Raw genomic sequence first — 72,089 nt, 5'->3', positions numbered from 1 at the left:
ACCGTACTGAAACTTGTCATTTCTGATGCTGGATTCATGTAAGCTCTTCTCGTCTGTAGAGATGGTGTAACAACTTTTCGTTCCGGCGTCAATATTTAATGGCAAATAACAGATAAATTAAGACCAATCGTGAATACAGGCGTTTGCCGAGGTGCGAAGTTCTGTTGTCTTGACGATATCCCACGACGAGGATATTTGCAACTCGCGTCGGAAAATGAGTTCGGATTTGCGACAGGAAACGAAATGCACACTGAACTCTTGGCTACATGTATAAGAGCAGTAATTGTTGTGGAACGTGTGTGGAATTTTCGTCAAGTGTCTTTTAACGTTGTTTTGGTGCTAACATTTTTAACGCTCTAATCGAGATCTTTTTATCAAACGATAAATTCAAGATGTGAACATTTGTGATTTTCGGCACTGAGGTACAAAGTAATTTATTCAACTAACTGTGTTCCCACCTTAATGGAGGACTCCATGAACAAAATGGTGCCTCGTCAATGTAAGTTAGCCGCTCGTTTGCTTGTTTTTCTCGATCTAATTATTCAAGTCGCATCTGCCGCAGCTCGGTGTTATAAAAAACTTAAGAATTCCCGACGCTCGAGAGCTCACAACTCGGCTAATATTATAATATTCATCCCTCTCAGACTGATAAACTTAATTCGGTTCTTGCAGCACTAAAAATGTGCCGATTAGTTCCCGTTCAACTTTAACATATTATGCGCTGTTTTTGTGCTACTCGTCTTCGACTCCCGGAATGAAGGTTGAGTATCTGATGCCGATATCGCTAATTTATTGAATTTTCTGTCTAATTTTACTTTTATTAAATCTATTTAGTAGCTAAAATGTCTTCTGCAGCTCTACAGCTGAGTCAACTGTCAGTTCGTGCTTCTTTATATGGCTCAGTTTCTCTTTTATTCTGTAAGTTTCATATGCCTTTGTGATGAAAAATTTTTAATTTGTGACTTATTTCTCCGTAATCTACATTATAAACACATTTATACAAAAGCCACAACTGGTTGACAATAATATTTAGCCTATGGCTTAATAATGACTGATCGGTTGTATTTATTTTCGATGCGATTTCTTTGCGTATTATCTTTGTAACGTATATTATGTTTGTAACGTACATGATATTTAATTCAATCGACTTTTAGACGCGATATTATTGCAGTAGCCAATACATCTATCATTGTTTTAGTACTCAAATTCAGTCTCGTTTTGTTTTGCTATTTGTTTTTGATGTTTTCTAAACGAACTTGACGACTGTATTTATTCTTTCCCTGCTAGAATTTTTCCCGCACATATTTTTCTTACCTGCGGGTCGTGTTTATTGTCCACCAGAACGCCAGGGGCGCTGCTGGCCGCTGATGGTGGTGTGCAAGCTGGTGCTGCTGCTGCTGCTTCTCTACCTCTTCATCAGCTCCCTGGGCCTCCTAGCCTCCTCGTTTCGGCTCCTCGGCGGCAAAACTGCGAGTGAGTATTCCTTTTGTTTTAGGTGTAGGGACTTTATTATTTTTACTGCAATAAGTGTCTTTAGCAGGAGGTCTGCGATTGAACGTCTATTTTGTTCTTTGCCTTAATGGCGAAAACCGTTACTGAACTGGATGTATTCTATCATATCATGGGAGGATCGTCACCCTCATTCAAAATAAAAGAAAACCATTACGTAATTTTCCCAACTTGAATAGGCTCTATCTTGTTCACAAATTCCAGAGAGGCTAAAATTATAGGATTTTTATTCGCATCTACAGATTGATTTTATATTCCAGGCATCATTCAGTTGCATTATTTCTCTAATTTAAACATCCCAATAAATCGCTACTCTTGAATAATCAAAAAAAAAAACTCGTAGCCCACCCCCACGCGGTTCGAACAACGGTACAGTTATACGACAAAAATCCTGCATAAGAAGATGGCTGGTTTAGCACGAGGCATATGTTTTATGGCGCACATATTATTTCCGCGTATAGATTTCATAACACTAAGAGCCCCTGCCATCAGAGGAAGGGTCGCTCAACGGACAGTTTTCACTTTCAAGGCATCGAACTAAGCCCGTTAGTTAGACCGTCCGCACGTGGCTAATTTAAGACGTGTCTCCCCGACTTATAACGTGGCATAAATAAATTTTGGCTTCGGCATGATGCTTGTTCAAATATATTAGCAGGTGTGTGGGTGAATATGATGATGACAACTGATAGAATATCATAAATTAAATGAATTTGCACTCGCGTCCAACATTAATATCACACGAATATCACTCGACCAACATTAATAATCGTACATTAGTGTAATTCACAAGAAGCATCATTTTAACAAAACTATACCGAAAAATCAAACCCACCTGAACACAGTAAATCATAATTAGTGTATCTTATTAATCATTATTATTAATATTATTATTATTATTATTATTATTATTATTATTATTAAGATATGTCAGCCCTGGAGACTGGTCTCGTGTAGCTTACGGCGAAAGGCACCTTAACAATAGTTATATTAGACCGGTAATATTTAGTGTTTGAGGCGATTTCCAGTGATTTTCGCTGATATACAGAATTTTTTGCAATTATACTGATTTATTTACAGATTTTTAGTTGATTAGCCGTGATTAAATGCCTTGAAATGCGATTCACGTAACCAGTAAAGACTGAAAAATTTTAAACGTTGTGTAAATATTGAAAATATTAGGATAATTGCCGCTGTACTACTTCCAGCAAAATGCTTGGATGATTTTTACTTCCATTAATATAAAGTTAGGAAAGACCGAGGTTCCACTGTGACGACAAAAATTTACAGTCATGTTTCACCAGAAATATTTTTTTTTCATTAGGTATTGTGAAGAAAACTGTCTGAAACGCTCATCACTTGAAGTAACATTCTAATAGGGAAAGAGCCAATAATGGAGCTACTACCTCTCACAATTACTAGCCAAATAGTTATAAGTAGGATGATAACGACTTATGTGATAAAGTACATGCAAAATAAAACAATAATACACAATAGATATCATAGCCCAGACTAAAAGAAGAACATGTATGTGGTGGCAGGCTCGGTGTTCCAGCGACTAATGTGATAAAGTGCTTGTGAAATACAACAATAATGCATATATATCATAGCCCAGATAACAAGAACATGTATGTGGCGTCAAGCTCGGTGTTCCAACGACTAAGGTGATAAAGTACATGTGATATACATCAATAATGCATAAATATCATAGCCCAGACTAAGAAGAATATGTATGTGGTCTCAGGCTCGGTGTTCCAACGACTAAGGTGATAAAGTACATGTGATGTACAACAATAATGCATAAATATCATAGCCCAGACTAAGAAGAACATGTATGTGTCGGCAGGCTCGGTGTTCCAGCGACTAATGTGATAAAGTACATGTGTTATACATCAATAATGCATATATATCATAGCCCAGACTAAGAAGAACATATGTATGTGGTCTCAGGCTCGGTGTTCCAATGACTAATGTGATAAAGTACTTGTGATATACTTCAATAATGCATATATATCATAGCCCAGACTAAGAAGAACATGTATGTGGTGGCAGGCTCGGTGTTCCAACGACTAATGTGATAAAGTACATGTGAACAATAATGCATATATATCATAGCCCAGACTAAGAAGAACATGTATGTGGCGGCAGGCTCGGTGTTCCTACGACTAATGTGATAAAGTACATGTGAACAATAATGCATATATATCATAGCCCAGACTAAGAAAAACATGTATGTGGCGGCAGGCTCGGTGTTCCAGCAGTCAGCAGTGCTGGGCAACCCTGTGGTCGGGCTCATGATCGGTGTGCTCGTCACGGTGCTGGTGCAGTCATCGTCCACCTCGTCTTCCATCATCGTCTCCATGGTCGCCGCTGACTGTGAGAACTCAGTGACGCTCTATTATGCAAAGAAATATTAATTTCATTAAGAAAACCGTTTTATTTTTCAAATTTTATAATAGGTTGTGTTATTAGTTTGTCAAAAAGCGTATAAATGCAACTAACTCTATCCAATGAATGAATGAATCAGCGACATTATTTCAGCCAAAATTTTAGTTCAAGTCACTATGTGTTAATTCCTGAGACAGTGTTGATTCTTCACGTAGTGTTAGTTGTTGAAATAGTATTGATATATCAGGCTATTTAGATTCCTTATATAGCGTTGACATCCCGGGTAGCGTTAAAACTCGATGTAGTGTTGATACTGCGGGTAGCGTTGATTCACACTAAAAATAATTCGAGTGAATTTGTTGCGTGCCAATCTGAAACGGGGGCAACATCATTTCAGGTTGCTGTGGAGTTATTTATATATTGCTCACATGCCAGCCCAGGCTACATTTTTCTTAATTTATGCTTTTTGAAAAATGTCCCCTAACCATTTTCAACAAGTTAGCTACCTAAGTCATTTAATTTTTGCAGGAATATTATTAATAGAATTTTATAGCAGAAATTCCGTCTTCATTTTGTATCGTCACACTTTGTTAACAGTCATGGACGTGCGTACAGCGATCCCCATCATCATGGGAGCCAACATCGGCACGTCAGTAACCAACACCCTCGTCTCCCTGGGACAGGTAAGGCCGTGGTTGAATTAGTATTAATTCAACCATGGGTAAGGCCTCCACCTCTTAACCCTAACGTACCTTAGTCTAAAAATGCCGGACACCGTTGTCAAGCTGAAATAAAAAATTAAAGGCAGAATTAACAGGCTTGTCTGTTACGATAAATATGGAAGGTATAGAGGTATGATACATAAGAGAATTAAGCATATTTTTTCATAGAATAGAATAGAAGCGTCGGCGCTGAAGAAATAGGCCCATGGCATGTGAAGTTTGGAATGTTTAACTTCGTGAGAAAACGAAATATTACAATTACATAGCGTTATTATAAGCTGAATGACATAAATTTAACCAAAAAAAGTCACCCTACAACTAAAAATTATCTTCTCTGAAGTGGATTGATTTTATTGCGACCATGTCATGTTTACTGTTCACTGATAAGATTTGCCGACGCTCGATGACGCACTGGGAAGTTACAGCGTAGTCGCTTCGAGCCTCCAGAACATTTGTCTTATTTTAGACTGCGCCGCGCCGTTACTAAATTTACCTTAACTTATGCGCTCAGTTCGGCGTACGATAGCGCGCTCATATTTCTGCGTAAATATGTGCTGGCAGATTGCCTGTATGGGACGCTGTACGCGATAAACAGTCCCACAGTTCTGCAGTTCTTGAAGTCCTAACTTCTTCAGCGATTCCTGCTTTGCTTACAAATTTTTCACATCTTGTGAGTTAGAGATAGTTTATTCAGGTAGTTTCTTCTATTTCATTTTAGGCATTAAAAATTATCTTCATTTTGTTTTTGATCTCCATTAGTATGACTTTTTCGTCTGCGATTATGCCACACCAGCCACAAATACTCATTATGTGCAAACGAATTATTGTAGAAAGTTGTAATTTCTTCATTGATCAAGCAATTTTTAAAGCTAAATAATGCTAAATAATGATAAATAATAAATAATAATAAAATTATAATAATAATTATAAATAATATCAGTTTACTGATATTATGAAGCCTTATATTTCTTCCGTTTTAATTCCATATCCACTCACGCGTAAGTATATTTTATTTCTTAGCTGTCGTTTAGCTGCATTTCTAGTAAAGGCCGTGGCCGGCCCCCATACGCGTAAAAAGATTTTTTTTACGCGTATGGGATTTACGATTTTAATGATTTTTATCATGTCTCAAGCCTTGAAATTTATCTCCGTTTAATGCTTTACAAAATTATCAAAAGACATTCCTGAACTGTGCAGATGGGCAACCGAGACGAATTTGAGCGGGCGTTTGCGGGTGCCACGGTACACGACATCTTCAACTGGATGTGCGTGCTGGTGCTGCTCCCGCTCGAGGTGCTCACCGGTTACCTCTACACCCTCAGTAAAGCCGTCCTCGCTGCCTTCCAGTTTGAACACTCCGAAGAAGTCAAGATCGAACTCCTCTCCAAACTCACCAAACCTTTCACTAAAAGAATTATCCAGGTGAGGTTCATGGGAGAATCCTGCTAGGGCTCAATTCTCCCTGAAAATTGTTTCATTGTGATATCCATTGAAGTATCCTTCCACCACAACATGATAGTGTATTGGACTTGAATTTGATGTGGTCTGTTAAGATTATTAAATGCGTACTTTCAAATTTGTTATTTGAATACTTTGTTATAGTTGGACAAAAGCGTTCTAGAAGGCTGGGCTCTGAACGACCCTGCGTACAACAACGCTACTTTGCTGCGCCGTTACTGCTCCTCTGTCGTGGATGCCAACACAACCGAAGTAGTCACTTGTAAGTTTATTGTATTAATGGGTAGTACAGCCCAGTGGTTACAGTTCAGAGTGCTAGGGTTGGAGCAAAGAGTTGCGGGTTCGATCCCAGCTGTGTACGATAGTCTCTGGTCAGAATCGGCAAGGAGACCGGGCGGTTGAGCAAAGCAAAATTGGAGCAGTGAGTTGTGTGTTCGAGGCCGAAACAAGCTGTGAATGTTTTGCGATGTTATGGATGGGCGACAGGCCTACGGCCTAATAAACGCTGAAACTGCTATTATTCTTTAATGAATTTCGTTTCGAATATCTGTTGTCGCTTTTTACCAATCTTAAATTGAAATTCTGTTTAATCTTGAATTTCGTTTTCATAGAGATTACCTATTTTCGATCGTTGGTTGAATTTGTAACTGAAGAAGAATGTTGAATCGCCTAAAAGTTATATGTATTGAAATGATCGAAACCTTGCACTAGAGAGTGGATAAAAATATTTAAGATATCTCGACACTGCCAGCAATTCACCAATTGTTTTTCATCTACGGAAATTTCCGCGATAACTTTGAATTAATTATATACATTTAGTTTGAAGATTATATGAAATGCTCCGGTTAAGTTAGCATTCATCACCAAATTAGTAAACGAACTGTATTAAACATATTGTCATTTGCAGGCAACCATATCGCCGCTCAGATTCCTCTGGGAGACACCGCCATCGGGGTGATGCTGATGGTCTTCTCGCTGGTCCTGCTCTGTAGCTGCCTCGTGGCCATCGTCAAGATCTTGGGCTCATTGCTCAAAGGTAAGAGCAATGGATTGATAATGTTCACGAGGATTGATAATGTTCATTAACTTAACTCTTTGTGTGTACTACAGGGTCATAATGAATTATTTCCCCCATTTAGTAGTGAGTTTAAAGCTTGTACAGTTCTACATTTGTTCCTAAACATTGTGGAAAAATTGCTAAAATTAACCACTAGCGCTTTCAAAGATTTCGATCTGAAATTGCTTGCGATTCGGAATTATTGCAATGAACAATCTTAAACTAATATTGAGTAATTAATTCAGATAACGAAGTAATTATTATCATTAGAAGCAAATTATTTCGCATTGAGATTTTCATACTAATGTTTTTTATTTTATTTTAGGGTCCGTAGCAAACGTGATTCAAACAGTCCTGAACGCTGACTTGCCTTACGTCCCCTGGCTCACGGGATACCTCGCCATTTTGGTGGGTGCCGTGATGACCTTCTTGCTTCAGTCTTCCTCAATCTTCACTTCATCCTTGACACCTTTGGTGGGACTTGGACTCATCTCAGTGGACCGTGTGTATCCCCTCACTCTTGGTTCAAATTTAGGAACCACTACCACGGCTCTATTGGCTGCCTTGTCATCGGAAGGCAACCGTCTCCACCCTGCCATTCAAGTTGCTTTGGTCCATCTGTTTTTCAACATGAGTGGAATTCTTCTTTACTACGTCATCCCATTTATGCGCATCCCCGTCCCACTGGCCAAAATGATGGGTAGGACTACCGCAAAATATCGCTGGTTCGCTGTCTTCTACATGATCATCAGCTTCGGATTATTCCCCATGATGATCTTCGCTGTATCTCTCGGAGGTCCTACCGCTATCTACTCTGTACTAATTCCTCTGGGCATGCTGCTCTTCTTTGTAATCCTAGTCAACGTGATGCAGGCAAAATGCCCCAAGTGTCTTCCGTCCTGCCTGCGATCGTGGCACTGGCTTCCACTCCCCCTCCGTTCCCTGCAGCCTTTGGATCGAGTCTTCAGTAAATTAGCGTGCTGTTGTTGCAAGACGAGTGATCAGCATTTGTACATGCCACCTTCCGAGCGCTACGATTTTGACGATCAAGCAGGCATTCAAATCTTGGTGCATGCTGACAAAAACAAACCATCAATTTTCTCAAGCAATGAAACATGTGCTTGAGATGCTCCGTTGTTACGCTGCATCAAACTGAAGTTGGCACCCATTTACGTTAATTAAGTTGAGCTGAACCTACAGTCAAACAGACAAGACCCTGCACTCGAGTGGTAGCAAGTTCCGTATTAGAATACAAATATTTGATCGTTACTATCTAAGGCGGAATAGTTAAGCGGAGTTGTTCTTCCGCCATTCTTCACGAAGATCTGTACCCAGGACATCGAATCTTTGCTTAAATGAAGATCGTCGGTCTAGGCCGATTGAACGCAATCATTTCACTTGCTTTGCATTTCAAATAAGGTTTAAGAAGTGAACATTATTCTCCCGTAATTCTTTCTGCGAAGCAATCTCAGTTTCATTGTTATCCCAAGAATATTCTGTTTCGGAGTACTCCAGTATTCACTGTGGCTTACTGTATACTATAGTATACACTGATGTGGCTTTTTCCTCGTGCTAGAGGCTTGATAGGTTAGTAGCCTATTGTGACTGTGATAGCTAATATTAGTGCTAATATACTTGAATGCTGTGCATATTGAGCAATATTGTTCAATACGAGTTCCTCATGCGTATTTATGTTAGCATCTTTTTTCCGCGTAAGCCATTGCAACATTTTATCCCGTAATTATGCAGCTTTACATAATGAATATAGTGTTGTTAAAAAAATGTAGTTCAGTACTCACTGCAGCGAGTGACAGAGAGCGCATTTTCTCGTTGACGAAAACGTGAAGTCACGGACGGACGGACAGACAGACGGACGGACAGACGGACATGGCGAGCACAATAGCGCCTTTTTTCCATGAATGAGAAAATGCGCTAAAAATGCTGACTGGTGACATATATTTTTATACGTAACAATGGATAGTGCTGCATTCTTCACTCTCATTTCCTCATCTCTCACCCTTTTTTTAAGTAACTGTACTGTTTTATTTTAGAATTATATCTAATAAAGTATTTTTGTATGAATGCTTTAATTCTCCGATAATATTTGATCATGAACCTTGCGGCATTCGTTCTCACCTTGAGTTGAAAATGAATATATGAATATTATTTTTTTCCTCTATTCGAAATTGCTCGACACTTTCAATGCCATAAACCAGTCTTTTAATTGGTAAACGCATACTGTGCCCAGACAGTATAATTGAATTGCATTAGAAAAAAAATTGTGCAATTATGACAATTGAAGTACACAAGGGCATAAATAAAATGCCTGTTTAAACCTAAAATAAAACTAGACAAACAATGACAAGTGCTAAGACGAATAAATGATTGTTACATGAGACATCGACTACTATAGAAAGTGTTAATACATCATTTTCATTTTCAATATTTAAATTCATATCATTTCAACAAGATGTCGCAAATTCCCCTTCAGGATGCGACCTTCATTTCTGTGGCCCATTGTCAAGTTAGTGGTGAGCCTAAATTATCCCAAATTAATGAAGGAAGCTCGATGAAACTGTGAAAATGCATTTATTAGGCTACAAAAGTTGTGTTCATTTCGTGATTATTATTTCGATTTCGCTTCCGAGTTGTACGGAAAATTCTGTGCAGTAGGATGGCAGATATATTAGGCTCACTGCGAATATAGGACAGTATAATATCGAACAAAATGATATCGTTGGGTTATACTGAACGCTTTTGAAAAGTTTCATCTTGCTACCTCAACTAGCTTGGGGGATATTTGACGCTAACTGTAAACTTGACAATCGGCCGCAGAGGGGACTCAGGGGAGCGCAGCCGTGTACCACCAATTTTGTGCACCATTAAGCCCTGAATCGAACGTCTTGGATCTCTCCCGACCTACACCAATCAACCGTGCACAACTCGGCTTTGTCCTCTTCCGGCCTTGACCACCACCTGCCGTGCACCACCAGACCGCGGATCGAATATGACTTCCAGGCATCATTCAATTACGTAATTTTACGTTCACCGCATCTGAGGTTAGGTTTGAGATAGCATAGTCCTGTTTCAAAATTTATCGTACTTCGACAAGTGGCCGTTCGACCGAGGGATGGTTCGACCCACGGCCTAGATGGGTCGCCTGCCGAAGACCACCACTGCCCTGGATGTAATGGACCATCATGATTCCTGCCTTCCGGAACGCAGCCTTCAACACTTCAAGCCGTCCGTATCCTGTCTCTTATACACATCTTGAGATTNCCCGTTTTATGCTATGGCTCGGACTGAGCTGCAGGAAACCCTCCATGAACTTGGAGTCTCCATAACAGTCCAAAACTTGTGTGGAGGAGGGGATTTCCCTCCTCCTGTTCAGTTCGCAATAGTCAGTGCCTTTACTAAATACCTTCTTGCTACTGGGCGTTTGAAAGAAATGTAGTTTGTTCCAGCTAATCACTAATTTAATGGTCATCAACCATCCTTTTGATGCTTTTGAAGCATGACAGTCTTGGCAGGATCCTCCCCATCACATGACTAATTGTAAATGTGACTCCTGTACAGGACCTTTCCAAGATGTGTACAAAATCCCCCAGACAGGAGGCTCCCCTGTTGAGTTTTGACCCTGATGGTAGCAGTCAAGTAGATTAGAAGATTAGCATCAGCAGGTCTTGAACACAATACTTATTTCCCCTGTACCCAATAAATATGATGCTCCAGGCTGCGCCATCCCAGGCTGGACCATCTGGCCCTGGCTCTCTGTCTGGGTAGACCCTCCAGTTAGGTAAGGGTTACTAACATGCATGTAGCACTAATTCCGTGACCTAGTAGTTGAATGAACTAACAAACAGAACAACATCTCAGATTTGCGAACTTACCGAGGCCTTTGCCCTCAGGTTTGTGCGGCCAAACCCTTGATGCCTGTCCAGACGTGAGGCGAGTGGTGAGGAACCAAGTCCTCAGAAAGCAGATAGAAGAAGAATCATGATGGTCCATTACATCCAGGGCAGTGGTTGTCTTCGGCAGGCAACCCTAACGTACATAGAATGCTGTATATAGAATTGTGCACTGGGCCTCATAGAATGAAAAGTAATTGAAATGCACTATGATTTATGTCTCCAAAACATATGATGGTTGTCACTAAAACATTTTTTTCTATTTCATCCTTAGTATCCTTAGTACCAAGTCGCTCATAACTGTCCCTTCAGGTATGTTTTTCACGATCTTTTTTGTTATAGTGAAATCACTTGACTCAATTAACATTATGCAAAATTACAAACCATCGTGTAAGCTTAGGGACGACTGAAATAGCCCAGCATTGCCCAATACCAGCATAATTTTCATACTTCTCCCCGTGCCGAAGCATGCTGCCAGCTGCAGAGCAAATTAGCCAACATGATTACTTGCTGAAAGCCACAGGGACCAAACCCCTTCATGGATGTAAACCAGCGAGCCAATGAGCTGCAAGCCACCAAAACAATGGTCATAACTCATAATCCACACGCTAAACCCTAAAATAGTTCTATTCCATGCAGCCTAGCCCTTTCACCACTTTCGATAAAGAACGCCCTGCGCCACTGTGCTATCAGTACACTGCTACCTCTCCAGCCTGTCCATTTTTCTGGAGGCTAAACCTCCATGATTGCCCCTTGCTCCCCCTCCTTTTGGTACCAGCTTGCGGAAGAATTCTAACCAAACCTAACCTAACCTAACCCTTTTATGGAAAGGTGGAGAGAAGGGGGTAAGTGTGGAGGAAGAAGATGCTGGTGAGCATCAGGGCTGGGCTTACGCCTGCAAAATGGGTAAGGTGATGCGACAGTCCGGTATGGGGCCGTTCCCATTTACGGCAGTCTGGTGCGGTCTACGGACCCTGTGGCTTATGGCATTTGTAACAAGTGATGGTAGCTTGGTAGGGTAAACGCGGTATATTCCGACACATTAAGGAGGCATCGAGAAATGAAAAACTATAAAAAAACCGTATGCGTTATGTAAGTTCTGTTGGCTTCACGTGACTCTCAAAACACCGCACTACGCGTCAGCAACGATGAAACGTCACAAAATGTTGCCATATTTATTAAAAAGCCTTTAGAATGGAAACCTATAGATGAGGCAAGTAAGAACAGCTGCATAGGATTTAGGCTGACTATTTCTATTGCATGTAGAGGGTTGGCATTGGCTCTTGGGCTGATTTAAGAGTAAAATTTTTGTGCTACGGCAGCGCTCCCTATTCCCTAATCTTACAGATACAGAAGAAATGCTACATGGCTGCTGATATGAAGCTTGCAGTGGATAAGGTCATTGTCACACACTTGTCAATGCTCAATGGCATGTCCATGGAATATACCCTCGAGCTTGTAGTCTTTGTAAATGATATCCTTGCCAGCCCCTTAAATACGGGCATGGATACAGTAATATCACATAAATAATACAGTAATTAATGAATATGGTAATATAATATCAATAAAGGAAAAAAAAGTAAAAATCACAGAAAATGTCATTTATTTTACATCTACTTCTACATCATCTACAATGAAAGAGGAGGACTTCAAAGTTCAAAGTACTGTTAGTAATGGATGAGTACACTCTGTGACTCTGCATGCTTCAAATGTTTTAAAATTAACTTTTATTGCAAGTGTCCCAGATTACCCCGTTCCCAGGGGTAAATTGGGACTGTTTTATTTTGCATCTGGCACCTTACGAATAGCATATGGATTTTTTTTGAAGATGCCATTGGATAGCCCTTGCAATTCGCAAAGAGCCATAAAATGAGCCTAAACTTTTTTCTGAAATGTTTCATGGTAAGAAGTTATTAGCAAAAATCGCTCAAAACCGTCCCTTTTTACCCCGTTTGATGGTACTGCATCTGCTGATGCATGTGAGCATCTTTGACAGGGCATCAGCACAGTGGGTGGTGTGTTCTGATTCCAAGTCAGGCTTGCAACTCATAAGATCCTTAAGCCCATCTTGCACATCTATTGTATCCAAGATCTGCACAAGCTTGCTGGCTCTGCAGTCTGCACCTGGGGTGTCTGCTGACCTGCAGCCAGTTAAAGGCTATGCTGGAATACATGGTAACCAGGTAATGAACTGCCTGACAAAGTTGCACAGCTGGGACACTCACTTGACTTCATGGTGCTCTTACACTTTGAGCATTTGGATCTCAAGAGCTGCTTACAAAAATGATTGCATGAGCACTTGTGTCAGAGGTAAGTGCAAATGTCAGTGGTAAATGCAAATAGGAAGGGTGTCCACCTGACTACAAAAAGAAACAAGTTGTTCTCCATCCCTTGGGTGGTTGCTCCCATTTTTTGAGCAGTGGCGGTCCTGGCTCAACTCCCTCTAGGCCATGCAGGTATTGGTGCTTATTTATTTTGCTCTGATATGTCACCCTTTCCAAGGTGTTGCAACTGCAATGGGTAGATACAATTGAGCACTACCTTCTTCCCTGTGGACTAAATCAGGAAGCTTGGCAACAGATTGAAAGAGTTGTGGCTACCTATGGTAGTATGAATCCTCTTACAGTCCAGGATCTATTGGGCGAGGGAGACTTCCCAGGAAGTGCTCAATTTGCCATATTTAAGGCTGCGGTTGTGTACATAAGGAGTACAGGACGCCTAGAAAATCTGTGAGTACATCAAGATTCCTTGTGGCGCTACTCAGACCTAAATTATAGAAAACTGTTGAAGATCTTTTGATTAATCCAGGTGAAACAAGTTCTCTGTTGAGAGCAACTCCAGTCACCTCAAAATGGACAACAACAACAACAATTTGAAAATCTGCTTTGAATGTCATTCAGAATTAAGATCATTCAACTGGGTATTTTCAGCTCAAACCTGGAAAGTGGAAATTCTATTAGAATTATAACTGAAAACTTTTATTAATATCCTATTCAAATTGATTTTTTTTTAAAAAAGGGTGTATATATCTGGACTCTTGAGTGTGAAGAAGTCTCCACCACTAAAATCAAAGACAGACTGAGATTGAGAGAGTGAGTCACTGATTGAGAATTGAGACTATTTGTTGAAAATGTAACAAAGCTTGACAAGGTCATCTGTAAAATCTGAAGCCCATTGGTTGCTGCTAAATCAAAATATATTTTTTAATGTTAGTGCACTATTTTGTTCATGCATTTACAGTTTCATTTTTTGCAGACATCACTTACCAGTTTGTTGGCTTTTTTGTGGGACGTGAACAACTTTGAACTATAAAGGGTTAATTATTATGCCCAAAAAAAGGAACTCCTCACAACTGCAAGAAGATATCCTTTGTGCTCTACAAGGTAATGTTATAATACTCCTGATCATACTTTTTTCTGTAATAATACCTTTTTTTCTGATTCCAGTTATCTAAACAAGTTTAATTCAAAGTTCATTTCAGCCTCATTCTGCTTTACTTGGATCATCGTCAGATGAATCAATTCAATGTCAGGTGACTTGGGTCAAGACTTAGAGTCAAGTTTAGATTTCCAGCAAGATTAGAAGTCAGAAAAAATATGTTTGGGCCTGCCAATATACTCAAATTGATTCATTAGTGATTCATCTCCAACATTCTTTGTTTTTCTTTGTTTCATACTCCTGAGCTAGATAATGATGGTATTTTTCCCAGAAGAACTTTAACTTCTTGAGAAAATGAACAATTATAGAAATAATTAGTAATGGAAATTTTATTAGTAGTATCACAATCTAAAATGAAAATTTTGAGACATGTGATTTTAGTGATAAGTCAGAATTTTTCAATTTTGTATCAAGTACTGGTATAGTGTAAATTAATATTAATATGATTTGAATGGGAAGAATAACTTTTCATACATAATACCAAACTGTGTTAAAGAGCTTCTTTATTTCATATTCAAACTAAATACATGAATAAAGATTTGCTGCTTCACTGAAATGATATTTAGGAAAGAAATTTAAGCAGTTTTTTTTGTGATACAATACAATATGTGCAATTGAGCATTGCTCATAATTGTGAATTATTCAAATTTTGATATCATCATCTTGAAAAATTCAAGGGCAAATATATATTGGCTATTATATAGGTACCCGTTTTTCTGCCAGGAAAATTTTTTTAAATGTCTGCTGTTCCTCTTTCAGAATTCACATCAACTTCTAATTTTGTATTTTTTTATCATTAAATTGTTTTAAATCATTTAATTTTAATTTGTATACACCAAACAAATGTCACTCTGACTTATGATGTTTATATGCATTTATGACTTTCAGATCTCTCTGTTGAGGATGGGGCCAACTGTTCTCTGAGGAAAGGTTCTGTGAAAAAATTCAAGATGAAACAGGTAGCTAAAAGTGGTAAGTTTATTTTTTAGTAGTAGGTACATTATTATAATTTAGGGGGAGAAAATTGGCTGAAATTTGGAATAACAAATCTTTAATTAAATGTTAATTATAAATCTCATGGGCTTGTCTCTCTGTGTACTCCTGGAAATGAGTACTACCGGTATATTCTTAATGTGGGATTAACAAAAATTTGTTTTATTAGTTAGTACTACTATTAAAATGGTTATAAAAATGAAATGGAAAGACTTCCTTTAAGCTCCTGGTTGAAGCCTGGGACTGTTTGCCAGATGAAGTCAGTCAGCTGCCTTATAAATGATTACCCATCCTGTAGCTCTCGTTTTGTGGCCATCAGGGATGCCATTTTCTCAGCTCCAGTAAAACTAATTGACAAAAACAAGTGTTCATTTTAAAGTAGATATCAATGTCACATCTATATACAGTTACAAGATTTTCTTATTTGTTTGCAGTGTTTTGAAGTCGTAATAATGTTTGATAGGGAACAATCCATATTAACGCTAAGTAAATAATCTACAGATAGTTAGGAAAGAAATTGTCATCAATTTATGGATACATTTGAGGAAGGCAAGGCAACTGGTTCAATTAACTATAATTTTAATTAATCCTATTCATTTTTCCTTAACATAAAGTTAAAGTACCGGTAAATGGTAATCTTCTCTATAAGCAAAAATTCTGTAAAGCTTGATCCTTCCATTTTCTCTGTCTTCTTTAACTAAAAGTGAATTTCACAATCACCAGTTGACAGCTGTGATTGGTTATTGAAGTGATTTATACTCCCTATGTATTTCTGTAACTTGATCATTGATTCACTTTACATTTTAACCACGTGACTAGGGTACAAATTAATTTTCCATATGGTCCTACTAGTAAAATTTGTTCCATGCAGAGTCATATATGGCCATTCATAAAAAGTTGGATGTAACTTGAGATGTAAACTAAGATTTCACCTGAATATTTGAGTAGCAAAAATACATTACTGATAATGAATGAATCAATCAATCATCTTTTTGAATCCATTGCACACATTTCAACTGCCAGTAGTTCCTAACCTAATAACCTTTATTCTCTACTTTGGTAGCTGCAACATTAAAGCTTAGATCAATGCACTTGGTTACATCCAATTTATATAAATATAACAAATAAGATTACCGGTATCTTTAGTTACAATTCTATTATTAGGATCCATATAATTGAACATTACATTATTTATTGAGGAGGTAGATAATGTAGAAAAGCCTTTACTGAAACCCTAGGAAGACATGACGTTTGTAAGGTTGAATGTGTCCACACTCTTGGTGGTAGTGCTGTAATAGCTATTGGAGGCTCTTGTTGTTTGGCCCATCAGAGAATGGCCAGCAGCACAGGCCCTGGTCCCCATACTATGTAGACGCAACAGATACCTGCGACTGTACTAGTAATCTAATTCATTAAAAACTACCTGATGTGTCGTTTTTTTGTGATTTAATTGCTTGAGTTACTTAATTGAAGTTTCCTTGTGCTTCTGATTAGCTAGTGAAGACCAACGTATTGTGGAAGATTTGGTTTGGAATGAACACATCAGTGAAGACGAAGCTCAGGGAGACACGCAACACACACCAATACTTCCAGGTAATTTTATTGCATAGCAAAGAATGGACTGAACTTGTTTAGAGTGATGAACAAGCATTGTATGGGGTCAGTTTTATTTTTGAATTTTAATACTACTGTATTTATCCTTAAAATTACTCTCCCGCTTATATGGCATTACAAAATTTTTAACATTGGTACCGGTACCATAAAGTGGGGTAACTCTGACTGGTGGGGTGACTTGGACCATTTTGACATTTACCTTCAAATGGTAAATTTTCAAATGCAATAGGTATGTTTATATTTTTATACTATTTATTACTAAATTACTAAATTACTAAGTGACTATTTGTTTCACAAAAAGTAAGGGTTAAAAAATGGACAAATTTTGTACCCTATCAATATACCCTTTCTCATTTCACAACTATTTGACAGAATGACCCCAAATTTTTATACATTACACTAATAGACTTCCAGTTTCTTGAATTAAAACCAACCTAAGCCAATTGTGAAAGTTACAGAATACAGGTAAATCCTCTCAATGGAGTGACTTGGATCAGTCATGGACCGAATCATGTTGTAATTAAAATGAACATTTTATCATTTAATTTATGTTTTTTAAGTGTTACTAATGCTTTTTATCTATTTTCATGGTTACTTCTTGCTCTATAGGTATTCATATTGTGCCCATTAAGCAGTGAATTAGCTGGCTTTCTACCTACCTACCTACAATATGCATAGGGCCTACAAGTGCCATGAGGGCTCCTGCACCCACAGGAAATATACGGGCAATGAAGTAGAAGTTGTAGATTTAATAAGGGAAAAGAAAAAATGTATAACCAAAACTGCAAAATAGTATGTCATAGGCAAGTCTCTTTTGTTCAACAGAGTGCATGGAAAATGTTTTAAAGCCTGGGGGCCAAACTGTTTTGAGTGCACAGGAGGAGAGCATTGTTGTTGAAACAATCATACTTTGTACTTATTATTGCTACCCACTTCAGCTTTTGACTTAAGGATTATTGTCAAAAGCTAGGTACCTGGATGAGCAAGGGCGAATTGTCCCTAAGTTTTCACTGAACCTTCCAGTGCCCAACTGGGCTTCTGCCTTCATCAAGCAGCATAGGAATTTAAGCAAAAGACCAGCAAATGATATTAAAAGATCAGGAGCAGCTGTGGGGGAGCAAACTTTGAAGGAGTGCCATTCAAGGCTGGCAGAGGAGATAGAATACAGTCCTACCCATATTATGGCCCGTATTTAACTAGGGGTGGTCCAAGTCACCCCCCAAGGCAGGGGGTGACTTGGATCACCCTATCAAGTGACTCCCTAGTCACCATTACCAGGATGGTAAAATAAGCCAAAAAGGGTAATTACACACACACACTTAGATCACCCACTTTTCCTACAACTACCTATATGAAACCCAAGAGGAGGAAAAATCTACACATGCTGTTGAGTTGACCTTAGGTACAAACCTTGCATATGCATATTTTAACTTGAGTCAAACTAGAGATGGTTAATAAAGCGTGTTTTTGTTAATTGGGAATTTATCATGGCAAAAGTACATGGTACATGTTGTCAAAAAGAAACACTTTTATATTTAAAATTGAATGAACATTTCATAGGCTACTGACGAATTAATTATATATGAAAGTGTGATTGGATTCCTTTTGCAGCAAAGCCAAAAATGTTGTTTGGTTCAAAAACAATCAATTTTTTTTTTTTTTGTTTGAAATAGTGAGTATTTTGTTAGAAGTTTGAAAAAATGTGAAAAGTTGTAAAATGAATTTGTTTCATTTTAGGTACAAAAAGAAAAAGAAAGAAGTCTTCAGTCACTGAAGATGACACTTCTGCCTACAATGAAGTTCATGTTGACATATGGACTCTAATAAGGTAATTAAGCCTCGTGAATAAAATGCTACTATTTATTAATATAAAGGACATTCATTTGCAGGATAATGATTTTGTACTAAATGTGACTACACTCATTGAAAGTGTCAGAAGCTTTCAATGGATTTAAGCTTGACATAGAAGTACTTTCTGTTCGTAAAACAATTGTATTCATAAGATCGAAATGTTAAAAAGAATTTATTATTGATAAAACTGCAATCAAGTAAATAGAAACGCCCTATGTAGTGAGGTAACAGTTTTTTTCATTTGCTTTTATGATACAGTGAAATTTATCCTTAATTTGTAAGAATGTTACCCTTAGGCATCACCTAAGAAATTAGGGAAGACATTTTTTTTAATAGCATATTTCTATATAGTTTTACCAGTGAGGAATTCAATAGTAACTACCATTTCAGAAGATATGACTGCACACAATGTTTGTTTCAGTACATACATCCAGCCTGAAGATGTGGGAACCTTTGCCGCCATCTGCAAAACTACAGCCTTTGTTGTGAGCCGAGCAGGCTTCTGGACATCACTTTATGATAGGTGAGATTGAGAACATGATGGGTGAGAACATGATGGGTGAGAACATGATGGGTGAGAACATGATGGGTGAGAACATGATGGGTGAGAACATGATGGGTAAGAACATGATGGGTAAGAACATGATGGTCAAGACCGTGATGGGTGAGAATATGATGGGTGAGAACATGATGTAGGAGTGCAAAGAGATAAAAAAAACTCTGGTTATCGTACTATCTAGTCAATTGAAAGACAATTTAATGTATCACATGACATTTGAGAATATCTAAGGAACAATAAGCTTGACTCAAGCTTTACTTCCTAAAACTTCGTCCTTGTGTAAACAGTTGCTTCTAGTGTTTATTTTTTAAACTGCCTCTGAAAAGGCTATGAAGCACAACCTGCGTGAGTGAGTGCCAGGTCATGCATCACACATTGATTTTAGTGAGTCACCTGAAGATAGGTGCAGTCGATCATCATTGATCTCACGATAGGGTAGAGTCGATCATTACGGTAAGATAGGCTTGTTCAGTATCCCCCTTTATTACTTGATTATAATATTAGCTCAACCATGCTATCTTGTACAGTACCACGTCTCGTGGTCGGTGTATCGTTGAGAGATGCCGTAAGCCAAATATTGCTCATTCAGTAAGTCACTTCTCGTGTCATTTCCATTCTGTACCTACTCCGCCTCCTTCATCAGCTTAGGCATTGATTCTTGGTATCATTCTTTCGTTTGTAGAAGTTGCTCATAAATACGGTACTTCAAAAATTGTCCTTTTTCCACGTTACCTGCGTACCACGTATAGTACAGGTACTGTATATTCCACTCCATGCGAGTTCTGTGTTATCCTGATGTCGGCGATCCTGCCTGTTGCAATCACTCTTCCGATTTTTATGTTTAATTTCTCACTGTGAAACTGTGATTTGCAATTCGTTACTTATAGTACAGTGTTATTCATCGTATACAAATTCCGTTTTATCCATTGTTTACAAATTGCACGTTGTCATTGCTTTACGAATTCCATGTTTTTCAGAAACTAAAATCTGTCATCAGTAGATACAAATTCTGTGTAGTTCATCCTATATAAACTCAGTGTTGCTGTAGCTGCAGTGTCTGTGCAGGTTCTGCAGCCACATGTGCGAGATGCTGCCAGAGCTTCGGTCGTGGGAGATCCGACACAGCGACGTGGTGGGGCTACGCAGCCGTGTGATCCGCTCGCTCTTTATTGCGTACGAGCCCCTAGCGCGCACCCGCCTCCCAGCTCTCGTCAGGAGCAACAACCTACGCAGGACGCACAACCCGGGCTATTTCTCCGCTGATAAACTTGTGAACGCTGATTATCTGTTTCAGGTGGACTGCTCAGTGATCGGCCTGAAGCTGAAGCTGATGTACGAGAGGCCTATGGAGATCACCAGATCATTACAAACAAACAAAATCTCTCTCGTCTTCTCGCCTCAGTCGTCCTTTACCTCCACGCCCAGACGGAGTGATGAACTCGTTGTGAGTGCAGATAATAGAGTTTGTCCTAAGGGCATGGACAATAGATTCAATGTGTAGATTGGTTTCTTTGGTCACTGACGGTACATGTAGTTGCCAGGCCGTCAGATACTAATTGCAATTGACTTCGGTTAATTAGGTTGACAGAAGACTAATAAGGTTATATATTGATTCCCTACGTGTATTGACTTATATTTTACGCGTTATTTTTTATATTAGTTTACATATCAATAAAGGCAATATTTGCAGATACTGCTGCAGCCCGTGGTGAGTGTCCAGCTGGTGCCTTGGTGGGATCAAAAGTACTACTCGAACATCTGGCCCGCCACGGGTGACGCTAGCGACGACAGAGATCCAGACGATCCTGCCTGGTAGCCATGTTTGTTGTTATTCTTTTATTTATCGTATATGTACTGGAAATATGTGCTCAGATTTCTTTCTTCCATGGTTGGCGAAAGAATGATGAGATCAAATGAGCCTTCTTTTGCCAAGCGCCCGTTAGTTGAAACTTTTTAATGGCAAATCATTGAAGAGGAACTTTTTGTCTTGCCAGATTGATCTCATTGCATGAAACGGGGTCCAACACTATGTATTTAGTTCTGTCTAAACGATTTTTAAACTGTGATAGCTTCTAATAAGTAGATTTTTGTTAGTATTGCTGTCGTCGAGGCGATGGTGTATGTTGCCAGTTAACCCTTCGCCAAAACTCATGTGTTCATGTTTTACTCGTCATTAAACATCATCTGGAGCTAGAATACCGTATGATATGCTCCCTTTTAGCTCTCAGTATTCACCCAGCGTAATGCTGTTCCACTGGTGCGGCTTTCAAGTTAGGGAAGTTCTAAGCGTTCTGTGATATTCCGTAGCGTTGTAAGTTGGACTATAGACGTGTTGCTTGACATAACTTCTGTTGGTGCGGTCCCTTGTTGTTTGAATGTTATTAAGAGTGCAAGTGTACTCCTGCTGATGAAGTGCATCCGATGTGAATGATTTAATTAATATAAATGACGCAAATCTGTTTAGAGCGATTTGATTGAATATAATGACTTAAAGTGAATTTAATGATTTTAATGAATGATGATTTGAAAGATTTAGACCAGGTTTTGAATGAAAATTGTATTTATATTAGTGCTAAGTTAGTGTTGCATCATTACAAAACTGGAGGATACAATTTCCGTGCAGAAATCCAGAATTTGCAGATATAAAATGTAAATTTCATTCGAGGAAGATAACTGGACATGTAACTATTTTTGCAATGTTAAACTGCATGAGGCTCTTCAGGCGAATCTCGCTTCGGTATGCATTTTATGAAGTAAGCCTCAGTCATGCAGTTTTCCTGAAATGAGGTGCCAATTCATATTTTGCTTCCCTGCCATTCAGGTGCAGTAAAGCTGCCAATAGTCAGTATTTACATGCAGTTATTTGTTACTAAGAACAAAGGTTGGGTTGCATGTGCTGTCATGCGAAGGAATAACTAACTACCGCTATGAACAGTAAACTTATGATGCGAAAAAACTGCTGAAAATACAGATTAGATCCTGAAACTACCGAGGTACAAGTACTGTCCGGGCAATTAACAACAACAACAACAAGTACTGTCAGAAATTTGTAGATTACAGGAAACCGTTCGACCAGTTGTAATCGAGTGATTACGCGTTAAATTTGAATGACGCTCTGGGCAAACTTAGTGTAACGAAAGTTCTCAGGCAGGATTTATGGACAACTCCGGGAAAAGTGCCATTGAGCAATAAATTGCGACGAGAAGCTGTTTCCGCTAGACGTGGTAGTGCTGATACCGTCTGTGTTCAATGTCGTCTGGACTAACGCGCTGCTCTTTATTTTTCGTAAGAGAACCCTTCTGTGTACGAATTGTTTTTCATAAATTCTATTTTAAACCGTAGTTCAATTTATTCAAACCTCCATCCAACAGCAAGTGTGATCAACCTTGGTCAGCGGAACTAAACTGAGAGGTGAGTTGTTGTATTGATGGAATTCCAAGTGAAGAGAGCTCCCTATATATCATCTAAGATGTATTCCGTCTCAATAAAATTTAATCCATAATCAAGTATAACTGCAAAACCCCATATTTTTATTTAGGAATCACGATGAAGTTGCAGGAGAAGAAGGTAATGCAGAGGCCAAGGCTTGGTATCATTTAATGCCTGCATTTAATCTTAGACCCTCTACAAACGCTGTCCTATGTCAATAACTTCCACTGCGTGCTTAACAAAACATAAAATTAAAAGGAATGTATGGCATTTGCGAAAACATCAATGGTCGACTGTCCGGAAATGGTTACTTGGTCGCTGTTTGACGATATTTCTCTTTGCCGGCATTGTTGATGACGCAGATATGCTGAGGGCAGAAGAGACGGACATTAATAAATGGTTCAAATTTTCTCTTCCTTTAAACTAGTCAAGACCTGAGTGCCGAGCTCAGATGGTTTTCAATTTGTGTCCCAGATGCCTGTAAGTTTGATCCAACTTTTGTTATGAGTTGGTTTTTCATGAGCGAATTCATGCCTCTGTTAGCCGATAATGCATTTTTGGCCTCGAGAAGTTTTAACTAAGGCAAATTCTGTTGAGTGGTGAGCTACATTTTTAAATTTACGTGATGTCGAAGCTACCAAATCAGTGATATAATACAGTATTGAAGTATTGAGCAATATGATAAATGTTACTCACGTTGAGATCCCTGAAGTATTCATTGTAATCGAGCGCGTATCCAACGACGAATTTGTCTGGAATTTCGAATCCACAATCTGGAATAAAGATTATTTGTTTGTCGTAAATTTGCTCTTTCGTCTGAAATTCATAAAGATATACCTAATTTTATTGCTTCACTGATGGCAAAATATTAATCGAATATGAACATAATTTTGTCAGAATCTGCAAAATTTTGTTGTCACCTCTTCTTTTGGGATAGAGAAAATTTAAGTGAAAAACAATTCTACTTCCCTATATAACAGGGGACTCCACATAGATATTGTAGAACACAGAGGCTCCAAGTATATAATGCAACATTTTTAATTTTAACGGGAAACATTTGCTGCTTCATCGAAGTCTAAAACCAACGCCCACGAAGGTGATTCAACCTCTGTTCATTTTCAGGGACCAGACATTCGAGGATGATTCGAATTATTGTAATCTTGAGATTGCTAGACGTGGTAGTGCTGATACCGTCTGTGTTCAATGTCGTCCGGACTAACGCGCTGCTCTTTATTTTTCATAAGAGCAACCTCTTGTGTACGAATTATTGTTCATAAATTCTATTTTAAATTCTCGTTTCAATTATTAAAACCTCCATCCAACAGTAAGTTTGATCAACCTTACTCTGCGGAACTAGACTGAGAGGTGAGCTGTTATCATCGTGTTGATGGAATTTAAAGAAAATGTTCCTTTAAAAAGATTTTAACAAATATTTTCGTAGACTTTTTGTGCATTGGCCAATATTTAATGTAATGCGTTGAAAACACAGACCAAGAAATTATTGATATAGTTGAAATAATACAGTACGGTTGTCATTTTTATTACTGGTGTGTTCTGGCGTGCGATGTGAAAAGTATTCGCAGGAACTGTCCATGATGAATTTATTTACGTTTCTTAAATCTAAATTTCGGTGATAAGCACGCACAAATTAACCCACATATTTCATTATTAAAGCTCCTATTGCGCTGCTGATAATCAAGCTCGAATATTATTCACAAATCAGTCTATTCACAATTCATGTTGCAATAGAATTTCTGGCATCTGTGGAGAAATTTCAAATTTGCGAATTTAAATATTTCAACGAACAAATTTATCCGCCTCAATGACGGACTGACAGGAAATCAAGTAAGTATAACTGCAAAACCCCATATTTTTATTTAGGAATCACGATGAAGTTGCAGGAGAAGAAGGTAATGCAGAGGCCAAGGCTTGGTATCATTTAATGCCTGCATTTAATCTTAGACCCTCTACAAACGCTGTCCTATGTCAATAACTTCCACTGCGTGCTTAACAAAACATAAAATTAAAAGGAATGTATGGCATTTGCGAAAACATCAATGGTCGACTGTCCGGAAATGGTTACTTGGTCGCTGTTTGACGATATTTCTCTTTGCCGGCATTGTTGATGACGCAGATATGCTGAGGGCAGAAGAGACGGACATTAATAAATGGTTCAAATTTTCTCTTCCTTTAAACTAGTCAAGACCTGAGTGCCGAGCTCAGATGGTTTTCAATTTGTGTCCCAGATGCCTGTAAGTTTGATCCAACTTTTGTTATGAGTTGGTTTTTCATGAGCGAATTCATGCCTCTGTTAGCCGATAATGCATTTTTGGCCTCGAGAAGTTTTAACTAAGGCAAATTCTGTTGAGTGGTGAGCTACATTTTTAAATTTACGTGATGTCGAAGCTACCAAATCAGTGATATAATACAGTATTGAAGTATTGAGCAATATGATAAATGTTACTCACGTTGAGATCCCTGAAGTATTCATTGTAATCGAGCGCGTATCCAACGACGAATTTGTCTGGAATTTCGAATCCACAATCTGGAATAAAGATTATTTGTTTGTCGTAAATTTGCTCTTTCGTCTGAAATTCATAAAGATATACCTAATTTTATTGCTTCACTGATGGCAAAATATTAATCGAATATGAACATAATTTTGTCAGAATCTGCAAAATTTTGTTGTCACCTCTTCTTTTGGGATAGAGAAAATTTAAGTGAAAAACAATTCTACTTCCCTATATAACAGGGGACTCCACATAGATATTGTAGAACACAGAGGCTCCAAGTATATAATGCAACATTTTTAATTTTAACGGGAAACATTTGCTGCTTCATCGAAGTCTAAAACCAACGCCCACGAAGGTGATTCAACCTCTGTTCATTTTCAGGGACCAGACATTCGAGGATGATTCGAATTATTGTAATCTTGAGATAGGTACATGCTTAGAAATGGTGTAAGTCATGTTTCATGTCTTGATTTTCAATCGTTCTACCTCAACATAATAAATCTCAATCAAGAAAGTGTCAAAAACGCGGTCAGTGGAAATAAATAACTTGCAAGCTTTAAAATCACGAATCAGTCCAAATACATACCCAATATCTATAATTGTTCAATTTATTTTAATCCAGGTGTAGTTGGAAAACAAAAGACTTCGTATGAATGAAAAAACAATAGACGAAACTCACAGTCAGGCCTGAATGTAACGCCTTGGCCAGCTCTTCTCTTGACAAGCAGGGAGGCAACCTTAACAGAGGCAGGCTTGTGCTCGGCCAGCAGCTCGAGGAGTTTGATCATCGTGCGGCCTGTGTCGATGATGTCCTCCACCACCAGAATGTTGCGACCCGCGATGCTCGATAAGCTGTCACCGCCTACGATACGGATCTCCCCTGACGATGCATCGTTCTGTAAGGCGAAATTAAATTGGTGCACTACGAAGTTTTTTTTAATAGAAAGTTCAATGCAATGCTGTCTTTCTACATATATAATACGCTATGAGTTTCAAGACCTACTTATGAACTATTATTAGTTAATATAGGTAATAGCTACGTTAATAAACAGACATACTACGTCGCAAGTTTCACATTCTCATCGTAAGTGTCCAGACAAACTAAGCGAGTTTTATGACTCGCATCGTCATTTCTAAGGCTCGCTTTTTAAACGCTATATTGCGCACGCAGTGAGTTTCAGGATTCACAAAATGAGTTTCAAGACCCACATTGCCAGTTTCAGGACTCTAGTTCCAAGACTCACTAGTTTCATTGCTTACTGCGTTAGTTTCAATACCGTACTCACGATGTTACTTTCACAATTTGAATTCATAATAACCAAAACTTGCTTCCTAATACACAAAACTCATTTCGTACTTTCTTAAATCAACTTTGTAGATTGAAGAATCGCTCAGTAGCATCCAAAACTAACTTCTCGTGGATTTAATCGCTTCATGACATTCTAGGCTCACTCAGTAACATTTACAACAAACTTTATTTCATAACATTCAGGACTCGCGCTTCTTAATATTCGAGTTTGCAGACTCACTTCGTAACTCTTAAGTCTGATGAAGTCGATGGTGATGGGTACGGAGACGTGGCCATGGGCTCGGTTGAGTGCAGTGAGCTTGTCAAGGAGGTCGGTGAAGAAGCGGTAGCCGCCCTTCAGGATGCACACTGCGGTCAGCGGTTGATCCTTCACCGACTGAAAAATGTCTCTCGCTAGGCGCTCGATCCTTGAACACAGAAATATCCATTAGTGTAATGTTTGATAAATACTGTCGTGGGGGAAAATTAATAACTGAACCGAAAAATTCTCTTGTCGTATGAGAAAGAATTGGATACAGACATACAGTATAATGGTAAGCATTATAATATAGGTAACGTATAACGTCCACGTAACGCCATTTAATGTATCAGTTTAATCGAGTAGAGTAATTGGGATGGATCTTGCCTGACTTACAGGCGCTCGACTTCGGTAAGCGTTTTTATAACTTATATGCTTGATCCCAGGGCATGCTCATGTATTTGCCAATATTTTATGTATATATATATATTTTTGTAAATTCCATGTGGAGCTTATCCTCGAGCCATCTGGGTAGCCACTTGTCTTCAATAGAGCGAATTAAGTCAATATGTGGATTGTAACCACAATGTAATTTCCATCAATGAGGCAGATATAAACTTTAACTCCCGGGAAAATACCATCTCGAGACCGTACATTAAAGAATTTAAGAGGCGATATATAAATGAATAGTGGTGAAGATTAAATTTGAATAGATATGGACTTCAATTAGGGAAAAGATTAATCTCTCTCGACTGACGGTGGAGCATCCCATTGCGGGCGTCTGTCTTTTATACAGACAAAAACATAACGCTTACGATAAATAATGAAAATTAAAAAAAGACATAATGCAAACGATAAATGCTGCATAAATTTTCGATACTTACGAACCGAAACACTTACGAACCGAAAGATGCGATGTCAGTTACATTTATATCGTTTTATTTCTATCGTGTTATTTCCTTAAGGGGACCGGCTAACCTCCGGAAAAACTTCTACAGTTATTATCCGATCATCATGAAACTTCGCATACATATGCAAAATTAAGTCTTCCTCATAATGCTTGGGGACACAGAAGTGGTCCAGGGTGAAACTCTTGTACTCGTCAGCGATCTGTAAATGGAGTGAGAGTTTATTTTATCAAACTCTGTTCACTGATGAACCTGAATTATAAATCAGCGTGAAAGGGCGTATGTTTGATAGCGTGTTTTAAGTTACAATTTTTTGATTAGTAATTTTAGTTACAAACGAAGCCTAATGATAAATTACACAGTGGCCTTAATTCTCCTGATGCAAGGAACGTCGTCTATGTAATTCGTGTCCAGGCCTGGTGGCTAGGGTTATCTTCAGTAAACAAAGAGTTGAATTTTTTGTAAGAGCAAAGCCACTTGCCTTCAAATAACGATGTCGATACCATTTGACCGATGATTCGGTGATTCGTTGAATTAAGGCTAATAGGTTTCTCAGAAAAATGTGGCATTCAGAATACATGCATTTATCTTTTTGTTAGTGCGTGTTGAAAAATAAAATGTTAGGGGGGGGAATTGTGCCTGTTAAATTTCAGTTGCCAGGTTTTAATTGTTTTCATAACTTGAAGAGCAGTGCAGTAGAGGTGGAGCTCTGTGGGTTAGAACCTCTTACGGGGCCCAGCACGTTAAGTTATCTGCATGCAGAGCATCAATCGGCTAGAGAATGGGTGTGGGTGGCTGTTTCGAGGCTGTTAGCAGCATGCACCAAACTACCTATATATTTTTACATTATTATTAATTATTTCGTAGGTGAAGAATAAAAATGATCCCGTAAAAAGTTTAAAACATTACAGCTTTCGCAAGCTAAGCCGAGAAATATATGATTATTCAGCAAAATCACATTAGAAATGAACGAATCGCTGTGAATATATGTTGTTGCTGCACATCTAATGTGCAGTGAGAATAACCATGATCTATTGACTATGGAGAGTTAGTAAATACACGTCTGTTAGCCTAACAGTGTTAGGTGTGCTTAGAGTACAGACGCTCCAGAGCCTGGTTTTCTTGTGCCACGTTGTGCGCTTATATTCGGGTGGTGAGCTAATGCTTTTCGCGTGGTGAATGGTGAGCTTATGCCACGTGGTAAGCATATGGTTTTCGCGTGGTGAGCTTGTGCCACGTGGTGAGCTTATGGTTTTCGCGTGGTGATCTTGTGCTACGGCACAAGCGCTCCTACCCTTCAAGGTCACCAGAGTGAAGAACGACCGCGCCTGGCTGTCCAGGGTACACAGCAGCAGCCACAGCTGGATAAATCAACAATCAAGAACATGGTTCCTCTTCCCAACCATTTTGTGATTGAGAACCACTTAACACTTGGAGGTCCCGTACAGTCGCCGCGTACCACCAACTAATACAGCTCTTTCATTAGCCGCATTCTACGCGGTTAGTCACTAAATGCACTAAATATAATAAGAGCCTCAAGTAAGTGTAGAAGCTGATTATAAAGTTGGACGCTGGGACCAGGTGGAGGGTGCGTGTCAACAGTTGTAAATTGTTGCCAGATTATGGTTGATGTACTTGATATTTCCATGTTAGAAATTACCCAACAAAAATCTTCATCACCCTCAGCGAATAAGGCCTTCGCCGCCTCATCATCCTCATGTACTATCATGATACACGTACGGAATGGTAAGGAACCACTAATCCAGGTAGTAATCGATCATTCCTCCATAATGCGGCCACTGCAGTAGCCATGGTTGAACTATTACATTAGTATTGTTTCAACCATTGCAGTAGCCATCGTCTCTGAAGGAAAAAACGCTGAAATACTAAGATCGTTATCCTCAGAACGTAATCAATGGTGATATCTGCCAGTATTTTCAAAAGAATCAAGCTAATGTGTTTTCATGGGTCGAATCCGAATACATAAAAAAATTGTTTGTCATTGCAGGAGTTAAAATGTTTGATTATAGGTTTTGTCCATTGAAAATCATTATAATATTACATATAACGTCCACATAATGTCATTTATCAGTTTAAGGGACTAGAGTAATTGGGACGGATAAGACATAAGATGTCTTGCCTGACGTACAGGCGCTCGATGTCGTTAAGTGTTTTTTATAAATCGTTTGCTTCATCCCAGTTCATGCTCGTGTATGTGTCAATACATGTATATATGTATACATTTTTTATTGTAAATTCAAGGTGGAGTTTTTCTCGAGCCATCGGGAAAGCCTCTTTTCTTCACTAAAGCGAAGTCAATATGTAGATTCTAACCACAATGTAATTTCCATCAATGCAAACGATAAAGCTGAATAAATTCTCGATATTGCGATGCAAACACTTACGAACCGAAAGATGTGATGTCAGTTACGTATTTATTTCGTTTTATTTCCTTAAGTTCGGAAGTTGAGGTTGAGTGAAATAACTATGCAAGAAGCTATTCACGGCTCAGCATTGAGAAAAAATTACAAAAAATGTGGTGAATGCTATGTACTATAAGTTCACACCGTCGCTTCTACAGCTTTCGTTTGAGGTAACAGGTTTGTCTTGAGCGAGTTGGGACGAGCAGTAAAAAAACGGCGTCATTCTTGTTGCTAGGCTACCTGTAGCCGGGGAAATGTTTTTTGTCTTCAAAACTTAAAAATAATCCGGACACATTCACGGACAAAAATATTGATTTATTGTTTATTATCTACAAAATACATTAGATCAGGCTGTGTACATAATTAAAATTCACTGATATTCTTGTACTACTAAAGCTTATAACCCTATTTGTGGATACAATTATTTTATTGAGGGAAACAATAATTTTTTACTCATCTGGTCTCAAAAAAGCTATGATACTTCAGAAATAAGAGTTACTTACTGCGATCAAATGATCATCATACCTGTCCTGTATCAATCCCCACGGAATCATAATATCTTCCAAGTCTTCCTCATAATGCTTGGGGACACAGAAGTGGTCCAGGGTGAAACTTTTGTATTCGTCAGCGATCTGTAAACGAAGTGAGAGTTTATTTTATCGAACACTGTTCACTGATGACCACAAATTTGATTTACAGAAGAAGCCTAATGATCAATTCTGATGCAAGAACGTCGTCTATTTAATTCGTATCGAGGCCTGGTAGCTATAGGGTTACTCGTCAGTCAGTAAACAAAGAGTTTAATTTTTTGTAAGAGCAAAGCCACTTGCTTTAAATAACGATGTCGGTGCCATTTGACCGATGATTCTGTGATTCGTTTCAGAATACATGCATTTATCTTTTTGTTAGTGCGTGTTGAAATACAAAATTTTATTGATTTCATTTAGGCATCCACGGCGAAAACTTCTCCCAACATAATCGTGTTTAGTTGATTACTGTATCGATATTAACAAGAATGTTACATGATAATTTAATTGATATCATAGACGAGTTTCTGGGGTTACGTTATAGTATTGAAGTATACAAGTATACTCATGGTTTATACAAGGTTGTTAGGTGTGCTTAGAGTACAGACGCTCCAGAGCCTGGTTTTCTTGTGCCACGTTGTGCGCTTATATTCGGGTGGTGAGCTAATGCTTTTCGCGTGGTGAATGGTGAGCTTATGCCACGTGGTAAGCATATGGTTTTCGCGTGGTGAGCTTGTGCCACGTGGTGAGCTTATGGTTTTCGCGTGGTGATCTTGTGCTACGGCACAAGCGCTCCTACCCTTCAAGGTCACCAGAGTGAAGAACGACCGCGCCTGGCTGTCCAGGGTACACAGCAGCAGCCACAGCTGGATAAATCAACAATCAAGAACATGGTTCCTCTTCCCAACCATTTTGTGATTGAGAACCACTTAACACTTGGAGGTCCCGTACAGTCGCCGCGTACCACCAACTAATACAGCTCTTTCATTAGCCGCATTCTACGCGGTTAGTCACTAAATGCACTAAATATAATAAGAGCCTCAAGTAAGTGTAGAAGCTGATTATAAAGTTGGACGCTGGGACCAGGTGGAGGGTGCGTGTCAACAGTTGTAAATTGTTGCCAGATTATGGTTGATGTACTTGATATTTCCATGTTAGAAATTACCCAACAAAAATCTTCATCACCCTCAGCGAATAAGGCCTTCGCCGCCTCATCATCCTCATGTACTATCATGATACACGTACGGAATGGTAAGGAACCACTAATCCAGGTAGTAATCGATCATTCCTCCATAATGCGGCCACTGCAGTAGCCATGGTTGAACTATTACATTAGTATTGTTTCAACCATTGCAGTAGCCATCGTCTCTGAAGGAAAAAACGCTGAAATACTAAGATCGTTATCCTCAGAACGTAATCAACGTTGTTATCTGAAAGTGCACAATAATGAAGGTTGATGAAGATTTTTTGATCTTTTGCCGAAAACTATTTGATAAAATATCGATCTATTCAAGAGAACGAAAAATCTGCCACCTGCTTGATTGATAATAAATGACGAAGTCTTTATTTCAATGAAGCATAGCCATGTGGTCCCAACAAGCCAAGAGGAATTACGTCACCCACAGTTTTCACTTCTATACTGACAATCAGAGATAAGATAAGTGGCAAACACAGGCACAGTTCAAACGGCTTTAATCACCGCCAACTAAATGATGTCAATGCGCTATGAAGATCGCAAGCATCTAGTCCATGTGACGACTGTACCCCGGCTTCACGTATAGTAGTATCATCAAATGCACATAAATAGGAAGTTTTCTATAAACTCAAAGCTAGCAGGCTAATTATCTCACCTTTATATACGATCCTGGCGCCATTGTGAAATGATATAGCGGTTTAAGTGATGAATATCGAGCACAAAATATACAACTACCACCTCCCGCAACGACGCAAAGCGGCTTTCTGAGCAACTTGTCCGAGTGTCTCTCCGCCTGTCGAGCTCTGCTGGCAGTCTGGCACAGTTGTTGGACGGCGGCTGGCTGGATGGCTTATCGGTGGCTGACGGACCTTCAAGCCTTCTTTTCGCCTTCAGTCAGCGAAGTCCTCGCCTTCACAGCCGTGTGAATTACATAGAGATTCACTCTTGAATTTAAAAATATCATTAATTCACAAAAGACTTATCACGTATTTATGCTAAAAATATTGACAATTAAATGCTACACCGGAGAAAAGACGTTAGACGGATATTATTTTCCCAAGATGACGAGTCATAATGCAAATATTCAAAGTGTTTGCAAAACGACGGAAAATAAGATCTAATTTTTTTAAGACAAAACCTGAACTTCAAGAATATTTAAGACACAAACTGGTATGACCTTGAAAATTCTGAAGCTGTATCCTGCAAACGGAATAATTTTTCAAGTATAATAATAAATGTCTATTAAATTTTTTCGATCTGACATGAACGTAGCTTGAAAAAATTTAACTCGGTGCTGACTGCAGTTAGTGACTGAGAGCACATCATGGATACTCATGATACTCTCATGGATCATGAGAGTATCATGGATACTCGGCAACGTGAAGTCACAGACAGACAGACGGACGGACATGACGAGCACAATAGCGTCTTTTTTTCATAAATGAGAAAATGCACTAAAAATGTTCCGCAGAAACTTAAAATTTGCCTTTATAAGAAGTAAATGATTTCATTGATGCTGAGCATTGATGCCTTCCTAGAAACTGACGGAAACGTGCGTGTTGCTCGATGAAACACGACGCTTGAACTTCGGACGTGACCTGCATTTTCAGGCTGATAACTGAGCCGAACTATTCAATGACCGGCGTGTAAACACGCCGACAAAAGAAATATTTATTCATATTGTAAATAATTGTAAAAATTTGTGGGTTGTGTGTGTGTGTGTACAAAAGAAATATTTATTCATATTGTAAATAATTGTAAAAATTTGTGGGTTGTGTGTGTGTTTGAAGAATGACGCCAGAAATATATAGGGACTGTTCGGGCGCGTATCCAGAAGATACTTGGCTATTGAGCCGCGATATTGCCAACTTGAAATTTCATTCAAAGTAGAAAAATAGATAAGGATTGGAGGAAAGGGAGAAGAGGATTTGATCAAATGTTAGGATTTTATTTTGTAATTGGCGAATGTAAATTTAATTTAGTAGATGCAAATTAGTTTTTCCTATATGTTGAAACGAGAGATATTTGGGAGTCCGATCTTCTTACATTCTAGTAGGTAATGTTGCTTAAAATCTTTTTTGCCCGACTGCATGGGAGGAAAATATATATAATATACAGGAAAGCCCGGCTCTGCCCGACACACATGGTCCTTTGAACATGAGAATCTTGTTATTCCAAATCCCGTCATTCAGGGCCTCATCATCTCTAATACAGTTCACAATTATGAAACTAATTAACCTTAATAAAGGAAAACCCTGCACAATCTCACATTTGGCGCAGAACTTCCATTCAAACCTTTCTAAATTTAAAGGATATTTGAAATTTAAACCTACCTAAATACACCTTAAATTTCAATTTCATAATGAACTCTCCCCTCAATGTATTAATATTATTCTACAATTGAAAATAAAAACCCCTGTATGTATTTTTTTCGCATGATTTCAAACACATAATCTTATAAACAAATAGGTATATATAAAGATTTTATTGCACTGCAGTGTGAAAATACATAAAGCGCTTTACTGCATCTATATTAGAAAGTCATACAATTTTAGTGCTCAGCTGACTGTGGAGTAAACCAATTTCAATGCAGCCATGCACGAAAAAATACTGTTGGAAAAACCTGTTGCATGGAGTACTTCGGAATTTGACAGTTACATAATTTTCAATTTACGGTCTCCCAGTTATCTTTTATCTTGGAGCTGTTAAACGACATATATAACGGGAGCTTGTGTTTCACGAAGAAGAAATGTTTGAGGTTTCTTTATGTTTTTATTCTATTTGAGCAACTACTTCTACACGAGCGCTACCTTTCAGTAATAACTCTTCATGAGACCTTCTTATGATAAATATGACTCTGAAGAATTATATCAGCCTAAGTATTGCATATTAAACTCATTAAATAATGATAAATTACATGTTTACATAATTATTTAGTAATTCGTGAAAAACTATTCATATATGCATCCAAATCTCAATTAACCAGCAAAATACATGAAATAATAATTATATATTAAGAAATTCTCCTCTGACCCGTTTATGCTAGCAGGGTAATATATTCATCTATTCCATTCAATGGCAGACTCCAGTAGGCACAGTGAACATTTGCATTTCATTCAAAGGCTAAATGAGCGTCTATCTTTGAAGTGTCGGCAGCGGCTGCTCCTTTAGTTCGGGCGGGCGATGGGTGTGGTTCCTTATAAATCAATTTTGTTAATTATGGACCCTTTAATGCGAATCTTTTGGATTAAAATTCTTGTCTGTTCATCTTGTTAACTCAACAACAGAATACAATTAATTTATTGGAATTATCAAACACTCTACGCTCCCTGTGACTAACTTTAAATAACTGCGCCGTTATTAAATTCTTGCGATAATTGAGATGAAACAATATTTACCGGAGACCCTACTGCCTGATATCGTTGCCCGTTGTAAACTATTGTTCATAAAGATGTCATACGAGCGACGTTTTAATAAGTAAAAAGAACAATAATATTGAATCATAGTAGGTTCTTATTTCATAACATAAACCTCAACCCAGGTTATATATGATATATATGATATGCTTTATTTTTATTACATGAATTTTATGTGAGTTTGTTAATTAATTAGGAAGGCTTCGTTGTGTCTGAATCCCCCAGACATGGCGCTGCAATCATTCAAATCACCACGCCCAACTCTTCATTAAAATTTACTGGGCCCTAAAACCTGTACAGTGTACAATCAGGAAACCTTGTTGAGAATCATGGTCGCAATATAGAGGCGACCATGCAGCGGCCACCCGTTGAAGGGCGTCCATCATTATCCTTTTGTCAGGGCATAGAGTCCTCTGATCCCGAGCCGCGGAATGGGGCGTCATGTTCAGCTAAATGATTCGTTATTAATTAATCTAGGGAAAAGGAGTGAAGTTTTTATTTGTTGAACGATACGCACGTAAAACTTGTTCTGGATTTAGTTACTTGGATAAAAAAATGTTAGGTTCTTGCCCAGAAAATTGTTATTTATTATTCACGTCCTATCATCTGACTCCGAGTAACTGGTTAAATAATCCAACTTCAACATAATTTTCACTAATTAGGAACATTGAGCCGTGAGGGAACTGGTACCAGAGCTGTTCCTGCTCACCAGACAAACACATTTCAAGTCTTCGTTGTGTGTTGACTTCAAAATTAATGCTTTAATGTTTGATCAGTTGGTCTCAATAAGTCAGCTCATCAAACACGTCGTGCGGTAAATCTGAATAATCATCGCTTCTCTTCGATTTCCGAGTTGTCAGGTGCCAGGTAGCGGTGATCCATTCCCGAAATTTTGTATTTATTTAATTTTGACAATCTCCTGAAGCAAGATGAGTAACTTATTCATATTAATTCAAGTAATATAATAAAATATATTTATGCATTTGTATTTTCTCGTATATATATATAAACGGTCCACATTTTAGGTCGTATAAGATTCGTTCGCAGCTAAATTTCGCTATTAATAATTTTGCACAAATAAGACACACGATCGAGATTACAGCGCGTACGAGACACGGAAACCGAACGGCGACCGGAGAGTTCAAAGTCAACTGCTACTAAATGCTAGGTCACGGATTGATGCAGGCCTTGAAGTTGTTTTGAACGTTTCGTTTTAACCAACTTATGGAGTTTTCAAGATAATGTTTACTACATGGATTTAGACGCTAATATAATGAAAACATTAGTGTGACGTTAGAAAATAATTCTTTATGAGCTATTACCCACTCTAGTAAAATGCTCTGTAATAAATCCAAACTCATCTCCGAATTCAATGATTTCAGAATAATTTTTTTTCCCATGAGCTATATTGGGGTTTCCACTCATGTCCTTGCATGTATTCATTGCGGTGCTGCTTCAATCTGCCAAAATTCCAAACTTTACGATGAGGTCCTCTGACTCTATGCATAACTAACGGTCGACATTAAACTTTGCCGTAGAGATCGCATAATCTGACACTCGTACATTTCTCGCAGCTTTTAGTTTGCATGCATGAGCTATTTTGCATCCCATGACACGACTTCACGAGGAAAAAATTAACAATGCCATTTCCGACTAAATCGAAAACTGAGGTACGGTCCAGTGCAATATTGATGCTATGATTGCTGTAAGGGAGAGCTTATCGTGCATGAATAATAATCGAAGTGTGGCGGTTGTCTTCTACACAAAAGGAGTTCTCTGCCGAGCAGGCAGGGGCCAAGGGCTGGCATTACGCGTATTTATTAGAACGACGCGCATGCATCAGCTATGGAAGTTGGATAGACGCAACCTGGCGAGCATTAAAAACACCCTGTACTGAGTCACCTCTACACACTTCGGAGAAGTCTTCTGAAGCGTGTCGCACCCTGTCATCGATGAAATTATGCGATATCGGACAATATTTCGGAGCTCTTGACCACAGAGCACCAGGAAGTTGACTGAACTACATCATAATGAGTTATTGTGTGAGTGAAAGTTGTTATTTTCTTATGAGTTGTAGGTACATTACATCAATCATTTTATTAGGTTAGGTTAGGTTCCTATTAGCTTCAAAGACGAAACATTAATTAATTATCGTGGCATCGTAGCAGATGCCATTTTTTCGAGTGTCACGTACGATACCTTGAACAATTGTCGTGGCAGCGCAACAGATGTTATTCCTATTAGTTTCACGTACGATACATTGAATAATTATCGTTTCCATTGCGTTTCCATATCGTTGCGGCATTGCGTTTCCATGTGGAAACTACTACCTTATAAATTCTTCTTCATTTGCACCTTCTTTCAAGACTACTAGCATTTTGTAACTGACATAGCGATAAACGAGCGTCTCAGTTTCTTGATATGTTTTCAGGTCCTTTCTCCTTCTTCGTTTTTATGAGAAGCTATCACTGCTTATTTCACACACGACACCTTGCGACCCTTGCGTCTGATGACCGGATGATTTGAATGATTTATGCACATTGATTCGCCGGAGAGCACGAATGAAACAAAATGAGACCATTCATTAAGAACGAGTTGTGTCTGAGGTTACGCAGATCTTCGTAGGTATAAAGCCTTTTTTGGAAAATCAATTTAATTGAGGAAGAGAGAAGAGGTCTTTGCTTATCGGGATAATGAAGGTCAAACGAGAGGGATAGAATGGTGTAGAGAGAATGAGACAGATTGAGGTGGAGAGGTCAGAAATGATAGCAATTCATTCTGTTTATCTTTCAATTAAGTCTGAAAATTAATTGATTATGGCATTTTTTTCGACTTTGACGAACTAAATTTAGGTTGCATCGTCTCGGTCTGACAAAATATTTTTTGACTTTCCTTGACGCTGTGCTGTAGTTTTTTTTTGCTCAAATTATTTCACATCATGACTCATAATTTCTGCATGTAAACAGAAACCCCGCGCACATTGCAACCATTATCAATATTTTCGTAGTGGTTCTGATAATAAACAGAAGCCCAAACTCCAGCACCGCTCATTGTACAGTTAACCGAATTAGACGTTTCTTCATTTAAGTGGTTATCGACTATAATTTTTCTTTGTGTATCACATTTTCTGCGTTCTTTATTTTAAGGGATACCGTAGTAATTGTAGTTGGGGAATAAAGGATGATATTCCAATAGAGATAGGGAATTCTAGACGTAGCAGGCAAAAATATTGCAGATTTGGAATAGCTTGTAATAAACTTTATGAAAAATAATAAACCATTAGGAAGGAAAATTGTGCCATACTCCGCGGTCTGCACCAGTTTGGAAACGTCGTTTGGTACTAACGGTGGTGGGGTCACCCAAGCTTCGGCCAGCCGTAAGCCCGTAATTATAGTACTTTAACGTAGACCCCAACAAAGGCTTGCAATAAAAGACACTTCAGAAACCACTCTCTTGAATATGTAGTTCCAAAACTCTCATTGACACTGTGGGTTCAAATGCGAGACTGACGATGTCACGGACTATCACCTTCAAATCTAACTTCCGCATTTCTAGACTGAAAACTAAAATTACAAAAAATACAAAATTTTGAAAATACTAAATTCTAATTCTCTAACAACAGAAATTTGAAAAGGACAAACATTTAGTCGAGATTGTTCTAGATGAGCAACAAGAATAATTTGAGTCTTGTGACTCAATTTATTCATATTTATTTATTAGTTTGAGGGCAAGTCTTGTGAAAAAATATTAACAATAAGGAGAGATTGGCAAGGCAATGATGAAATAATTGGCCTGGTTTATGAAAAATTACAGGATGGACTACTGGAATATGAAATGGAAGGCTTTGAATATGAAAAATTAGGCTTCTGCGTTTGGATTGATATCAAAGTTCTACATGTTAAAAATTTTAAATTCTTGATAAATGCAAGATAGGTGTCAACCGTTCGATCGCTGATGATGATCGTTGCTCTTAAGGGCAGTATAATATTAAATTAGTGTTGACTCTGTTGAGGCTCAGATGAGAAGACGACGCTCGAGTGGCTTAGTTAAGCTGGGTATTCTAAGGCTTAGAATACCCAGCTTTAAACCATGAGTGGATTCTCTTGACTTGAGTGTACATATGTGAAAATCTATGACATGCTTGGTGTATAACTTCTTGATGTTGACGACAGAATGGCATGTTGAATAGGTTTGAGAATAATTGTAAGGCAGTAAATATGCGGGGTTCAGGTACATTTTTCAAAACATTTGTGATAGGCGGTCATTCCCTCGGTCCAATCTTTCATCCAGGGTTGAACTCGTCGGAACTGAAAATGAGCACAAAACTAAAACCCAAAACTAAAACGAAATGCTGCCATGAAAATAGTCACACAACTCGTTTCACTTCCACTTAATACTTTGACTTGATTCAATTCTAACAACCTGAATAAGTTCAATTAATTTAAGTTCAATTCCAACAACTTAAAATTAACTTTATACTTGCTGCTTGACCAACGGTTTATTGTGCATTGCTTGCAAATCGGTGCAAATATTGCTCCTTATTTCAGTATTGCTCGATGACGAATATTATATTTTTCAACATATATAGTGAAATATTATTACGAGTGCAACTAAATAATTGCTACTCTTAGAACACAAAAATTAACCGTGGTCTATATAACCTCTTCTCAAAAGACTAGGTGATGGTAACAGTAAGAGAACATTTTTATCCCCTGGCTGGGTTTCTTGAATTCAATTACAAGTTACGTGAATAATCAAATTGGACGCAAGCAGGTGAGAATTTTTGCGACGTTATTACGTTATGAATACTTGCATTCACTTGTCTGGTCAAATGCTAGTGATTTCCAGAAAGGTGTTATTTTTATGGCTGTAACTGTGAGGCCTTTTGGTCTTATTTATGGCTGTTATTTAGGTGTTATTTTTATGGCTGTAACTGTAATGGACTTTTACCTTCAAGTAGCCCTGCCCTGTTCACTCGTTCCGAACTCGACCTACCTTGAAGCGCCGGCAAAATGCTATTCTTTTTTGACAGGTAAGCGTCCCTGAAGAGGTGGATTGGTCCTAGCACACGTTCATTGATGTGTGTATGTAGACTGTAGAGTGAGTTTCTGGCCAGACACTTCTTTATTGTCGCTAGCAATAGCTTTTCGGATGAAAAATGCATACGTATTAGTTCTAGGGATTGCAGCTGGCGAACGCTCTACAATTTGTGCCGTCACTGCAGATTGCAAGATGATTTACTGGTGTGCGTGCGAAGGAATACCTAATGACAGGCTTGACCATCCCCGCGATGAAGGACTTCCTTTGTTAGTGCCTTTATTATTCTTGACAGCAGGAAGCGTGCCTCTTTTATCCTTTGAGATGAAGTCCCTGTCACAATTGTCTGTATTTCATTTCGAACTGATATTGTTGAAGTTTTGGTTTAAATGATAATTGTTCGTCCAAAAATTGGCTCTAAATTAACGTAAACGTGTTGTAAATTTATTATTATTGTGAAGTAAACTTGTAAGAATGCTTTAGAGAGCGTTATAATCGAGATAAGAGATTGCTGAAAGGAAAGGAGCAGTATATGACTGTAGACTTGGGGTCAGCGTTACGTGTCTTGCGCATGTGTCTTGGTAATCGGAACATTGATCATATCCAGTTTATCAAGTTCCCTCAAAATTAAGCAATAAAACATTAATAATCTATAGAAAAGTAATAATGATATACATATTGTTTCGTGCAATTAAGTGTTTTAATTTGCCCGTTTGTGTGGTTTACTGGTCACCGGAACTGTATGACTGCCACTATATCCACGGCAATGTCAAAGATAAAAGTTTCCCCATCCATGATTATTCAATACTGGATTAGGTTGCTAAATATTTCTCTACACTGCTTGAAGTGGGTGGATTTGGATGACCCGTTTAGATGAGTCAACCGCGCGATTTTTTTTACTCACTTGCGCCATTTGTGAGTCATACTGACCTGTTACTGTACCTTTTTACAACACTTCTCTTTAACTTCACTTCTTGTTGTTTGTTTGTTTTTCTGTCTGCTACAAATCTTAGAATTGAAATTCAACACACTTCTACCTTTCCTATCGATCTGAAATTTTGCACACTTGCGTAAAGTTGGAGACAATGTATGAATCAATTGACAGAATAAATAGTATTAAAAATAAAAAAATAGTAATTTCTTTAATATTAAAAAAATGAAAAAATAATTTTGTCTCTTACAAATCTTATAACCGATATTTAACACATTTCTACCTGTCCAATCGATCTGAAATTTTGCACACTTGCGTAACGTCACACAAAATGCATGAATAAATTGACAGAATAAATAATTTTGAAACTTTAAATTTTTTATGTGAAACAAAAATTTAAAAATTAATTTTCTTTAATATTTGAAAATAAAATTTGAAATTCATTGTACATGTGTAACACCGGAGACACTGGATTCTTTAGAAGTATTGTCTTAGAAAAGTAATTTTTAAACGCATATTATTATTCCAGGTATGACTCACTTGTATCGTCAAATCGCTCTGACACCCATGCAGATGCTCCCGGGTCGCCTGCCGAAGACCACCACTGCCCTGGATGTAATGGACCATCATGATTCCTGCCTTCCGGAACGTAGCCTTCAAACTTCAACCGTAATTACGTAATTTAACGATGCCCGGAAGTCAGATTCGATCCACGGCCTGGTGGTGCACGGCAGGTTCTATGCGAAGCCGGAGGAAGATAAAGCCGAGTGGTTCACGGCTGATTGGTGGATGTCCGGAGAGATCCAAGGCGTTCGATTCAGGTCTGTACGGATATACACTGATGTCCGGGACACAGATATATCTTCTGTACGGATATACACTGATGTCCGGGACACAGATATATCTTCTGTACGGATACACACTGATGTCCGGGACACACTGATGTATTCTGTCCGGATACACACTGATGTCCGGGGCACACTGATGTATTCTGTCCGGAACGGATACACAAAGATGTATCTAAAACGGAGCACTGATGTATCAGAAAATTTTTAGAATAGACAATCCACCTCAGTTTTTCGTGGGGAAAATAAAGTGGAAATTACATTTGTTTTTCTCAGAATTTATTCTTTTCTGTACAATAAGGTCAATATATTCACTTAACTAATCATTCCCATAATACCCGAGTTTTTAAGAGTCCTCAAATTATTTGATCTGCTTTCTATAAATATTTGCAGAATTCTGATAATAAAAAATTTTTAATTCACATTGACTTGTTTTTACATTAATCTGCCTCCAAAAAGAACAGAATCCATATTTTTTTAAACGAGGCAAGTCAAGATGCCTAAAAAAGATGGCTGACGTTGGAAACGGACAAGGTATCAGTAGACAAAGAGTTGCAGTGAATGCTTTTAGGTTTTCTCTCTACAGTTGAATTTACAATCATGTTGAGGTAAAACTTAATTTAGATTAATTAGAATAAGATTATTCGTAATAACTGACGTTATTGATACCATTTACTAAAGAACTAATTATTTGGTAAGAATTTTCATTTTCATGCACTTCACACAGTTTTTGTCTATTCTTACTTAATATTGCCATTTACAGCATAATTGAATTGAGTAAACTTTTTTTAAGGGCTTCTCTTTAAAATATAGTTGAATTCTAAAAGGCTTCAATGCGGGCGGAAAAGATTAAAAGGAACTTAATAAACATAAATTGATATAATTGGAAGAGAATTAGCATTTAAGTCGATTATAGTCCCACAAACTTGACTCCTCCCATATATTTGGTCGCCGAAGATTATCCTCATAATTTGATTCCTGCCAGGTTAACGAGAACAAAAAATTCTACTGGCATTTAAAAAGTGGCCTCGTCCGCGATTTCCGCTTCCATCAGACAATCTCGCCAAAATTCTATTTACGGGAAACTCTGACGTCACCGCGCAGTGCTGCCCTGCTATTACCGTAAAAGTTTAACTGGGCACCTGGAGAAGAATCATCCTCACACGATCTTATAAATTATGGCTCTATTATCGTCGGCCTATGAGCGGCTTACGGTCGGCCATCGAAAGCTCGCCTATAATTTAGAATTTTGTGTATGGCTCGCGCTATCCTCTTATCGCGCACCTGGCGAAGCAGAGCAGTGAGGGCGCTTAGCGCAGCACTTAGCGTCGCTCACGAGCCTCCAGCGCAACCTATGAGGGTAATGGCTGATGTGAGGGGACGCTAACCCTATTGAAGGTGATGGCTGATGTGGGGCGACGCTAATTCTATCGAGGGTGATGGCTGATGTGGGGCGACGCTAACCCTATTGAGGGTAATGGCTGATGTGGGGCGACGCTAACCCTATTGAGGGTAATGGCTGATGTGAGGGGACGCTAACCCTATTGAAGGTGATGGCTGATGTGAGGGGACGCTAACCCTATTGAAGGTGATGGCTGATGTGAGGGGACGCTAACCCTATCGAGGGTAATGGCTGATGTGGGGTCGACGCTAACCCTATTGAGGGTAATGGCTGATGTGGGGGCGACGCTAATCCTATTGAGGGTAATGGCTGATGTGGGGCGACGCTAATCCTATTGAGGGTAATGGCTGATGTGAGGCGACGCTAATCCTATTGAGGGTAATGGCTGATGTGGGTCGACGCTAATCCTATTGAGGGTAATGGCTGATGTGGGGCGACGCTAATCCTATTGAGAGTAATGGCTGATGTGGGGCGACGCTAATCCTATTGAGGGTAATGGCTGATGTGGGGCGACGCTAATCCTATTGAGGGTAATGGCTGATGTGGGGGCGCTGGTATAAATGACCCGTCCAGAGGTCAAGCTCAGAAACGAATGTGACCAGCACTATAAAGAACTTTTATATTAGATTGAAATTTCTTTTAAGCCTGATTTGTCTTCCTTTCGTAAGCTTTATATTTAAAAATTGAAAGAATTCCATCAGTAAAAATCTCACGAAAGGAAAAGATGCAACCAGTTCGCCCAGCATTCATTGTTCAGCATGAAACGTGCATTCATCACAGCCGTAGAATATAATTTTCATATAAACATGCTTGATTGCCATGTTGCATTATTTTATGAGGCATACATGGCATTCATTCGCACCGTGAGCTTAAATTATTAAGAACCGTTTTACTAACACATAATGCCCTAAAGAACCCTTTTATTAACACATCATGCCTTTTATTTTCCAGATTTTGTCGCCTGAGTGGCGCCTCGAAAAAAGTTCATCATGATTGGTATGGTAATTTATTCACTGAACTCGAGCTTCCTGATCCACTTATTCTTTGTACGAAAAAGATTTTTTGATGAAGATGAAAAGGCCCGGAATTCAGAATTCTCTTGGGTATGTTTTTCTGTGGAGGCTGTCGTTGATAGAAGCTTTCTGAATTATGGTCAAAGTTTGGTGGGAGTCTGCGTGGACGGGTATAATATTAAATAAGCCTACACGGTTCAGCACGATTGATGGGACAGCGCTGCCTTCTAAAAACTAAAGGATGCCCTCAGACCTACCAAATCGACGGGAAAACCTTCGAAAATAAAGCTCCACAATTCGGCGGCTCGGGTGAAAAACTAAGGATGAGGCTCGCGGGTGATGCCAGGGTGGGCAGTTCTTTGAGCCGTGGCAGCGGCCGACGTCTGACGAGCCTGTGAATGCTGCGCGTGAGATATCGCCTTGACCGATTGCTGCTTCTTCAAACAAACTCTCGTACTTTATGAAATAACAAACTCTCGTAATAGAATTTTTTATGTGCGTATATATGGGTGGAAAATATAAGCCAACACCTCATTTAACTGACATCCAAATAATTACTTCCGTTAATTATGCATAAACTCAACAAACAAACTCTCGTACTTTATGAAATAACAAACTCTCGTAATAGAATTTTTTATGTGCGTATATATGGATGGAGAATATAAGTCAACACCTCATTTAACTGACATCAAAATAATTACATCCATTAATTATGCATAAACTCAACAAACAAACTCTCGTACTTGATGAAATAACAAACTCTTGTAATAGAAAATTTTTAAAGTGCGTATATGGATGGAGAATATAAGTCAAGACCAGTTATAACTGACATCCAAATAATTACTTCTGTTAATTATGCATAAACTCAACAAACAAACTCTCGTACTTGAGGAAATAACAAACTCTCGTAATAGAAAAATTTTTAAAGTGCGTTCATGTATGGACAATATAAGTCAACACCTCCTTTAACTGACATCCAAATAATTACTTCTGTTAACTATGCACGAACTTAAGCAAAAGCAAGGTGCTAATGTAGATTGGATCCTCGAAATTACAATAAATGTACTTAAATACATTGAAGTACTTGAATACATTTTCTATAATTTTCATGTTAGTTCAAATATTATAAGTTCAAATAAAAAAACTATCCACACAGACGTGAAACTAAATCATATTTCGTCGAGCGCCGTTCAGTAATAACCTAATTAACGAAAGCTGTGATAATTACGTATCATATAATAACATACAACTTCCCTACACGCAAAGTTTACTGGTCGGTAATTTAGCAATCACGCTAAGCCGCACAAATACGGTAATACAGAGAAGCCATGATGCATATCGTCCCCTGCATAATAGACCGGTCGTGTGGCACATTCACGAGCCCATCTACGAGCGGTAATAATCCCCATTATTAATCACAGATAATTACCTTCTACATTCATCACTACGTAAACGGGATGGAAGGGCTTGCGGCGGCCAACCGTTGGCCGTTTAGCGGTTTGCCTATCAGAGTTTTTCTGTAGAATCGAGACTGATTTTTTCTTATTTTTTTCATCAGATGTGGAAGCCATTACGCTTGTTTTTGTTGATGCGTGCCCGGCTTTGTTCCATGACCGCGCCGCTGAGTAAATGGGTTGAGGCAGATTCATTGAGTTCTGTCAGAGTGAGCCCTCCCTGACTCAACGAGTGATATGTGAATGTATTGCTTTATAAGAATTTTCTTTACCAAAATATTTATATTTCTACATGCACCCAATGAGCCTCTTACACTGCAGCTATTATTATCAAAGTGCATGTTTTATCAGTAAATATCAGAGAATTCGTATGGAATTCTCTGTTCCAGTTAATATGTATTTAATGTTTCGATATTATTAAAAAAACTAAATTTCAGAGTTGATTTGACTTTTTCTTCCGTGGTATTACATTGAATTGCAGCCCTTATTGCAAAGAAAAACATAATCAAAGTTTCAGATGAAATTCTCACGCTACAAGAAAATATTTCAAATCATGCGGTACTGTTTTTTTTCATTCGTAAATTTTCTAAGGCCTTCCATATTTTTTAAGGCTTCGTATTTTGATAATACGAGTGAATAATGAAACCATGAATAATATGAGTGAAAATATGAAACCATGATATCAAAGAAATGATATTAATAACTGTCCACATTATTCACAGTTTTTGGGTACACTGCCCCAACATATGTAAAAACTTCCTTTTCTCGGAGCCCGCTCGTTTTAGAGCAGTTAGGAGAGGGATCGTAGCCACTGCCAGACACTTAGAATTTCTTTTGAAGCCTCGCACAGCAACCACAGGGCCATCATGCCAGGCTAGCAGTTGCCAATTGAGCGGCCGCCGAAAAGTTGTCTTTATTTCACATTCGGATGTAGGAGCGCCGGTCAAAATGGACCACAGCTCTACACAAAATGACATTTGAATGGCAAGCAAAACACAATAGGCCATCCGAGAACTCGAGCCTTATTTATCCCACACAAAGTTTGTATCCGCCTCAAGTTTTTGGGTCTTAAGTTCAATAGAAAGGATTTCCGTGTTGCTCTTTGTGGAGGAGCGCGAACCAAAACGCCCGTCAAATGCGCCTCTTCCTAATGCAGCCAAGCTTGGCTATACTTGAACTCATCGCTGTTTTTGGCCGAAAAAGTTATATTTTTTTACAAATAGTCAATAGTAAACGATAATGTCAAAAGGGTAAAAGTTGCACTTACTTCTTGTGCACGTACGGATCAGTAGGACTAAAATCATGCGTTCAGGAAGTCAGGTTTTAAAATCGAATCGAATATCGTCCGAGCTTTATCATGCTGCGTAATCATGTTTTATTGTGGTTACGCCGTACTAGTCTTATACAAAAAATAAGATTTGAAGCCAAGGTAATATTCCGACGCATGGGGGATACACGCCTAAATATGTTATAATCATAGGTGGGCAGTAGCGCGCTACATGTAGCGGCCGCTACATTTTCAGTAGCGGTAGCGGTAGCGCCCGCTACATATTTAAGTAGCGATACGAGGTTTTGCCACCACAGCGCTACCGCTACATTTATAGATAAAGCTTTTAGATTTTACTTAATAGTATTAAATATTATTTAAAAACCAGCATGATACATACATAATATAAATTACAGAATAAAACTGTAAGAAAGATTTCGATGTAATGTTGTCAACCTCAGCCTGTTACTAGTGTCAACATGTTTGTTGTTACTTGTTAAGTTGTTACCAGTTACCACTTACAGGTATTTTTCATGTTTCAGTTTGCTTGCAGTTATTTTTACACAGTTATTTTTATGTTTCACTTTCCCTACATGGATGTCTACTTTAATCTTTTACTTTTTTGACATCCATGTAGGGAAGGTAAAACATAAAAATAACTAACTTTTATTTACTGTCTCTAGCCCGTACTAGTTCGGTTAGGTTAATTGCAATAAAGTTGCATTGATATGTTTTGAAAATGCTTCATTATCATTAAATGTTTATGAGTAAATCCCAATAGCAGAACAATAAATATTTAGGGATTTCCAATAATTTTGGCCATTGTTATAGCGGCTAATGTAGCGGCGCTACATTTTACTGTAGCGGTAGCGGTAGCGCTCGGTACAATCTAGTGCAAGGGTGTAGCGGTAGCGGTAGCGCCCGCTACATTTAGAGCATGTAGCGGTAGCGGTAGCGCCCGCTACATTTAGAGCATGTAGCGGTAGCGGTAGCGCCCGCTACATTTAGAGCATGTAGCGGTAGCGGTAGCGCCGCTACATTTCAAAGTAGCGCTGCCAAGCTCTGGTTATAATGTTATGAGGATAATATAACTTATGACGAAAAGAACTGGTGAAAGGATTGAGGAATATTGAAACATTATTTAAGTAAAGATGCATAAATTTGCTTCCTAACCGGATAATGAGCACAGAAACTCTCACGCGTCCTGCCAAAAAAATAACGAATATTTGAAGTATATTCTAAGTTCAGCGTCAGCTTACGATGTTGATTACAGAAATATCGGAAGGGTTTGGGCAGTGGGCATGGATGAAGGTAATTGCTTAGCATCTTGAAGTCATGGACTAAATTTTTGATGGAAAAATTTCATCGGACAGTTAGGGCTCTGTTCCACTGATCCTCGACGACATTGCAGCGCGTGGTTTGGTGGCCTTGGATTTCGTTTTTTATATTCGAGTTCATAAGTGGCGTTGCGACGCAAAATATGTTGAACTGATTCTGCGGGATATTGAACCTAGAGTTAAAATGGGCTTAAAATTTTTTTAATCTTAGGCCATATGGTTAAAAAAGGATTTTGGAGAACTATTAAAAATCTCTTACTCATATTTTGTAGGTTTGGTTTCTCGTAGCTCCTGATAACAAACAGCAGTAATGAAATTAAATAGGGAAATGAACACTGAAAGCATATATTTAAGTTTCGAATCTTACCCTCACTCACGAGGGAATAGAAAAAAATAACAACTACCCGTATAACGGTTTTAGCGAACTTGGCGTGGCTCTTCATAAAAAAAACAAGTCAGCTCCCGTTTTCTTGGTAAGACACAGACTTTGTTGCGTGATTATCTCTTGCTGGGCAATTTGCATATCGTTGGATCTGGTGCATCAAAAAGAAGTTTGGGGCACAGGCAGGGACTTGGGAACAAACTTCTCTGCGGTTCTTTCAGTTCAGCCACGAGTTGGGCCAAGTTTCTGGGCACAACGGAAAGGAAAAGATACCCGGAACAGTGGAGGACGAGTGCTGGAATTGTTCTTTAGGCATTTGCAGGGATGGAAGGAAGTCTTCACTCGAGACCGTGGCTGCCCCCTTTATTTGAGCAATATTTTAGTAGTCCGACCTCCGACCGTGCATAACAGCCGCGAGTGATCCGCCTTTGTGTTTCATCCGTGATCGAGTTCCAAGCATGTAAATGATATTTAAAGCTCGCTCCTTATAATTAGGAGCTAAATTGACTAATTTATCTCCTTATCTTGCAAATTTTGATCGTTGAGTAAGTGAGATAGAGTTCGTTTCATAAGAAAAAGATATAAATCGGCATTGATTATATAAAAACGTTGATTTTATGCAAATAAATTTTTACCCTTATTTGTTTGAAATAAAAAAAAAAATCAAACGTTTATGCTCGAATTTGCGAGGAATTAAATATTTTAGCTTAGCCTGAAGGAAACAAAATTTACAAATGAATGCTTGCCGCCGAAAACATGTGCACGAGTTTATGTCGATGACCTCTTCGTCAATGTAGTGAAAACATAAAATTCTAGTCCTGATTTTGATTTAGTTTACTAAATCTAGTCGTGATAATGCAGGACTAGAACTAAATCTAGTTCTAGTCCTGCATAATGGTTGTGATTTCAACATTATTAGTTAACTGACTGGCCCGGCATCGAAAATCCCTGCAATTATATAATCACATTATCCGGAATAGAGTTTATCAAATAAAATCATTAATGTAGTTTCTCATTTATATGTCACTGTGAAACACTATCGTTGATCAAAAAATCAACGATAGTGTTCTATCGTTCTATTTTCGACCTATTTTAGAAAAAAATTTAATGTTGAGCTTAGCAGGCAAAGGCTGGACTTGAATGATTTTCGGAATAGGCAGCTTCTGTGAACAAATAATTATTTATCTGTGGTTTTATGCGTTTTTAATATTTTATGCCCGAATGGATAATAAGCTATTGAGGTTAATGCATTTACTAACTGCGAAACATGATCTAAAAGGTGCAAAAATTCAGTCTCTCAACCTCTGGATTTTGTCAGGAAACTGAATTAATCGCTTTGTTTTTGAGCCCTTGTTGTAATCAGCGCCATTAATTAACTCATCTCGCACTAATTGCTGCATAATTTTGCCTCACTTATTCCGGGAAATTTATGGTGAAGTTTGTCGCCTCCAATCACCGAGATTCTCTCAGTCCTTGTTTGCTCAATCAACAGTGGAATGCAGAACTGGAAATGTTTTCAGATTTCTCGACTTTTTAACGTACATTTTTGCATTAAAGCTCACATGATAACGAATGGTATTGTGAATTCTCATGTAGTGTCTAATGCTAGTTACTCGACTCCAACGATTAATGTGACTATGTCGTTCAAAATCAGGCTCACTAGTAAATTTATTATTTTAATTTGCGTAAATATTAATGCGGCGATTAATATTCTATTTAATTTTTTTCATCGTAAAGTTTTGCATCTCTTATAATTAACTCCAGGCTATGACGTGAATTTGGCAGGCGTTCAGAATTTTCACCAGAAATGGAAATCAGATCAGATATACAATATATAATATAAAAGTTTTTTGTTACAATTCAAATTATTATACATGGAAGCGAAGTCTATGACTCACGACCTTAATTGTGCGAATCAACATCAGTTTGCAAAAGTTTAATTTTATTTATTTTTTACCACATTAAATTTGGTTAATTTATAATTCATTTTCCTGTCTTACTGATGCGCTGGTCGGAAGTTGCGATTTCGTCCAGAATTTTCAGTATGTATATCCACGGAGCAGGTGATGCAATCGTTAGATGCGCGGCCTAGAGGAATTGTGATTACGGTAGCTATTGAGATGGCTTAATGTGCTCATTACTGAACACACTATAAGCTGTACGGTATGCCATTACATGTTGCCGATACGAGACTCGGACGAGTGACTGAAGCAGTACGATGCTTGGTTCTCCATTTGATTAGAAGCGTTAGCGTAATGCATGGTCTTCCGCCCAATCTGGTGATAACAAATTGTTATAATTAATCTATTGTAATGCTTTAGCTCTTATCTCCCTTCTATTGGTCGTTCTGCGTCCGCTGGTTGATACCTAATTCATGTTTTTCTCGACACAGAGCAAACCTTCATGTCAACCAGTTGATTTTTAACAATTGTTATTGTTTTTGTTTTCGTTATTTCAGTTTATTCCGATGCTTTTTAAGTTTAATCCAAATTTGGATGTTTGAACTCATTTCTTTATCCTTTCACTTATTACTGCCATAAAGTCATGCAGATGTGGCAGTCCGTTTAGCTATGAGGCTCGGTTCTTTAGAAGGTACATAACAGTAATAATATCAGAATTCATTTATTAAACCACAAAGTCGATATGGATTGAGATTCGTCCTTTTTAGATTTATTATCAATTAAAACTTTTAATTGCCTGAACCGAAGTCTGCGCCCGTTCTACAGCATAGCTTGCTGGCTGATCTTATAACCTAAAACAAAAGGGTATAAGTTTCACTCGTATAAGTTTCGGTTTTTTTCATCCGCAATGCTGTCTTCGAGAGATCTAGCTAATATTGCCATCAAATAAACGCACATTTTTATTACTATTGCCTTCAAGTGCCTTGACACTAGGCATTAGAGTTTAATAGGATTTTTAAATCACTTTAGCTAGCGCGAATAAATCGGATACAAACTTATCGGATAACACCAACCCTATAGCTGCTTACAGCGTTCAATTTAATAATCAAATTCACAATTGTATATAGTTATCTCGCAATTGCATTGTATCTGTAACTCGTCTCTTTTATAACAAATTATTGTATTACCCTGTACCGGTAATACTGATATTGCCTTTTCTTATTACTACACATGCGTAAGTGCCTGTCAATACATTCATTCATACATTCACGGGTGTCGGGATCTCTTCGCATCAGGTGATAGAATTATGATGTGTTGATAAGCCCAGCATTCTAGGCTGCTGTACCAGGAGGTCAGCGCTATAAGTCGTGTTTTTGTGTTGATAAGCCCAGCATCCTAGGCTGCTGTACCAGGAGGTCAGCGCTATAAGTCGTGTTTTGTCGTTGCTATGGCAACAGCGTCGTACATGCCCAGCGACCACGGGAGAAAATTACATCGGTGCGACCACGCTGTTGCCAAATAAGCTCTAAATTTGCGTAGAGTGCTACAAACCTCTAGATTGCAAGGCAGAAAATTACCTTGCATCAACGACACTGCCTTCGAACAAACGACAAGTATACTCACGCTGCTGATAACGCTGTTTCCCTGTAGCATCATCCTCGAGGCGATTACGTTATTGGTCAACATCAGCCGGACTCACCATGCAGATGTGCAAGTAACTGTTAGTTTGTTCGCCAGGAAGACGCATCGCATTGCAGGCTCTGTTTGTGGATACTCCCAGATTGACCCAGGCGCATGCAGTCAATTAAATTAGTTAAATGGTTACAACTGCTCACACCATACAGAAGCTCAGCTACTGGTCCAGACAGATAGAAGAGTTTCCCATCCTTTTACTTATCCTTTACTATGTTTTCAGTTCGTGTGGTCCGATGGTAAAATAGGTTGCCTGAGCTACTATGCCATATGATATGGTATCAGATGCTTGCCGTAGTTTATTACAATTACTTTTTTATCCAACCAGTGATTTTAACGATTTTCGTCGTCAGTGGTTAGTAGAAATCATAATTCCAGTTATGATCATTAAAGGAGATGACAAGTTCGTGTGTTATCTCTCACTTTTTCTGCTTATATTTGAGATTTACAATTTTCCCAATGATTACCTTTATTTATGTTTATTTTAGATGTCGCACAGTGTATTTACCAACAGTTTTTATTTCCGTTGGATTATGCTTGTTTTTGCTTTATTATTTTTGGTTATTTTTAGAATTTGAAACTGGCCTGACCTTGATCAACCATTCGATGCAGTGAAATCTACTTCAGGTATCGAAATGAGTTTCGATACAACTAAGAGCTTACGAAAAACTGCTATCCTTGATTTGAGAGAAGAATCCCCAAAACTCCATCTGTTAATAAAACAAGAGATTCCGCCCCTGCCGACCCGCGTAAATTAGCACGTCTTCGAGAACTCAATTTTTTCATACATTCGTTCCGGCAGAATGTGGAAGACTTTCTCGCCCATCGCTCACAGTGTTAGACGGCGGTAGCAATGGTAGGTTGTATAGGCTCTACATTAGGTTCCTAAGTGGTATAGTTTTTTCACACTTTTTGCTTTTCGAGTCTTCTAATATCAAGGACGCGAAAATATCACGAAGTCTTACAATATCAGGGACATGACCTTTTTTGTACACCCGCAGTGAAAAATAAAATATTATGTTGATATTAGAAGGTTTCATCATATAATGACTTATGATAATGGTAAAAAATTTCTTGAACCGAACTTTAGATGAGCATGCTTAACTGCCGTCCGATGATATGTGGCAGAGATATTGGTGATCAGGTGCAAGATGTCGCGGCAACCTGCTTGCAGTAAGATTCTTGCATGCACCATGCCGTGCTTCGCTTTATTGCTGACCGGACGATGCTTGCCGGGATATCATACCGTTCTTCGGTTTATTGCTGAATACACGATGATAATCGTGATGCTGCCGTGCCACGCTTTATCATTATGCGGGCGCTGTGAGCTCAACGCGGCCCTACTGGCATTATTATTTCCCGGCTGATGCCGAAGGTATGTTTAATTTATATCAGCATTTCCCGGCTGATGCTGAAGGTGTGTTTAATTTATATCAGCATTTCCCGGCTGATGCTGAAGGTATGTTTAATTTATATCAGCATTTCCCGGCTGATGCCGAAGGTATGTTTAATTTATATCAGCATTTCCCGGCTGATGCCGAAGGTGTGTTTAATTTATATCAGCATTTCCCGTAAATTAATTCATGGGAATTTTCTTACGTTTTGCAATTCAATTCAATAAGAAATTTTTGCGACAATATCAAGACATTTCCTCATCCAAGGATACTTGAGTTCGTCGTAATCAAGGCTCAGCGTCACTGGATCCGCGAGTTTCATCTACAAAATTCGACATTTTAGGACGAGGTTTTGGACTGCCTTCCGTCTGATGTGTTTTGAAGCTGAGAGCGGAAAAGAGTCAGTCTCATCAATTATGAGTTTCCAACAATTTGGAGAATTAAATTTTCAAAATTTTTCCAAATTTCTCCCATCGATAGATGAATGGTAGGAAAGTGTTGAGGATTTGTCTTTTAACCCGAACACTTGTTTGAATGTAGTTCTCTTAAGAATCTTACTTGGAGAAAGTGAATGTTGAAGAAATCAGCTCGTGTCTCTATTTTCTTCCTATAATTTTATTCGAATTTCAGCGTTAAATAGGCATGAAAGTTTGCAGCAAATAAATGTCACGTTGTATTCTCACTACCTCTGCAACGACACGCGAACGCGATAGCTAATAATAGCAGAAACATGACAATTTTTCCCTATAAATATTTGCTTGACCCAAACGAATGCCCGTTTATGGAACACAAAACGAAGCTCACGGTAGCGCGTTGGTCACGCCATGCCCATGCAGGATCAAGCCGGACTGAAAACGTAGCCATGGTAGTCGTTAAGACAGCGATTATTCCTTTATTGCTGAGGCGTCGCTCCTGCTTTTATTTATTTAACTGCGCCGCAGTGCTAGTCATATTTTATTATGCCCTAATCATGAATAATAACGAAAGCTTTTGATGGGGCAATGTATTTATTGTTGTGGTTTATTTAAATTCTGTAGGTTTGATTTCTAGAACTGCTCTCTTAATTGTACCTACTACCCGATGCGTTTGCCATGATTGTAATTGTATCGTCAATGTAACAATATGCAACCTTCACAATTAACTTTAGAAATAACTGTGAATTTTGTGGCAGTTTAGCTGCTGAAAAAAGCTCCGCCTCCACCAGTTCTGCGGTTATCTCTGCTTGAGAAACGCCTCCACCAGTTCTGCGGTTATCTTTACTTGAGAAACGCCTCCACCAGTTCTGCGGTTCTCTCTGCTTGAGAAACGCCTCCACCAGTTCTGCGGTTGTCTTTGCTTGAGAAACGCCTCCACCAGTTCTGCGGTTGTCTTTGCTTGAGAAACGCTTCCACCAGTTCTGCGGTTGTCTTTACTTGAGAAACGCCTCCACCAGCTCTGCAGTTGTCTCTGCTTGAGAAACGCCTCCACCAGTTCTGCGGTTGTCTTTGCTTGAGAAACGCCTCCACCAGTTCTGCGGTTATCTCTGCATGCTTGAGAAACGCCTCCACCAGTTCTGCGGTTGTCTTTGCTTGAGAAACGCCTCCACCAGTTCTGCGGTTGTCTTTGCTTGAGAAACGCCTCCACCAGTTCTGCGGTAGTCTCTGCTTGAGAAACGCCTCCACCAGTTCTGCGGTAGTCTCTGCTTGAGAAATGGTTGCCGCTAAGCAGTTCAGGGCCTGAAAGCCCCTCGCGTTAATGCCTCAAGAATGCACCCACATTCGGGGCTGCCTTCTTTATCCTATAAAAGTTGTACTGGTCTTGGGGCGGACGGGAGTTGCGTTCTACCAGTTTTATCCTCGTAAAGAAGTCTTTCTGTAGCGTTACGGGATGAATGCTTTTCATTCACATATACGAGCTATGAGCAGAAATGTAAATAAATGAGGGCAGCGACGGCCGAAAACACTCTAAGGTTTGGGTATGGTAAGGCTGTGGAATAGGGGACACGAAGCTTAGTTTGATAGATGAAATTAGTGTTAGGGATTGGTCTGCAGAGTTGTGAAGGCGATTATTTTACTCGAGCACTGGCTAGAGAAACGGTTAATATAATATACTACATATTTAGGCCAAGATGAAGCTCATCAAATGAAATTTGTTGGTCCTCAAGGTAGTTAAAGTTACGCTGTGTCTGAGTATTAAGTGACGTAGCGTACTCTGCACAGGAGCTTAATTTGAGAGGCTACGTACGCTAAATTTTTACGAACGGAGGAGCTTTGCTTCAAGAAGTCAGTTATATTCTATACAAATTATTTCAAGCATTTATATAAACCCACCAACGTCAAATATTTTCCCAAATTTTATAATTACTGTTGAAGAATTTAGCCTCTTCTTAATTATCAAAACAAAATAAAACAAAAAATATATATATTTTCTTATTGGGTCATACTGCTCAGAATTATAAAGAATGTTTCGGATGAAGTTTCTTGGAGTGTACCCTCTCATGAGCTTCTCCAACGATCAAACTAATTTAGAAGACGAAGCCCTCAAATATCTTGATTTCACTCTTCAAAAAAGAGCGTGAATTTTAGTGACCTATATCTTGTATGCGTGATATTTCTGATGCTCCCTGAATTAGTACCGTTGGTCTTATTTTTTAATGTGTTCTCGAATTCGAAGCGCACCCGTTGACTCGAAGTCTGCCACCATAAACTCGCCTGCTATATTATTGCTTCGACGACCACACTCAGGACTCGCCTGCTATGTTATTGCTTCGACGACCACACTCAGGACTCGCCTTCTATGTTATTGCTACTGCGGCCATCCTCAGAGCTCGCCGGCAAATACGTGTCTCATTATTTAAGTTCTTCTCTCGGAACTAAAGCCGTTGTTTTTCGAAAAATATGTTTAAATCGCCGTTCTTAATGTTTTAGGGAACTTTATGAAACCAAGCTATTCAAAAGTGATCTGCCAGATCGTTCAATTCTGAAATATTTATAGTCTGGAAATGCAGAATCTTTTTTTCTTGCGTACTATTATATAGGCGTTCCTTAGAACCTTTTTCAAATGAAAGTAGGAGTTAAAAAAAATCTTTAGATCTGAAAAATCCGGGTCTTGGTACTAAATTTTTATATTTTTCTTTATTATTTTTAAACTTTTACATTGGTAAAACTCTTTACTGGATAAATGTCTTAACCGGGTAAAACTCTTTACTGGATAAATGTCTTAACCGAACCCTGAGGAAATGCATAGAAGTCTAGCCTATAAATATCTAACCTATAGATGATTTATTGCTTAATTTATGTATCTTCAATGAGATAGTTCGTTAATAATTGGGTTTGAGTAGCCGATAACAATAACAGGCATTACCATATTATGATACACTTTTTCGCGTAGAGGCAGCATGCGTTTAAAAAAACGGCGCTTCATTTCGGATAATGAAGTTCATGTTTAATAAGTCTGGAAAATCCGTGAACGTGTTTTGGATGGAACTAAGCGACACACTCCATGCACAGCCTCAGATTTACGATTACGGTGATATTATGCAGCCGTTGAGGTAAGCTGCGACGCTCCATGATGGCCTTATTTGCCATGTAAGTCCTCTCAAATATCCCGAGTTAATTGTTATGGTAGGGACAATATCTGCTGGCCATCATAAGCCTTATCGCGATACCTTAACAACGACTCCATTATTGCGGTCTAACTTCGGTCTTCAAATTAGCAGCAGCTGCAGTTATCAGTAGTTACACTTGATAAAAATGATGTTGACTGCAGTAATGAATTTATGAGCCTTTCCCATAATGAATTTTTTGGCCGGTTCTGTTATTCAGTGCCTCAATTGCCATGCAATTACTGAGTTCAAAGTCTGCTTATTATTCAGTTTTAATTGCATTACTGGTTTGTATCCCAGATGCTGCAAAAGACGATTCCCTGTATTACTGTATTATTTTAAAAACTTTCATCAAACGATCGCTTTGTTGCTACGAATTTAAACATCTCGCATTTACTCTCAGTGCATAATTATTGAAGATGGCATTTGTGAATGTCATTTGAGTTGCAGGAAAAAAAAACTTTTGGAAGCGTTGGCTTCATGAGTGCGAGGAAGAGCTCAGTAGTGCATAATTGATGGCTGAGCCTGCAAAGTCATTGGTTCATCTATCTACGCTAACCATGATGATCGTTCGATGATCAAACTGAACTTGTGAATTTGAGATATCTTGGATGAAATATGAATTTGCATCTCAGTAATGAATTTATTATTAGGGTGCAAAGTATACATCACACTGTTATTTTGTTTGGACGAATCGCATAAGTGATCCTACTTAGAACATTTCTTTGATCAAGAGGATTTTTTGGCCGTTATCTTGCATCTTGATTGGTGTGCCTTTGTTGATCAAGCGTCCGACTTGACACTAAACGAGTGTCTGAGGCATGTTGGATGTTTCCAATTTGAGGCTGGTCCGTGCTTAGAAAAAATTCATTTGCCATAGAAATTTCTGAGGCCTGGAAATTTATTTGAAAATTGCATGATTTTAGCTTTAGTTTCATATTATATAGGTCTGCTAAAATTTGTCTAAAAACTGTTTCATTGTGAAAATATTGTCGGTTTTAAATTATTACATTCGTGTTTGGGAACGAGCATTATACACTTTAAAAACTATTTTAACATTGCTGTGTATACTGAATGGTAAATCACACCACAGACTTAGGAAGAAATTTATTAAATTTGCAGACTACTCGAATTTTTTTGAGTCATGCTTCTCATAATTAATGCATTAATGGACTCATTAGATGATCCTGCACAAAGTTGTATAGGAATTAATCATTCATCGATCTTTTGTAATAGGAAATAAATAATCACTAACCGAAAACTTTTATCTTAACGGCTTCTTATGTAAATAAATCAGCTGATAATGGCGCCAAAACGCGACTCAAATGCACTCACCCCAAAATGTTTGAGACGCCGAAAATAAATTCACTATCTCCATTCGAATGGCTGGACACTGACCATAACAGACGCTGCTTTAAATCAATCTCCGGATTTCGTATTAATATTGAGCATTAATATTACTCCATCTCCCTGCGTGGGGGCAGGGAACGTGAGGCAAACTCTGCATGCTAACTTCATTTAAAATACTGGTCCCATGATTACAATCTACCCGCTGTCGTTGCCTAAGATCAAACCCCCTCTCCCCAAAAAGATTAAATTTTGTTATGTTATTCATTTATATGGGTATGCCATTTTAACAACCGCGAATTTAATCGTTATGTAATGGGAAACGGAGATGATAATTTTTTCAAATTTTAGGTAGCTGAAATTTTATAACTCAATATATGAAAATAATGGCGTCGAATTCAATGGAAGATATGCATCCTCAACATAGAGGTCGGAAAATGATTGTTTATATCCCTAAATCAGGAGGTCTGACCCATTTATCCTTTAATACAATTAAGTATTTTCATAAAACTCAATCTGAGAAATATAGGACTAGTTCGCCAGGCATATCCATGGCCAGTAAAAGCCTTTCCTTAATTTTGATCATTCGCATTATAGGAGGTCTCCTCCTGTTCATCGTCACAACCAAGTCCGCGTCATGAACCGTCAGGAGAGACATCGAGCAGCGTTACTCTAGCTACGACCCTCACACCGAACTGTCCCCCGGGGTCTACTGTTGTCTGATTGCCTGCCGTTCGGAAACAATGCTTTAAGTCACTGTTATGGCTCAAGTTCCCCTTCATACTTTATTCAGAATATCGTGGAGCGAAGAGATGGTTGAAAATACTCTGCAACACCCTCTACAGAGTCGTCCTGAGAGACTCTGGATTAATCTTCCTAATGACCAAGTTCAGTAATCTCTTCGTATACGCATTATATTTTTTATAGTCAATCGAGAAATATCATGGCAGCAAGGGTGTAATCATTGTTCGATTTTTACGTTCGTGTGATCATTTTGAGCAAAAGTTACTCTTACATCAGTTCCTGAATAGGCTTATTTAATCCAAAGGATCTGAATATTCCCAAAAGTTCAATTGAAAACAAAAAATTAACACGATTTGATTTGAATTAATCACTTCACTCTAATTTTTTCAAAGTCATTATTAGAGTCATTGTCGGAATTATAATCTACTGACGTATTGATGCAAACAAACGTTTTGGAAATAGTATCACTGCGTTACTTTATTTGTATATTTATTGAAGCACTGTCGTAAAAAGCTTTAGATTGTCATGTGATTGCCAGTTCAAAACAATGCCACAAATCCAAATCATTTCTGAATTTAAGTACAGCTTCAGAAATTTAACTCCTTGATATCGTTGATTCAATCATTTAAAAGCATTTCAATGTCATTTACTATTGATTTCTAAGGAACTAAACTTCTTTTAAGTTGCCTAAAGTTTTATATTATCCAGCTTCATATAATCTGAAATTCCAGAATGTTTATCTGTAAAAATTATTATAATAATACGGCAAGAAAGTAATTGTGTGAATACTCGTATTGACTACAGCCCATGAAACAATCATTCATGATCATGTTGTTATATATCTGGATTGTTAGGATCAATGCTCCGTTCTACAGATCGTATTGCAGACGGTTTGAAAATAAATATGTATATACAAATTTGATTAGCGGTGAAATGGAGATGAAAAACCTCAAAAAAAAAAAACTGAACGATGATGTCGGTTACTACTCCGCATAGTTCAGATATATTCCTTTATTCGTAGGTCCATGCAAATCAGAGGCAAATAACCGCTGACCGGTATAGCCGTTTTTTTAAATTTCTAATTGGAAATGCTAACTGAGTCAAACCTCCCAAGGGTTCTCCAAAACTCATATCCTGCTTGCCTACAGTCAAGTTTTCTTGCGACCCATATCCAGCATTCTGGCTTCGTTTGAATATTGCCGTGCAAACTCAGCAAAAAGGTGCGGCTTGGGTCGCCTATTACTTCCTGCCGAAGAGCTCGTTAGAGCTTCTGAACGCGTAATGAGTTCAGACCGGCGATCCTATAACTCCACGTGCAGCCAACAAAAGAGACACTTGAAGCTTGCTATAACTTACATATTTAAAACTATTAAGAACGCAAGCTATGCAAACAACAAAAAGGAACAAATTAATTGTTATATATGTATTTGAAAATGATCTTTAATATATTTAAACAATACCAAGCGATGTCGCCTGATGCACCAAAATTTGTACTTATTCAGCATCTCACTGTAATTGCTCAAAGTAAATTTTAATATTCAATGAACATGTTACGCATTTAGTAAAAATTTCTATTATAACTAATTAGTTTAGTTAAGGGGGGGGGGTGGTGCCCCAAATCCGTTCGTGAAGCCCATTAATTAATGTTGATTTGATGTTGCTCTTGAATTAATGTTGCTGCCCGGGACCTATTTCTATGTCACCGGAACATTTGACTAAAGCACACGGGAAGACGTCATATTTGAGTTAATGCATCGTTCCTTTGATTATAAATACAAAGTGAAATGTGCAAGTCAGGATTGCGGTCGCCGTTTTCTCATTATCTTGTCGCTGAACTGTTGATCAAATTAAGCGCTGTCAGGCATGTCAATGTCACGACCTGGGTGTTGTTGAGGCTTTAACTAATATAATCGCTACCGTTTTTATTTACCTTTCCTGAACGTGTACAGGAAGAGTATAATTGAATCCATTAGTAATTGTAAGGACTGGTCTGCTTTATGACGAAGATGAAGGCTTCGAAGTGACTCTTTGTTGGCGCTTCGTAAATTATAGGAAGAGATTTGATTACGCGCCTCGTTGCCTCGGCTTCTGCGCCAGTCACCAGCGACCTCATGGAGGCAGAGGCGGGCGACACCATTGAAACACTGACGCTAATTGACACACAAGGACCAGGACACAGGATACTTTCATCTATTTATTTGTATTTATTTGTAGCTTTAATTTGTAGTCTTAGATTTGTCGACGCTTGAACCAATAATTGACGCTGCACACAATCCTTCATAGGGAGATTTTGTTCATGTATTCATGTATGTGTGTTGTTTGTTTTGTGTTTTGTTCATAGGGAGATTTTTGTTCATGTTTGTGTCGCGCGGAAGCGGAATTTCCCTATTTGGATAGATTACGTATACATCTGCAGTCATGCTCGGCGTTGCGTTTTCATGGAAAATTTTCGTGTTCAACGAATCTTATAACAATTAATGCCTGTGTGTTGTACGTTTACATTTCCTGGTGTCGTTAAATTATACAATCGAATAAATTAAATATCCGTTCAATCTTCGTGTGAAGTGCCTGATTTTTCAGTCTATGAATATATTATTAAAACATTTTTATAATAATTGCGATAATTTTTTTTTTGCTATCGTTATTATGGTTTGACCTCCACGAATAAAGTTTAAACTTTAATTTTTAAATCATAGACTTTATTTTTTAATACATAAATATTACAATTGCATACTAATTTCTGTCAACAAAACCAATTAAGAAAACAATTAATTATCGGATATTTCGTAGGCTAGAAACAGATTGTGAATCTGTCTCGATCAAAAATAAATTTTCAAGGCAAAAACAAAGAGAAATTGACCAAACATTGTTGTGTTTGCCAGACATGTTTAGGTCTGTATGATTTCTTTGTGATGAAGAATAAGGAATGTGGAAAAAAAGTAACCCGGTGGCTCGAGTAAAAGCTCCACGCCATATCTGCAAAAACTATAATCATTTGAAGAAAAATGTGATGCCTCTCAATGACGTCACCCAACCGAACCATTCCGTTTCAACGAGACTACCGTATAATGTGTGTTAAAGTGAACTAATTAGGTGCTGCGTAACATTATTCCACATAAATTTTATCATGAATGTAAAATAATTGTTATAAACTCTTAGAGATGCAGTGAATTTTTTATATAAATTTGTGATTATCTTGCAGGAAATTTGTTTATTTGACTTGGCAAAGTGCAAAAGTTTTTTTACTAAGCCTGTCGCACGAGCGCCAGGCTCGTAACGCCGTCAAATCACAGGGATCTTTGTAAATATACAAACTCCATTTCTTCGTCTCACACGAAGCTCGCTACTCGTTATTAAAACCAACGCTAAATTCTCGCCCAAAAATTTGTTTACTTGCAAATAATGATGCAGCGTTTAAAGTTCACAGCCTCGAAATTTTTGGTGCTGCACGGGTAGCAACAAAATTAAGATGCTCATGTGAAGTAAATGTAAAGAGAAGTAAAAATTAAAGAACAGATAGAGCTGGAACTAAAATTCAGCTGCAAATTCAATTGCAACGGATAGGTAAAGTAAGTCAAAACTTTATTGCATAAATAATTTTTACTGCTCTTGCAGTTATCTCTACGCAGTTATAATGTAGAAGTTCAAAATAAATTATATAGTTATTTGTCATTTTTTACGAAATCTTAGTTATTCAACATAATTTAAACATCCGAACATTTAAACATTTTCAACAACATTTAAACATAAACGATATGATTCTTTCTATCGCAGAACCATATTTTTTTCTGAGAATTTATGGATTTACTTTCAGCGTGTTTCACGTTCTTAACATCTTAAAATATACAAATTGCCAAATAAATCACAAAAAATTCTGTATCAAATTAATATCTGCATATCAAATGGTACAAATCAATTGAAGATGATCACTACATGACCCTGAATTGCGTCTGCAATGAGTTACTATCGCAATACAAGTGATACGCGATAATCATTATCGTGCAATTGCCTGAGCCTTGCCAAGCATTTGTCAGGACGAATAATCGGTTTGGCTGCATTGAAAATTTTCACTGGATTTTCTGCTACAGTCAGCAGGTCAATTGTTGGCCATCCTTGAATCGCTTATAATTTTTAATCGCCTTACGAGCATTGGTATGTCGTCGCTGAAGCAATCAGTGTTATGGGGTGCCTTTGATCGGCTCTAGGGAGCTATTGCTTTGGTCTCCAAAACACGTCATTATCCAGAGACTATGGCAAACGATCGTCGCTCGTATAGGCTTCGATTGTTGCATCTTTTATCTTGATGAGAAAGCGTTCGTATTCCGCATTATTCAGGAATACTCAAAATGAGAATAATTCTCTCGTATTGGCTCTTTTTAAGGTTGAATAGCATTATCATTCGTTTGCATGAAATTTTTTTATTCATTTTTATGCTATTAAAAACCACTGTGTCTCAAGTGATGCAGAAGCAAGTTTATCTCAAGTAATTTATTTTAACTTGTAATATAAAATGATTTTTTGGCATCTACGCTTTAAACTTACCTTGGAACATGGTGGAAGGTGAGAAAAATTATGTCGCCTTTTATATATGATTAATACTTCAAATCCATCTGGTAATCAGCACGATTGAAATGCATACGGGTTTTTCAATTACGTGCTAAGCAATACGTACTAAACGTATGTGCATTGCGTTACCTATCTACTCTAAGTGAATGTTTCGCAGCTACCTACTATGTTGTTCTATACTTTACTACACTATACGGTTTTCAAACTGACCGATGTTGTCATACCATGTGAAAACTATGGCTAAAAATGCTTGAAAATGTATCGATCGCCAAATCATTGCATTAAAAATTTATCTAACAATAATCATCCTTCGAGCCGAAAATCTAATTCTAATCTTTCATCTAATTCAAATGCTTCAATTCGAACAAAATAACGTCGGGTGACTGTGCAATCTTTTTTCATTCAAGATATAAATACTGCTTGAGTGAGACTAAAATATGTTGGGAGTGCTAAATATATGAATAAAAAGAACTTATTATTAAGGGTTAAAGTGGGTTGATCTAATTATTTCTATCATACCGGTAAAAGATCTAGTAAAATCATTTCACAGTAGTTACTGTAACTAAGCTTTTATACGACGGCTAATTTATCCGTAGTCAAAGGGTTAACATGAATACATTGACGGAAAAATAATCAATTTGTATGAACAATTGCCAACGTATAACTTAATTTGAGACACGGCCGGAGCCTATGAAACTGAAATAATTTTAAATAGAGATGGCCGAAAAATAACCAGGTGTTGATGATATAGCTTGACCTGGTGTTGTCGTTCTGGCTATAGAATATTTGTTCCTGGGCTCTGTCAATGCATGTTATTCCCAAAATTCTCTTCAATAATAAATTCTCTGTCAATGCATGTTATTCCCAAAATTCTCTTCAATAATAAATTCTCTGTCAATGCATGTTATTCCCAAAATTTGCTTTCAATCATAAAGGCATCGATGTGCAGCGGAACTGAAGGCAGGTGGACTATCAGGACTTTTGAACACTATTGAACACTATATATTTGAAAGTGTTTCAATTAGTGTTCAATAGTGTTCAATAGTGGCTATTGAACACTATTACTTGATCACTTCTGCTCATTGACAATAGATTTCTCTTCCTATACCTACTAAGATTTTAATTTATTTACGTGCCGACTGTTCTGCCTTGGTATACTCAATGCCCTTCTCCATGCCCTCAATATTTCTAATAAATTTAGGGTTAAAATTAAAAAAAATATTTTACTGATTGATTCGTTGATGAAATTCGGTATTCACCAACGGCTTAGGGACAGCAGGCTTGGACCAGCAATCCTGCTGTTCGTGCAATGTAGGAATGGCTTGGTATGCCTATAGGTACTGCCTACATCATCTGGCCAAGGAGAGTAATCATTATTGTCCGTCCGTTTGTCCGCCCGTCTGTCCGTCCGTCTGTCCGTGACCTCAAGTTTTCGTCGACGAGAAAATGTACTCTCTGTCACTCACTGCAGAGAGTACTGAGTTATACTTTTTACAGTTAGTCAATCTGGAAGAGAGTCAAAAAGCCCGACCAGGAAGCCCAAATTCGAAATAATTATATATGTAATAATTATAGCTGATTTCATTAGTGTCACATTTCATAGCCTAGTGAGTCTTATTTCGAATATGCTGCTACATATATTTGTCATAACTTTCCATTTGGTACTGTCAGTATTTCCTCGAATAGCCATTGTTTTGTTATCAAACTTTCAATATTATTTTTCGAGCCAAAAATCCAGATTAACTGAAATTATTTATAATTTCTCTGCATCCTCTTAGGCTGATTAAGTATTAGTTTGCTTCTCCACGTGAATGTTTTATTAACATGTTGGTAACACCACATACAAGCTTTAAAAACAAGGAGCTGGCTTGAACGTGATTTTAGATCTACATAATTATGAGCCCGACAGCCTGCAGCGTCACGGCCTATTGTTTAAACACACGTCGTACAGCCGTACGCCTTCACGTACGTCTCGTTTCCGCTCAGGCTGCGCACTAAACCTGAAAATTACGGACGTCTCATCGGCGGCCGCCAAGCCGAAGACAACTGGCCGACGATAATTAGCCGATGATGCTAAGAGCTTCGTCGTACCAAGACTCTGGCACGCTTTTGTGTATTGTTGGAGGCAGTTATTCGTGTTGTTTTTGAAGTACCTTGCTTTTAAAGTCGCTTCTTCTCTAGAGAGCGTGGCAAGACTCACAGGGGACGGCTTCTCTAAACAATACCTGGTCTGTCTTACGCACTCGCCACCATCTACGCTATTTTGTTAGAATGCGCATGCGTCGCAGCAATTAGTGCATGGGAGTGTTTTACTTTCGTCCCTTTAAGGCTTGCTAACTGTAGAAAAATTTCACGAATTATGAATTATTTTTCGGAAAATATACAATACCCGTTCTGTCTCACGCACTCGCCACCATCTACGCTATTTTGTCAGAATGCGCATGCGTCGGAGCAATTAGTGCATGGGAGTGTTTTACTTTGGTCCCTTTATGGCTTGCTAACTGTAGAAAAATTTCACGAATTATGAATTATTTTTCGGAAAATATTTGCAGGGTTTTCAACTTATTTCAATTCACTGCATAATAAATAGAATCATATCCGTTTTCTGTTGCCTAATATTTTATTTTTCTTGATTCTTCCACATATAATGCATATAAAGTCGTAATCGCAACATATATCATTTATTTGACGCTCTCTTGATTAAGTTACTGTAAGTAAAAGGATCACCGTAAAATGTTCCCGTTTTCATTGAATACATTTTATCATTAGAGGCAATTGCCAAGAGGCAATCATATTTTGACGCACCTTTTTTTTCGAGCGCAACAATGTGAAAATTAGTTGTTCGTTCCTCAATATTTGGCTCTTGATTTGATGCACTACACGCGTTTAGCTGGAACCTTTCGCTGGCTAATGAAACCATCGGTTATAACTATTTTAATTTGCCAATTGTAATGAACACTATAATATTCAAAACACTTTCATTTGGGAAAATATAAACGAATTGATTTTCGAGTACAGCGAACACATTATAATATTCAAAACAATTTCATATGAGAAAATAAGAACGAATTGATTTTCGAGAACAGCGAACACATTATAATATTCAAAACAGTTTCATATGAGAAAATATAAACGAATTGATTTTCGAATACAGCGAACAAGAAGATTCATTAATTGCCTGGCGCTGCGTGGCGCGCGGTGTTAGCGCGGCTGGTGCGATAAGTTTTTGCTGGGCGGGGGTGCGATTGGCAGGCCAGCTGGCGACGGATGGGCGGATTAGCTAATCCGTAGCTAAAAAATATAACTTAGTACTCACTGCAGTGAGTGACAGAGAGCGCATTTTCTCGTCGACGAAAACGTGAAGTCACGGACGGACAGACAGACAGACTGACGGACAGACAGACGGACATGGCGAGCACTATAGTGCATTTTTTCCATAAATGAGAAAATGCGCTAAAAAATTATCACATCTCGTTCGGAGCCAAAAAATATAACTTAGTACTCACTGCAGTGAGTGACAGAGAGCACATTTTCTCGTCGACGAAAACGTGAAGTCACGGACAGACGGACGGACAGACTGACGGACAGACAGACGGACATGGCGAGCACTATAGTGCATTTTTTCCATAAATGAGAAAATGCGCTAAAAAATTATCACATCTCGTTAGGTAAAATGCACAATTTAGGCCTAATGAATTTATGAGAGCAAAGCGTCTCTCTTTGCAAAAATAAAAGCCAAAATTGGTGGGGAATCGGTATCTGAAAATGTAATTAGGTTGCCTTGCTGAAAACCAAGAAGACATGTCGCTTGAGTCGAGGGATGGCATTTGCTTATACTTGAGGCCGTAGAACGCCGAATGAACGTTCTACTAATTACTGGAAATATCAAAGCGATCAAGATTCAAATTGAAAACATTTGAAAACAACTTTTTCTACTTAAAACCCACTCCAAGTCCAAAAAATAAGAACATCGCCACTGGGTTTTATTGACATTAACTGACTCGTTTAACTTAACGACTCGAAGCTATTCCAAAGGGATGTAACAAATTTGACTTTTCCTGTATTTTTCATATCCAAAAATTTTATTTCTAGCCTCATCTATCCTCGAAAACACGTTTCTCATCAGCGACCGCTGGTGGATCAGAGATAAAGGCCTTGCCGAGGCTTTCCATCCAATTTGATTAAAAAATTCGGCGCTGGCTTTTAATGAACAATCAACAGCCAATGGTTGGCCGTCTCAGATTCGCCGATGGTTGTAGATGGGCAAGAAATAGGTTTCATAACTGGCTTTTGCAGCAATAAGAGTTGACACTGAAATCATTTTCAAGAACATTCACCATAATTTTCGTTCACAAGTGCGCCTATAGTTTTTGGTTTCCCTGTATTTTTCCACACCGCCTTCTTTTATACTTGACGCGTCCCTCGGCTACGAGTATGCCTCCTTTTACTGAATTATCTGTGCCAACTATGTTTTGTTTTGCAAGGAGAACTTCTTCAGTTTGCCGGACTTTTGTGGCCAACAATATGACGTCTGCTTACAAAAGCGCTCTCTCTTATTGCGATGCATTCAGTGCTTCCGCTGCGTCGCGTGCCGACTGAGTATCGTCCCACCGAGCTCCGGAATAGCCTGAGAGTCGTGGACTGCAAAGCCGATGCTGTGATACGAACGCTGCGCTAAAATACAGGCCAGAAAATTAAAGGATAAGGCTTATGGGCTGCGCTTGGGAGGGGGTAAGTGGCGCCAGTGATCACAAACTGAGACGTGGATAGAGGGAACGAAATGGGGATAAAGCGTGGATGTTAGGGCTGGAGTAACAGAGTGCGTGCGGCTGTTGAAGATTCCTCTTGTAAAATGGTATTAAATTTTGCTTTGAGGAAATGCGTATCACATGAATGTTAATGCTGCTTTTTAATTTTCGGTTATGATCATCATCTTCTGAGTGATTGAATCTATTGTTTTTTTTTCTAATCGTGAAATTGCAACATGATGAATGTAACTTTTTTCCTGCCATTGTGAAATTTAACGCATTATAAAATTTTTACTAGGACTGTTAATGAAATTATTACATAAGATGGTTGAAACGTTTTTTTTTATATTTTCAATTGAAGTATTATACTGCATCTCCACCAGTTTTCACTTTTACCGTGACTTTTGCTGCCGCGAATGAAGCAGAATAGAAGGAAATGATATTCAAGACTGGATCAGACGCTGCCTTGAAGCAAGCGTGCGGTAAAACTTCTTGTACGTCGTTTTTTCAGCGTCACTTTGCCTCTTTTATACAAAAATGGTGCACGAGAAGCTCTTCCATGTTTCATCTTACCTTTGTAACATATAAAAATTATGTGTTTGAAAATTGGAAAAGTTTTTCCAGAGAAAAAGAAATAGCTCATAGCAGTGATGGATAAATAAGGCAATGGTATTAAAGTGAGTGTTTATTCTCTTCCCGTTTCATGTATATACTAGCCTTAATAGATACAATTATGCTTAAGTAAAAGTTTGTAATAACTCACTTCATGTAAAATCAACAAAAGTTTTTTCGAATTACTTCACTGCCTATTGCATAATGGAACTCACCGTGCCAAATTGCTGATAGCTGAAAATACATTTAGCCAGGGTTCAATATAATGTGACTCAATAAACGTATTTATAAGAGATTTGAAAGATTGCGTTGATTCCATATTGATGTTTTATAAACGCCATTATTTACCTTTTCATCCTGCTCTCGCTGTGTATGGAGTTAAGAAGTTCATGCTGACATTCCCTGGCACTTTCGATGGGGTTATAGATCATTGCTTCTTAGTAGAGCTGCAGAAGTAGACTAAATTTAGAGGGAGATTAAAAATACAGGAATCCCCAGCTGAATCGCACTTCACCATCAGCAGCTTCTCTTGATGGCTGATTTTCAATAAATATTAATTAGAGGAATCATTCTAGGATCTTCGCCGGTTTCTGAGGAAGTCGGTCGGCAGTAAGAGTGCGGGAAGATTTTGTGGGAGACTTGAAACCAAAACAAAAAAAACACACAAAACCATTATAATATAAATACTTTAAAATGTACTACCAATCGAACAATTCCTCTTCGCTGATTTCACCTATCGCGGCCGAGGTCAGATACATAACATATACTCTATATAGGTGAGGGATTACTGTAGTCGCGGCCAACAAAAAATATCAAAACTTATATTACGTTTCACCGTAACACACTGAGTCAATACAATAGTAAAACGATTCATTATTTTTCTTTAAATTTAGTTATGCATTAAGAGAGAGATTTTTATTATCTAGATTCGAGTAAAATACGATGCTATGCTCTTAATTCACTCAATTTTTTTCTGCAGCATTCCATTTGTTGGAGGGTAGTGAAGTGCGTCAAAGCGTAAGAGCATGATTTATAAATGTATTATAATTTCTTAGCATTAGTAGCATTAGGCATTTGTTGTCGCAGCGATTACTAATAAAAATGCTCATGTATTGCTATCCACTTCGCAAACGACACCTTTGTTGTTGAATTTAGGGTGAACTCAAAAAGGGTGTTTTTCGGCAGCTAAAATCTTTCAATGAGCAAATGACAAATAAGATTATAAAATCGGGGCCGGAATTAAAAATAAAATGTTCTTTTCGCTGCATCAAAAAGAAGGCGAACATGGCTGGCGATCGAGTTTTCTTGTTTTCACTATACGTCTACGGCGGCCATTTTTCTGGATGCTCATCATCAATGGAAGATGCTATTTTGGTAGTAGCAAGATCAACATTGTGTTTAACACACGTTATATTCATAAAAGATGTTGAAATGCAAAACTTTTTGAGACTATGACAACAGTTATTCATCAGGGATGGACCTACCGCCAATGTTTTATTCTGTGCAACGACAGCGAGAACAAGCGTCCTTTATTATAAGTGTTGGGTCGAGAAGCCGGCCTGATCTTTGCCCATAAAGATCAGAGGAAAATCTGCCTGTGAATCATGGATGCGACGATAAACTTGGCGTTGGTTAATGGGCGTCGTCTTTATGCTGGAAAAGCCACTTCTTTTCGCTCACTTGTCTTTGTAGAGGGTGGGAATGAGCACCATGAATATAGAATTAAAATCCGCTGAAAAATTCTTCGGTAAAATTCGATTTGATTGATGTGGTGTTCAAAGGTCTGGAGCAAAGGAGTGGCGCAGTGACTTTGAAGGAGAACACTTTTGCGCAAGGTCCAGTGATTAAATAATAATAAATCATAATAATATGTAATAAGGAATTTAAAAGCAAAGAAAACGCCAAGAAAATTCACCATATCGATATTGAAAACGTTTCGGAGTCATGACAACAGTTATTCATCAGCGTTTTCTTTGCTTTTAAATTCCTTGTGAACTTGCGATATAAGCAGACTAATGATATAAGTACTAATATGTAATAAAATCTAGCAATTAGAGTAAAGAGCTGGTTGGTGCTTGTTTTGATACTAGTATACGCAGAGTAATTCATATTTCGAGAATTCTACACTCCCGACACGCATCAATTATTTGTTGTAAATAATTGGATTTTTATGCAATTATCTACACCATAAAAATAGGTCAAATATCAACTTTTTGCGATATAATATAACTACTCTCTGATTTCTCACTTACAAATTAGAACTTAATGATACCAGAGATTTTATCGACTTAGAATACTTAATTGTGGATCTGGGAATTTCTCTCGATATTCAGAATTTTTCGCGAATTTTCCACGTTTATTGTTTGAATGTTTGAGGTTCTG

General features: G+C 38.2%; 2 protein-coding genes and 2 long non-coding RNA genes across 4 annotated transcripts in view; 2 read left to right on the top strand and 2 right to left on the bottom strand.

Annotated features, from left to right (window-relative positions):
- LOC108672306 (sodium-dependent phosphate transport protein 2B) overlaps positions 1-8,951 on the top strand; it is a 14,076-nt gene extending 5,125 nt beyond the window's left edge. Inside the window, exons 2-8 of the mRNA XM_018159947.2 lie at positions 1,342-1,473; positions 3,751-3,882; positions 4,492-4,577; positions 5,814-6,038; positions 6,219-6,336; positions 6,982-7,110; positions 7,457-8,951. Of these exons, the coding sequence (XP_018015436.1) occupies positions 1,368-1,473; positions 3,751-3,882; positions 4,492-4,577; positions 5,814-6,038; positions 6,219-6,336; positions 6,982-7,110; positions 7,457-8,256 (1,596 nt within the window). The 5' untranslated portion in view covers positions 1,342-1,367 and the 3' untranslated portion in view covers positions 8,257-8,951. The remainder of the gene's footprint in view (positions 1-1,341; positions 1,474-3,750; positions 3,883-4,491; positions 4,578-5,813; positions 6,039-6,218; positions 6,337-6,981; positions 7,111-7,456) is intronic.
- An 11,841-nt stretch (positions 8,952-20,792) lies between these two features.
- Positions 20,793-22,835, top strand: LOC108672297. Its single transcript, XR_001930883.2, has 2 exons — positions 20,793-20,938; positions 21,185-22,835. It is a non-coding gene; the product is annotated as an uncharacterized LOC108672297 (long non-coding RNA).
- Positions 22,836-23,078: 243 nt separating this feature from the next.
- On the bottom strand, positions 23,079-23,690 carry LOC108672303. Its single transcript, XR_001930884.2, has 2 exons — positions 23,620-23,690; positions 23,079-23,290 (listed from the first exon to the last, which is right to left on the bottom strand). It is a non-coding gene; the product is annotated as an uncharacterized LOC108672303 (long non-coding RNA).
- A 1,160-nt stretch (positions 23,691-24,850) lies between these two features.
- Positions 24,851-32,845, bottom strand: LOC108672301 (hypoxanthine-guanine phosphoribosyltransferase). Its single transcript, XM_018159943.2, has 6 exons — positions 32,692-32,845; positions 30,840-30,946; positions 26,966-27,152; positions 26,116-26,332; positions 25,392-25,468; positions 24,851-25,062 (listed from the first exon to the last, which is right to left on the bottom strand). The coding sequence occupies exons 1-6, from the start codon at positions 32,713-32,715 to the stop codon at positions 25,003-25,005; spliced, it is 672 nt and encodes a 223-aa protein (XP_018015432.1). The 5' UTR covers positions 32,716-32,845; the 3' UTR covers positions 24,851-25,002.
- Between the last annotated feature and the right edge of the window lie 39,244 nt (positions 32,846-72,089).

This window comes from Hyalella azteca, unplaced genomic scaffold (genome assembly GCF_000764305.2).
Source record: "Hyalella azteca isolate HAZT.00-mixed unplaced genomic scaffold, Hazt_2.0.2 contig11450, whole genome shotgun sequence".
NCBI classification, from domain to species: Eukaryota; Metazoa; Arthropoda; class Malacostraca; order Amphipoda; family Hyalellidae; genus Hyalella; species Hyalella azteca.
Note: the sequence above shows the minus strand (reverse complement) of the source record. Positions and strands in the feature narration are given on the sequence as shown.

Coding starts and splice junctions, on each gene's coding strand:
- LOC108672301 (XM_018159943.2), bottom strand. CDS start 32,715: ATGGCGCCAGGATCGTATATAAAG. Junction 25,469..26,115: donor CGTTACATTCAGGCCTGACT/GTGAGTTTCGTC, acceptor TCTTTATTCCAG/ATTGTGGATTCGAAATTCCA. Junction 25,063..25,391: donor AATACTTCAGGGATCTCAAC/GTGAGTAACATT, acceptor TTCTGCCCTCAG/CATATCTGCGTCATCAACAA.